General features: G+C 41.4%; 3 non-coding genes across 3 annotated transcripts; all 3 read right to left on the reverse strand.

Annotated features, from left to right (window-relative positions):
• Positions 1-19,401: 19,401 nt before the first annotated feature.
• Positions 19,402-19,508, reverse strand: LOC120266200. Its single transcript, XR_005538042.1, has one exon. It is a non-coding gene; the product is annotated as a small nucleolar RNA R71 (small nucleolar RNA).
• Positions 19,509-23,508: 4,000 nt separating this feature from the next.
• LOC120266181 lies at positions 23,509-23,615 on the reverse strand. The gene has a single exon (XR_005538024.1). It is a non-coding gene; the product is annotated as a small nucleolar RNA R71 (small nucleolar RNA).
• Positions 23,616-56,107: 32,492 nt separating this feature from the next.
• On the reverse strand, positions 56,108-56,213 carry LOC120266233. Its single transcript, XR_005538075.1, has one exon. It is a non-coding gene; the product is annotated as a small nucleolar RNA R71 (small nucleolar RNA).
• Between the last annotated feature and the right edge of the window lie 15,876 nt (positions 56,214-72,089).

Below are 72,089 nucleotides of genomic sequence, written 5' to 3' on the forward strand. Positions count from 1 at the left end.
CTAGCTTCGGAGAGGAATCCTTCAAGACGTAGAACTACCAATCAAGGCCAATCCATGCAGTCGAGGGGTTTTCTTTATGGGTTTTATTGCTTTTCATTGTATTCATTATTGTTTTGTAACTAGGCCCATGGAGGGCTAAACTCTAGTAGGTATTTGGGCATGTGAACCCTAAGATTTATATTTTTGGATTGATTCTCTTAATGTTTCTAGTTAATCCGAGTTGTCTTGAGTTTTAATCTTGTGATTTAATTGCTTGCTAGTGTTGTTAATCCTTGTGGTTGATTTACATTGCATGATTTAATACTTTAATGTGTGAGGTCTCCATTAGAGTTAGATTTCCAAGATTAAAGAGGGTTGAGAGGGTGAGCCTTGAGATGGAGGAATGTCCCCTTTCCCTTTCGATTGAGTGTTTCCTATCTCCGTATTCCATATTCTCTTTGCAACCATATTTGGTGTGAGGCGTGAGATTGTTCGATTTCTCCGCGGGACCTTGTAGGGAGTTAGGATCCTTCGCCGGGGAATTAGGGTTGGATCTACATTTAGGAATCGGTTTCACTTTTTAGGTTTCCTTAGAGCACATTGCGGTCATATGGGGTGTGAAGTGTTGAGATTGGTCGATTTCTCCACGGGACCTTGTAGGGGACTAGTGCCTTTTGCTTGGAGACAAGGATTGGTTATCGTTGGATTACCTCGACTCATTAGACTCGATTGTAGAGCATTTAGTGAATCTAGAGCTTCAAGGAAGATCTTAGGGGGATCATTGCCCGGATACCTCATCCTTAGTGATTGAGACTCTTCTACTTTATTTCTTGCATACTCGTTTGCTTTGTTTGCAATTAGTTCACTTCATCATATTAATTGATTCCGACTAGATAATTGAGAAGTGGTTATTACTAATACTTCCGTTCCCTGTGGATTCGACTACCCACTCACCGGGGTAATTATTACTTCGACACCCGTGCACTTGCGGTTTATACACGCATATTCGGACGTGTCAATTACCTAGATAGATTCTCAACCCTAGTGTCACTCTAAGGGAAAATCAATTCAACAAGCACACAATACTAAAACTGAATTAAAACATCAATTAAAGGAAACATAAAAAGAGTCAATGAAACAAAATCATGCTAGTGTTTATAAGTCCAAGCATCCACTAGGGGTTTTGCACTCCATGGAGCAATACAAAGTCAAAGATAAATCAAAGATAAATACAAGCAATCCATAGAGAAAACCCCTTGTCATCCTTGTCAATGGTCTTGAGGAGCCGCCTCGACTTCTCCAAAGGTTCCCTTGTCAAATCTAGGGCACACCTTGCCGAATAAATGTTGACAAAAGCTCCCCCAATAGCTTTCCTCCAAAGGAACATGATGTCGAATGCCATAGAACCACTCCTAAAACCTAGCAAAAGGCTCTCCAAACCCTAGCTATGCTCTCCCCAGAAAATGGGCAAAAGATAGGAAGAAGAACCCCAAAAAAACTCTTAAAGCAGTATTTATATGGCTGAAATTAGGGCATCTATACGGGCATGTGGAATTTCCCCACGGCTGTGTGGATTTTCAGTTCTTCTTTTCCTGTGCGCTATGAACAATAACTACTGCAATGATTTTGTTACAGTAAATGGCTATAGTACTTTGTCGAACTACTTCCGAATTAACTTTCTTCATCAAGGTCACATGATTGGGCACACATCCATGTGGTAGATCACATCGCATCTTCATATAAGTGTGACTGCTTTTGTGCCCCTCCATTTTGTGTATTCACTTGAGCATAATGGAGGTTGGCACACACCCACATGTCTATGAGCACAACTTGTGCCTTGACCCTCGTTCGATCCAGGAACTTCATCAGTAATTGTATCCGCTATCTACTTTTGCTTCCTTTCTTCCAAACTTGTCTCCACAACCTTAAATTCACAAAAGAACACACATACACATGAATGAGCTATAAAATCTAATAAAAGTAATGCTCAATGTAAAAAAAGTATACTTGATATTACTTATACACAAGCACTTATCATGTATAATATGCACTCATCACAAATCATCATTATTGATGTTGTTGTTAACCAAATGGATACTTATTCTCAGATTTTAGGAAAGTAGAGTCCCAAAGCCTGGTGTTTATAATGTATTATAAAATGAAGAAATAAAACAATCACAATACTTAATGTTGAAAAAAGAGAATATAAGTAACTTCTTATTCACTTTATGGGTATAACAAATATGGTTACAAAGCTTTCATTTATTGACTTAAATTTTCATATGAAAGGTCACTTGAATTAAATGTCAAAGCTCTAGATGGGTTATTCTTTTGTCGAAACTACCCCATCAATTCAAAAAAAGCCATCCAATATCAAGGAAGTTACTTTAATGAGTGGGGCACTATACCCAGAGGATCTTATCATAACCAAAAAAAAAATGAAAAAAAAAGTGCACAACAACATCAACAAACATTTGGGTAGAATTGCAATACAAAGTATTTGTCAAGATAGACCATACTGAAAAAAAAATTTTGCAACCAAAAAGATCGTAAAAATTGCATGACAAACATTGTGGGGAAATCACAAAGAGTGAAATTGCAATATGAGAAGATAATAGTAAATATTTATGATAAGAAATATGAAACATGTTTAAAAATCCCAACAAAGCATACTAAAAACAAAGCAATCAAAATGTAATTGAAAGATTTCTATCCACCATATCAACAAGGGGAAAAAATTGGGAGAACAAATTGTAAACAATCCATATAGGGGAAAAGTGCGAAGCAACCTATCCAGTAAATCAAACAAGTTCAGAAAACAAGAGAAATATATAAGAAATAAGAATCTAGTTCAAAAGAACAACACAATATCAGTAAAGATAGACCATGCCTTTCAAAATCTTACATAAAAAAAAAAAAATACAAAAATCCAGAGAGGAAAAATCTCATAACAAACCAAACAAAATAATGTGGAACATGCTCTCCAACAGATCAATAGAAAAAAAAAAGAATAAATTGCATAACAACGGAGATATGAACACCACAAACCATGATATTCAACACAAAAAAAATCAAAATAAATAGATATTATTAGGCAACACAGTGAAGGAAATGGAGTGGAAGAGATAAGTGCTTGTGCGATATGAATGCGAAGCGTTCTTTCCATATGTTGAGCATTACTTTTCTTGGGTTTTTATACAAATATTTGTATTTTTATATTACTTTTATGCAGTTTGGGTTGTGAAATCAATTATGAAGGAAAGAAGCCAATGTGGATCACAATGCACCAATTTTGGATGAAATCTTGCTAAAGTTCAAACGCAAAGATATAAGTCAGGTGCGACATGCTAGTGTGTGTGCCAACCTCCCCGTATTTGAGTTTGCACAACCATTTGGAGGGGCACAAGGGTAGTCACACTCAAGCATTCCGACTTATGCACATAGAACAAGATCTCCATCAACTTATCCGTCATTGAAGAAGCAAAGCGATCCACGGCATAAACCTGTGCCCGTTTATGTTACCTCGATAAAAAGTGGATTCAGGAGTATTTTTTGGCATAGTACTGTAGTAAATCAATGTCACAAACACTGTAGTAGTTACAGTTCACAGGCGGCCGAAAATGACGATTTTAGAGAATCCTCACGGGCATGTGGAAATTACCCACGCCCGTGCGGAAATTCCACAGGGGCTGTGGATTCCCGATTCCAGCCATATTTAAGCCGATTCAGCCCCGATTTCAGCATTCTTTTCTCCATCTTTTCCCCAACTTGAGAGAGGGTTTCGGCTAGGGTTTTGAGAGGTATTGGCTAGGGTTTTGGAGAAGTTCTACGGCTCCGACATCGTCATTCCTTAGGAAGAAGGTTGGTAGGGGAGCTTCCGTCGAGGCGTATCCTATTCCGGACAAGGGAATCCATGGACAACGAGTAGAGGACTTTCCACAAGACCATCGACACGACTATCGAGGGGGTTTCTCTATGGATTCATTGCTTTTATATTCTATTTCTTTGATTGTACTTAGCTCCATGGAGAGCTAAACCCCTAGTGGGTACTTGGGTATTTGTGAAACCCAGGATTTATTTGTTTCATTGAATCTCTTTATTATGCTTTCAATTAATTGATGTTTGTTGTGAGTTCCAACCTTAAATGTTTGATTGTATGAACATTTCCCCTAGAGTGACACTAGGGTTGAGAGTTCTTGTAGGTAACCTTGTGAGTGAGTGACACACCACGAGCGTTAGACAAAACTAGGTTGGAGAGGGTTGAGAGGGTGAGTCAAGAGGTACAGGAGCGTCCCCTTTCCCCTCTGGCGTAATAGCTTCTATCTCCGTTCCTCTAGTTCTTTGCATCCATAATAGAGTGAATGGTCTAAGGGATGACCCTCCGCTGGGGCTTAGTTGCGCGTGCAACGAAGTGACACGTTGAGGTGATCTTAGTATCTAGGGCTTAGTTGTGGGTAGGGACTTTCCACCTGGACCAAAGGGTAAGGTCTATAATTAGGAAGAGATTTATCACTTGAAATCCCTAGAGCTAATTGCAACTCTATTCGAGTGCGAGGTTGAGAGGTTATCTAATCTCTCCTCCGGGACATGTATAGAGTTAGGCATAGTTGACCTTAGATTTGGGAATATGTATTTAAGGATTTCCATGACTCACCATTGCATTGATTAGGAAGCATAATAGGGGGTTCTTGCACTTTGAAACAATTGTCCTAGGCGGAGCATTATCCGAGTACCCCATCTTTATCGATTGCCTTACCTCCTCCTTTACTTTTGCTCTCTTACTTGTTGTTTTTACTTTTGAGAATTGAATCATTGTCACACTTATCACTACTGATTTTTCACATAGCTAAGAAGCGGATTAACTGTTTTTATTCCCTACTCCCTGTGGATTCGATACCCGCTCATTCGGGATTATTACTTCGACAAACCCGTGCACTTGCGGGATATACGCAAGGGGAACTTATCAGGAAGCATGCTATCGAATACATCAATATAAGAATGTGAAAATTTTGAAGTGAAAAAAATAGCCCCGATTAAAAGCATTACATATATATGTACAGAATATATATATATATGAAAAACATGATGACAAGAATAAATGCATGATAACAAGAAGATAACAATAGATCAATATAGATTAACATCATAGGAAAAAATAAGGTGGTTGCATGTTATCACATAGATCAACATCATAGGAAAATAAATCAGTTAAAATACTATACAAAATGAAGAGTAAACATGATATCAAATGGATAAGCATCACAATTCAGCAAAACAAAAAATCCCCAAAACAAACTAGATAGGAAAAAAATAACTATCAGTAGGAGAAGTGGAAATGAGCTTACAATAGTAATTCAATTCAGAGTTAATTGCTTAGAAAGAGATAGAAGACAACAACCAATTTAGGAGGCAAAGACCTTAAAACTTAATAAAATAAAATAAAATAAATCAATGAAATACTAATATAAAATGAACAAATTAACATCACATTTCTACTCTTCCATGTTTCCTTGAGACATTTATATTTTTTATTATTAAGTTCATTTCATCATATTCTTGATTCTGACTAGATAACTTAGTAGTTATTACTAATACTTTCATTCCTTGTGGATTCGACTACCCGACATATTGGGTACTTTATTACTTCGACACCCATGCACTTGTGGTACATGCGCACAAGAGGTGTGTCAAATTTTTGGTGCCGTTACTGAGGAATGGGATATTAGGAATTCTAGGACTTTGCTACTTTAGTCATTCACTTCTTTCATCATTTTTTCAACTTCATATCTCTTTCTTTCGTCGTTCTCAATTTTTCTTTTGTCTCTTATCTCTATTGGTGAATAATAATTTTTGGTTTTTCTTTCATTTCAGGACCATGTTTAATGGAGCATCAATAATTGAATCGTTGAATGAAATGATTGTACCTAATGGGAAAAAGGTAGAATAACTTGTAGCATGCCCTGATCCAAGTGAACAACATGAGGAAATTCTGAGTTTATGGATAGCTGAATTTCAAGAGATAGATAAGGAGTTTGGAATGCACTAGCAAGGAGCTGAATTATCAAGTTTGTCAGAGCATTTTGAAAAATCTGCATTTATCTCTCTTAGAAATGGAGTAGAACGTAAGTTGGAAGAGATTTCCCCATGTTTCTCAATAGCATTTGAAGCCATGATTGTTGAATCTAAATCTAAATCAGATGCAAAAGATGAATCCATAGATTGTGACAAATCAGTTTTATCAATTGAAGTGTATAGTTTGAATGTTCAATTGGGTGATGTGGATAGTTTGGATGTGTTCGAGAAAGACAAATCAGAACAAGAGGTAATTGGAGGTAAAATAGAAGACACCCCCAAAGGGTTTGAGGAAATTAAGCGAAAATAAGCAAATCGGCTTCAACCTTCAGTCAAAGAACCTCTTGAGTTAGACCTAAAAATGCTACTATAACACTTAGAGTATGCTTTTCTAGCTGAGGGATCGAAGTTTCTGGTTATCATTGCTTCAAGCTTCTCTACTAAGCAAAAAGAACTACTGATCGCTATTTTGAAATTGCATAAAATAGCCATAGCCTGGAAAAATTCAGATATTAAAGGAATCAACCCATCTTTTGCACTCACAGGATTTTGATGGAAGACAATTATAAAAATGTGATTCAACATCAATGAAGATTAAATCCAAACATGAAAGAGGTGGTGAAAGCAAAGGTGGTGAAACTTCTTGATGGAGGATTTATTTACCCCATCTCTGATAGTGTTTGGGTGAGCCCAACACAAGTGGTACCTAAAAGGGTGGTATAACAATGGTGAAAAATGAGCAAAATGAGCTAATTCCTACAAGGATGGTGACAGGATGTCATGTTTGTATTGACTATCAGAGATTGAATGATGCTACATGGAAGGACCATTTTCCATTGCCATTAATTGATCAAATGTTGGAATCCCTGGCTGGCCCAAAATTTCTATTATTTTCTAGGTGGTATGTTAGGGTATTTCCAAATTCCAATCGCCAACGAAGATCAAGAGAAAATAACCTTCACTTACCTCTTTTGTACTTTCGCATATAGAAGAATGCCGTTCAGACTTTGCAATGCACCGGCTACTTTCCAAAGATGTATGCCATCTATTTTTTATGATCTGCTGGAGGATGTAATGGAGGTTTTCATGGATGACTTTTAGGTGTTCAGGAATTATTTTAAGACATGCTTGAAGAACCTTGAGAAAGTGCTAATGCGGTGTGAAGAGACAAATTTGGTTTTTAAATTAGGAGAAGTGTCACTTCGTGGTTCAATAGGGGATTTACCTTGGTCAGAAAATTTTTACCCAAAGGATTAAGTTTGATCGGGATAAAACATAGACTATTGAGAAATTACCTCCCCAAACAAATGTCAAGGCAATTCAGAGTTTCTTGGGGCATGCGGGGTTCTATCACTGATTCATTAAAGACTTCTCTAAGATAACTCAAACATTGATCATGTTGTTAGAAAGAGATGCCCCATTTGAATTTAATGAGGATTGTTTGCTTGCTTTCAACTTGTTAAAGGAAAAACTTACACAAGCACCTATCCTTATCTCACCATATTGGAGTCTCCCTTTTGAGCTTATGTGTGATGCTAGTGACTATGCTGTATGGGCTATTTTGGGCAAAAGAAAGATAAGCACTTTCAGCTAATTTATTATGTAAGCAAGACCTTGACAAGTACCCAAGAGAACTACACCACCAATTAAAAAGAATTGCTGGTTGTGGTATTTGCATTTGATAAATTTAGATCAAACCTTATTTTGTCGCAAGTAATTTTCTTCACGGACCATTCAACACTACGTTATCTAAAGAACAAGTCTGATGCCAAGCCCAGGTTGGTTTATTGGGTGTTATTGCTGTAGGAATTTGATGTTGAATTTAAAGACAAGAGAGTTGCTACAAATGTGGCTACATATCATCTTTCTTGCCTTGAGGGTTTGGAAGAAGACTGATCGTGGAAAATAGAAATTAATGATTCATTTCCGGAGGAACATTTGTATAGTATGCAAGAAATTCTAGAATTAGAAACTCCATTGCTTGCCAACTTTGCAAATTACCTATCAGGGAGAGTCCTTCCTAAGGGACTCACATTCCAACAAAAGAAGGAGTTCTTTACTAATTTGAAACATTTCTCTTGGGAGGATCCATACCTTTTCTAAATGTGTGCAGACCACATAGTGAGAAGATGTGTTTCATGAGAAGAAGGATAGGACATTCTAGCTTATTGCCATTTGAGGCTAGTTGGGAGCCATTATGCTTCAAGAAGGACAACTAGAAAAGTCTTGGCTACAAGTTTTTATTAGCCAAATCTATTTTAGGATGCTCGTCAATTTGTGTAAAGCTATAATAAATGTCAACGAGCAAGAAATCTTTAAAGGCATGATGAGATGGCATAGAATCCAATTCAGTTTTGTGAGGTATTTGATGTTTGGCGCATTGACTTCATGGGGTCATTTCCTAATTTCTATGGAAATCACTACATAATAGTTGCCATGGATTATGTGTCCAACTGAATTGAGCCTCAAATTCTCCCCACAAATGATTCTAGAATTGTAGTAAAATTCCTCCAGAAGTTGTTTGATAAACGCCTAAATGGGTGTATTTTATACATATTCTTATTGTATTATTTATGTATAGATCAATGATTCATTATTATTTGTGTGGTTTAATTGGTCTTATTTATGTTACAGGTAATAATAATTCCCAGGTGAGCTCCACAATGCAAAAGAGAAGTAAAAAGGCACCGAAAACGGCATTTTAGAGCCCAGTACTATAGCTGTCATTGTAGCACGAAGAACATGAGAAACGGCAAAGTCTCGGGTTTCATTAATAGGTTTGCTAACAACCGTTGACAAAAGCATAAATGTATGTATTTTACACGTATTTATGTGTGTATGATTTATGTATTTCTTGATGAATCAATGTCCTTTTGTGGTTACAGGTATTAAAGAAGCCTACGTGAGCTCAACAATGCTATTCAAGAAGAAATTGGCATAAAAATGGTGTTTTAGAGCCCTAGGTACTATAGCACCACTATAGCATGAACACTTAAAGAAAATGCTAAGTCTAGAGTTTCATACGGGTAATAATAAGTTTGTCATAATTATTGTAGCAAGTTACGTGAATTTCGGCGATTGATTTAAAACATCATTGCCCGTATGCCTACCACATGCCTGGCCACATGTCATCAAGAGAGGGGTGGTTTAAAGGATTCTAGGGCATCCTTTTGAGGGAGTTCTTCTTCTTGGAGAACACCACCACCACCACTCTTTATCCAAGCTAGAAGAAGGCTATACAGGGTATCTCCGAGCGGGAAATTGAAGGGGAGAGCCTGATTTAGCGAGTCCTACTTCTAGAGTACATTTGTAGGAGGTTATAGATGATGAAGGAACTTCTTCATGGGGTTTCTCAAGTGTCATTTGGCTTCTCATTCTTGATGGAATTTGACACACCCATTATGAGTGTGCACTACAATGCACGGGTTATCGAAGTAATAAAGTACCCTGATGAGTGGGTAGTCGTATCCATAAGGAATAGTGCTCCGAAACACAAGTATTGATATTTAGCTATTGTGAAAATGATTGAGGGGTTGTGTGAACAATATCAATGTAAATTAAAATAAAGAAAAGAAGAAAGAGACGTAATAGAATTATAGCAGAGGCAATTGACAAAAAAAGGGGCACCCGGACATTGCTCACCCTAGGACTATTGTTTCAAGTATAAGATCAATCATTATGCCTCCTAACTGATGTCTAATGAATCATGGAAATCCAAAGACACACGGTCCCAAACCTAAGGTCAACCATAACTAACCCTCACACTAAGCCTAACAGAAAGGGATACTCTCGACGCTTCACACAGTGTGGGGTTGCATGAAGATTTGGGGATTCCAAGTGATAAACCCTATTCCTTAATATAGATCTAACTCTTTGGTCTAGGCGAAAGAACCTTAGTCACAATTAAGCCCCAACACTAAAGTTACTTCAATATTTCCCTTTGCTTCTAGCGCAACTAAGCCCAGTGGATTTTGTCCCTTAGCAATTCACTCTATTGTGTCTGCAAAGAACTCTTGGAATGTAGAGATAGGATAAATCACATCGGAAAGGAAATGGAACGTTCCGCTAATTCTTGACTCACACTATTGACCCTCTCTAACCTAACTTTGTCTAACTGATAAGTGCTTGTGTGTTAAGAATGCAAAGTATTCTTTCCTTACAATGAGCATGACTTTCATCAGGGTTAAGTGCTAATACATGTGTTTTTGTGTTCTTTTGCACATGTGGGGCTGTGAAGCTAAGTATTAAGAAAAGAAGACAAAAGTAGATCATGAACGCACTATTTGGTGGAATCTTGGGAAGGAACAAATGTGAAGACACAAGTCGGGCTCAAGATACGAGAATGTGTGCCAATCTCTAGGTATTTAAGCGAGTACAATGATGTGGAGGGGTACAGAGGTAGTCATATTTGAGTATCTGATTTATACATTGATAGCAAGACCTTCACCAATGAGGACGTTTATTGAAGAAACGATATGATCTACGGAGTAAACATGTGCTCGTTTATGTTACCTCGATGAAAAACATGGATTCGGGAGTGTTTTTGGCCAGTACTATAGCAGGTTATTGTAGTAATTTATTGTAACAGTACTGTTCATGGCCGGATGAAAATGAGATTTCTAGAGAATCCACATGCCCGTGTGGAAGTTCCCCACGCTCGTGTGGATGCACGATTCAAGCCCTTTTAAAGCCGCGATTGATAAGTGCTTGTGTATTAAGAATGCCAAGTGTTCTCTCCTAACAATGAGCATTACTTTTATCAAGTTAAAGCGCTAATACATGTGTATTTGTATTGTTTTACGCATGTAGGGTTGTGAAGCTATGTTTTAAGAAAAGAAGCCAAAAGTAGATCGTGTACGCACTATTTACTATTGTAGTTACTGTTCACAGCCGGCTGAAAATCAGAATTCTAGTGAATCCACACGGGCGTGTGGGCATTCAATAGGGGTGTGTGGAACATTGGCATGCCCGTGTGGATGCCCGATTCGAACCTATTTAAAGCCATTTTTCAGCCCGATTTCAGCATCCTTTTTCCCATCTTTTCTTCATCTTTTGAGAGGCCGGCGGATAAGGTTTAGAGGGGTTATAGCAAGGCTTTTGGAGTGGTTCTCTGGTTTTAACACCGCGATTCTCTTTGAAGATAGTTATTAGGGGAGTTTTCATCGGTACTGGTTCGGCGAGGTGTGCCCCTGGCTTGACAAGTGGACTTTAGGAGAGGACGAGGTGACTCCACAAGACAATGATATATTGGAGAGGGTTGAGAAGGTGAGTCAAGAGGTAGCAGAGCATCCCCTTTCCCCTCTGGTGTGATTTATCCTACCTCTATTTCCTAGAGTTCTTTGCGGTCATAATATAGTGAAGTGCTAAAAAATGAGCTCCGTTGGGCTTAGTTACGTGAGCAACTGAGTGAAGCGTTAAAGTGACCTTAGTATCTGGGGCTTAATTGTGACTAGGGGTCTTTCGCCTGGACTATGCAACTTTGCACAATTGAGGTGTGGAGACTGAGCGATTTCTCCGCTGGGACATAGTATAGAGTTAGCCATGATTGACCTTAGGTTTTGAACTATGTGTTTTAGGATTTCTATGACTCATTAGGCATTAGTTAGGAAGCATAATAGGTGGTCTTGCACTTGAAATATTAACCCTGGGGGAGCATTGTCCGAGTGCCTCACTTCTATCGATTGCCTTTCCTCTCAATTTTATTGTGGCTCTCGTTCTTATTTCTTTTATCTCTTTTTATATCAATCTTATTCATCATACCATCGATTTATTCTCATCATAGTTAGTTAGCAATCGTTGTGTTTCTATTCACTATTCCCTGTGGATACAATACCTACTCACCTGGGATTTATTACTTTGACACCTGTGCATTTGCAGTTTACTCGCATATTCGGTCGTGTCAAGTTTTTGGCGCCGTTGCCTGAGAATAGGTGTTTTAGAAGCACTTTGCACTTTGCTATTTTAGCTATTTATCATTCGTTCTATTTCACACTTTCTTATTCTTCCATCATTCTCATTTGTTTTCTTTTGTCATGTCTTACTCTTTCTTGCAAGGAGCTTAAATGATGATTGATTCAGCTCATTGTTCTATATTCTCAAGTTGAAGCTCTGAGTAAAAAAGTTGATAGAATTGTTATTTCACAACAACAGAGCAATCCATGTTACAGCACATATCATCCAATTGAAGTGGGCTACCCAAACCCATTATGGAATAATGATGGATAACATTGGGAAGCACCTCAAGGTGAATATCAAAAGGGTGACCTACTTGGAGAGGATGCGCTTCAGTTGCAAAAAAGTATTAGCTAATTTTGTTGAAGCGACCGACATCCATATCCAAAATATCGAGACCACATTTAGATGTCATGAAGCCTCCTTTAAAAACCTTGAGCATTAGTTAGGAGAGATACTTGACACACTCTCTAAGGAACAACAAGTATTTGAGCAAGCAATTCAAGTTCCTTCTAGAAATAATGTGGTAGTGAATGACAATGAAGAAGTAGGGAAGAATGGGTATAATGTTATAGAGAGTGAGAGGATGCAAGAAGAACCTTTCTTTTAAATAGGGGATTGCTTCAATGGACATTTTGTTTGTGAGCAAGGAATGATGCAAGAAGGCTTGGTGAAGATATATTGCTTTCAAGTTTAAATGGAAGAATAAGCAAACCCAAAGTTAATGGGACAAGAATCTCTCTTTGGGATTGATCAACTCATAAATTGCAAGAAAGAGATTTTGGGTTTGGAAGAAGATGTGGGTAGGAGATTGAAGCCATCCAATGACCCAACTGTGCTAAGCTTGGACAATTCCCAACCCAAATTGTTACCTTGGAGGCCAAAGGTAAGATGGTTGGACTCTCCAAGAAATATTCTGCCCCAGCAAGTAGATTTTTGGTTTAAGGGAAGTAGCTATGCAATGTCTAGTCGGGAGGAACACACTCTTTTCATGCCCCCATAAGGTACGGAAGATGTTCGTCAAGCTAAGTGACGTAAAACAAGTGCTTCTTGGGAGGCAACCCAAGTTTTTAATATTTTTTTAGTTTTTCATTAGTATTTGCATGAATAAGGCTTTAAGTGTTGGTGTATTAATTCTTAGATGTTTTTGCTGTGATTTTCTCGTGGACATTGTGGTGTTATCATGTACCGAATCGTGTGTGGTGAAGAATCTTGGTCGTTTGAGTGTGTTTTTTGTGTCTTCTCTGGTTAAAATTGCATTGTTAGCTAGGTTCTGAGTGCAAATCTGTGTTCAGGAATTTTTTGCAGAGCCTGCAAAGTTTTCTAAGTATTAAAAGAAAACACACGCCTGTGTGGAATTTCAGCATGGGCGTGCGTTTTCGTTCAGAGCTCATCGAGAGACGGCACAGGGGCGTGGACTCACCCCTGTGAGTGACTTCGTGATGGTCTATGCCCGTGTGGAATTTCTGCACGGGCATGTGTTTCCTTTCGAGACCTAGAGATTTAACCCGAGAAGACACAAGGGAGTGGACTCGCCCTTGTGGATGATTCTGTCAACAAACACACGAGCGTGGGTAATTTCCGCACGCCCGTGTGGTTCTCTGCAGAGAATTTCTCCTCTATACCGAGAAGACATAGGGGTGTGTGTCTGCCCCTATGAAATGCCCGATAAGGACCCACGACCGTATGGAATTTCCGCACGGGTGTATGAAACATTTAGAGAATTTTCTCGGTTGGATAGGAAGCCACAGGGGCGTGTGACTGCCCCTGTAGGTTGGGCGCACGGGTGTGTTAATTTTCTGCACGACCATGTGGATGCATTCAGAAGTATAGGGTGTCATCCCAAGAAACCACATGGCAGTGCGTCTACCACTGTGTGTCTCTCCTGTGGAGTCACACGGGCGTGGGTAATTTGCACACGCCCCTGTGGATGTATAAAACTCAAAAAGGCTACGTTTTCTCTTTATAAATTTATTTTTCCTTTTCATCTTTTCACTCCCAAACATTCTGAGAATGCATCCTTGCACTCTCCTGACCTCTTACCGTCGTTTTAGAGGGTTGTTACTTGAGTAAGCTTCTCTTTCTCTTTTCTTCGCCCAATCTTCGTTTATTTTGCAGCATCAGCATCATATTCACCAGTAGCGGCAACAAATGCACCAGCAATTAACACCGCCACTTGAGGCCTCTTTACCTTCTTTGTTCTTATTTTTCGTATTTTCTTTTTGCATTTTATTTTGGACTTGTATACTCAGAAAGGATCTTCTTCTGAGTTTATCTTTTATTTTTGTCTCGAGTTGTATTTCACTGCTCTATCTTTTATATACTCGAGTCATTTTGAGCTTCACTGAACTCCCTTTGTGTATGCATGCAGATAGTCTTGTCAGTTAGGGAATTAAAAACTAGTCATCGACACGATCAAGGTGTTCTACACTTGGCCATGTGTGCTTCACAAGCCGTTGGAACTTTGCTCCCGAGGACTTAACTCCATCAAACGCACCAATAGGAGTCATGGGAGTATTGTTAAAATTGGCCACTCCCACATGTGTTTTAAATTGTATTACTTTTATTGTGCTTGCATGCGTACATTAAGAGCAATGTACATCTTATGTGTGGGGGGAGTTCACATTGCACATGTCCTTTATATAAATTTTGATTGACATATATTCTCACGTAGCCAATGGCGATTCACTTTAGTTACAATGATTGTATTCTCGAGTTTAGGAGAATTTTAACATTGAATGTTTTCATGCTCTAGTTTGTTCATGGATTTCTAGGAATTTTTGCCTGATTGACACTTGTTGCACCACTTGCTCATGAAACACTTTTGGAAAGTCAAGTTTGATGTTTAAGGGACTAATTAGTTTTGTTTCGTGTGTTATTTTGCTAAAAAAAATTGGAAAAAGAAAAGAAAAAAATTTTAAAAAAATAGATTTATTGTTTAGTTGTGCATTTTGGGTGGAAAGAGCTACCACCTATGAAGTATGAAGCTACTCTCATAAGTCCGATACTAGTTATGCCCTAATGAGAGAAAGAGCTATCTCATGGGATGAGTGAAAGCTACCACCCCGGTAGAAATAGCTACCACCTTAAAACTGTGAAAGCCACCTTAGTGCCCGCTTGGGAAAGGGATACCTTAGAGGATGTGTGAAGCTACTACCATTTTTTTATTTTGTTATGTTTTATAAACAAATAAGTCCCTTATACTTAGAACTTTGAGGAGTATACGTTGGGTTGAATTGTGTGAGTTTACACACACTTACATGATTTCGGCTTTGTTGTCCTTTTTATTTGAGTTTTTAGCTAGAGCATTGATTTTTCGTATTTAGTGTTTAAATTTCCGTTACTTGTAGAATGCTCTCCTTGCATGCTTTGGTGAACCTAAGGCTGAACACTTTAAATATTTCTTTCTTCTATGCTTCAATGTGTTATTTTTGCTTGAGGACAAGCAAAAGCTTAAGTGTGGGGGAATTTGATAAGTGCTTGTGTGTTAAGAATGCTAAGTATTCTTTCCTTATAATGAGCATGACTTTTATCAGGTTTAAGCGCTAATACATGTGTTTTTGTGTTCTTTTGCGCATGTAGGGTTGTGAAGCTAAGTATCAAGAAAAGAAGCCAAAAGTAGATCGTGAATGCACTATTTGGTAGAATCTTTGGAAGGAACAAACGCGAAGACCCAAGTCAGGCTCAAGATACAAGAATGTGTACCAACCTCCAGGTATTCAAGCGAGTACAATGATATGGAGTGGCACAGAGCCAGTCACATTCGACTATCCCGATTTGTGCATTGATAGTAAGATCTTCACCAATGAGGCCGTTTATTGAAGAAGCAACATGATCTACGGAGTAAACATGCGCCCGTTTATGTTACCTCGATGAAAAACATGGATTCGAGAGTGTTTCTAGCGGGTATTGTAGCAGGTTACTTGGATTTTGTAAACCCTAGGATGTTATTATTTCATTGAACTCTTATTATGCTTTCCTTAATTGATGTCTTTAATTGAGTTCCAATCTTGAATGCTTGTTAAATGATTTCTCCCTTACCATGACACTAGGGTTGAGAGTCCATCTTGGTAGCCTTTGTGGATGAGTGACACACCATGAGGGTTAGACAATGCTAGATTGGAGAGGGTTGAGAGGGTGGGTCGAGACGTAGCGGAACATCTCCTTTCCTCTCTGGTGTGACTTATCCTATCTCCATTTCCTAGAGTTCTTTGCGGTCACAATAGAGTGAAGTGCTAAAGGATGAACTCCGCTAGGGCTTAGTTGCACGAGCAATAGAGTGAAGCGTTGAAGTGGCTTTAGTATCTGGGTCTTAATTGTGACTAGGGGTCTTTCGCCTGGACCAAAGGGTTAGATCTACACATAGTAATAGGGTATATCACTTGGAATCCCTAGATCTCCATACAACTTTGCACAGTGTGAGGTCTTGAGACTGAGCGATTTCTCCGTTGGGACATAGTGTAGAGTTAGTCATGGTTGACCTTAGGTTTGGGATCGTGTATTTTTGGATTTCCATGACTCATTATGCATCAGTTAGGAGATGTAATCATTGGTCTTGCACTTGAAACAATGTCCGAGTATCCCACTTCTATCGATTGCCTTTCCTTTAATTTTTATTGTGCCCCTCATTCTTATTTCTTTTATCTCTTTTTTATATCAATCTTATTCATCATACCATCGATTCATTCTCATCATAGTTAGATAGCAATCGTTGTGTTTCTATTCACTATTCCCTGTGGATACGATACCCACTCACCTAGGATTTATTACTTCGACACCCGTGCTCTTGAGGTTTACACACATATTCGGTCATGTCACTAACCCTCATGGTGTGTTACTCATCCACAAGATTGACCAAGATAGATTCCCAACCCTAGTATCACTCTAAGGGAAAATCAATTCAACAAGCATTCAAGGTTTGAACTTAATTAAAAACATCAATTAAAAAAACATAATGAGAGATCAATGAAACAAAATCATCCTAGGATTTACATGTCCAAGCACCCACTAGGGGTTTAGCTCTCCATGTAGCAAGATACAATCAATAATGAAATCGAATGTGAAGGCATGCAATCCATAAGAAAAAGCCCCTCGTAGTTTGTGTCGATGGTCCTATGGAGTTGCCTCGTCTTCTCCTAGGGTTCCCTCATTAAGCCTAGGGCATAACTCGCCGAATTAATACCAACAAAAGCTCCCCCAATAACTATCTTTCGAAGGCACATGATGTCGAAGGCCGTAGAATCACTCCAAAGACCTAGGCAAAGCCTCTCCAAATCCCAGCAGAGAGCGCTTCCAAAGATGGGGAAAAGATGAAAAATGAGCCCCTAAAACATCTAGAATCAACGATCCACAGAAGTGTGTGGAATTTCCACGCACCTATGTGAATTTCCATGAATCTATTTTTCTGAGATCTATAAATAGTAATGCTACAGTGATTTAGTGTAGTAAACTGCTATAGTACTTCACCAAAATACTCTCAAATCCACACTTTTCATCAAGGCCACATGAATGGGCACACATCTATGCGGTAGATCGTGTTGCATCTTCATGTAAACCTCATTGATGAAGATCTTGCTAGCATTACACAAGTCAGAACACACAAGTGTGACTGCCTTTGTGCTTCTCCAATTTATATGTTCGCTCGAGCACAATGGAAGTTGGCACATACTCATATGTCTTTGAGCACAACCTATGCCTTCGCATTTGTTCAATCCAAGAGTTCATCAACAAATTACAACCATGATATACTTTTGGTTCTTTTCTTCCACACTTGTCTCCACAATCCTAAATGCTGAAAAGAAAACAAATACACATACATAAGCGATAAAATCTGAGAAAAGTAATGCTCAATGTAAGAAACAATACTTCATATTACTAATACACAAGCACTTTTCAGAGTTGATGTTACTTTCTTTAGTTGTTTTCATGGACTTCATTGTGTATGTTATTGGCATGAACAACTAAATCCCAAGGTCACCGGATATAGGTGAACCTTGGTGGTGAACTTGTGTAGATTGCATGCTTTGATTTATTTATTGCATATGGTGTGTTTTTTATCCATGCTTGGTGTATGTCATGGTATTTGTATGCATGAGAACTCTTTATATCGATTTCTAGGTTATACTAGGTTCCATGACCATCTCCCTAGTATTAGTCTAACCTAGCTTGGAAGGGAAACATGTACAAATATGCTTTGACCATCGGGTATTTCATATCCCTCCATCATTAGGGTTGAACCTAGTGTGTGTTCCATCCCTAACTTGGGATTTCCTCGCTTTTAATGCAATCATAGGAGGATTTAGTCATTACACCTACCGGATTAGGGGCTTGTTCCGTGATCTTTGGGTTGGCCTATCTGAGAAATCCCTTGGTCCTTGGCACCACTTGCATGATGATCTTAGCATCCTGCACACTTTAGTCGCCCCAAGGGGATCCACATCAATGACCATTTTGATATCTTGATCCTCACTCGTGTTTTATCTCCGTTGTAGACACTTAGTAGAGATTTTCTTGTTTCTTTATATTTTTAAGCACAACACTCGAATTGGTAGGCCAAATAACACACAAAGAGGAAGTAAGGGTAGCTTCTCGGGCCCTTCGGAATACAACTCTCTCGTGCATGAATGGGGGGTATTACTTGATGACCCGTGCACTTACTGAATATCAGACCATGTTTTTGGCACCGTTGCTGGAGAACCATGAGGAATACTTTAAAAACTTAGAGTTGGTTGATTTGGCCATTGTTTCATTTCTTTGTTTGTCTTATTTTTATTTTTGTGTTTGTGTACATATATCTCAATTATCTTATATGTATTTGCTTTTCTTACTCTCTTTGCATTTTCTAAGAGTTGGCTTTAACTATTGTGCAAGGTACCCATTGTATGACACATGCAAGTCAAGCTAACCTAGGAGATTCCAACGAAAAGATTGAGAAGACATTGCATCAAAGATTGAGAGAAAGGGCCAAGAGTTTAAGACAATGAGAGGCTCAGATTGAATCTAGTGAGCCTTCAGCTATGGCCGAACCTAAGAGAACCTTATCCAATTAGGAGAGGCCATAGTTAACTGGTGAGGAGCTCAGTATACAAGCACCGACTATACCAGCAAATAACTTTGAGATTAAGGCCAAAACAATGCGGGATGATACAGAATTCGGTGCAATTTGATGGTTTGGCTAATGAAGACCCACATGCTCATCTATCATGTTTCCTTCAGATTTGCTTGACCTTTAAGATCAATTGAGTTTCTGATGATGCAATAAGATTGAGATTGTTCCCATTCAGTCTGTGAAGTGTAGCTTACAGATGGCTTACTTTCTTGGCCCCCAGATCAATTACTAATTGTAAGGATATGCTTGAGAAATTCCTGGCTAGGTACTTTCCACTGACTAAGGTAGCCAAATTGAGACAGAAAATATCTTTGTTCAGACAAGGTGACTCAAAAACACTGTTTGAGGCTTATGAGAGGTTTAAGGATCTCTTGAGATAGTGCCTGCATCATGGTTTTTCATCTTCGATGAGAGTACAAATATTATTCAATGGACTTAACTATCAAACTCGCCATCTCATTGATGCCGCAGTAGGAGGTTCATTGAGTAGTAAGTACCCTGAGGAAAATGAGCCGTTGATCGAAAATATGGCTAGTAATAAGTCCCATTGGAGCAATCAAGGAAGACAACAAAAGGCAGGAGGGAATTATGAGGTGAGTGATAACATTGTACTGGCCGCGAAGGTAGATGCTTTGACCAAGTGACTTGATCAATTTATGATGGTTTCGAGCTCAGATTCTAGGGCATTTTTATCTTGCGAGACATGTGTGGATGTCCATTCAGTTGCACAATGCCCTATTTGTATTACTTCTAGTGGCCCTTTAGACACATTGGATTATGTCAGCGCTGGTCAAAGAGAGCAAGGAAACCCATACGGACTCCACATATAATTCAGGATGAAGAACCCACCCAAACATCTCATGGAATTCGGGGCTACAACAACAAAGACCACCACCACCTCAGGGTCCTCAATTTCAGTCTCAACAATAACAAGAGAGGAAATTTACCACTGAAGATGTGTTGGCAAAGTTCATGATAATTACTGAGGTGATGCTTTAGAACATAAACAACCAGCTTGCTCAATATAATGGACAGTTCAATGAGATAAGCACCATGTTAAGGAATCTCCAAGCATCATTCCAATCACTCGAGAATCAAGTTGGACAACTTGCTAGGGCAAGTGCTAAGTAGCCAAAAGGCAGGCTCCCAAGCGATATAGAACAGAATCCAAAGGAGCACCTCAAGGAGGTCACTTTTAGTAGTGGGAACTAATTGGAGGCAAGAGCTAAAGAGGGCCCAAGTGCTTCAAATGAGAGGGTAGCTGTTCAGGAATACAAAGCAAGATAAAACTTGTCCCTAAGCTCTAGCTTCAAAGGTCCCTGAATATAAGCTTTTAGTGCCATACCCGACAATGCTTAAGCAATACAAAGAAGATGCTATATTCAAGAAGTTCCTTAACATCTTTAAGCAATTTCATATAAACATACCCCTTGTCGAAGCCCTTTCATAAATGCCCAAGTATGCAAAATTCTTAAAGGATCTTCTGACCAATAAGAGAAAAAATTAGAACACTTGGAAATTGTGACTCTCTCAGGGAATTGCTCTGCAGTCATTCAAAAGAAATTGTTGAAGAAACTGACAAATCCCTGCAGTTTTATCATCCCTTGTGTGATCGTGGAAGGAATTCAAGAGAACGCTCTAGCAGACTTAGGGCTAGTATTAATGTGATGCACTACAACTTGTTCCTAAAGTTGGGGTTAGAGGATCTAAGGCCCACAAGGATGACCCACTAACTAGCAGACTGTTCAGTAAGAAAGCTCTGAGGAGTGGTTGAGGATGTGATTGTGAAAGTTGATAAACTCATTATTCCTGTGGACTTCATGATCCTTGATGTGGATGATGATGTTGAAGTCTATTTGATCCTTGGGCGCCCATTGCTCAACAGTTTTTGTGCTTGATTAATGTAAAAGAAGGAAATATGATGTTGGGAGTAGGGGAAGAACAAGTAGTCTCCACTATTTAAAAGGATATGAAGCACACGCTAGACCATGATGACACTTTGTATTTCACTGAGGAGACTGACTTGATTATTTTTGATTGTGTACAAGAGGTCTTGGCATTAAACCCTTTGGATGAGTACTTGAAGGAGGTAGAAGTCAAGCAAGTCAAAGAACAATTCTCTACTCCTTCACCGAAACAACAAGTGAACCAAGTAGAGAGTGATTTGTCATCTCATTGCAAGAAAAAGAAAACTGATAAGTGCTTGTGTGATATGAATGCGAAGCATTCTTTCCTTATGTTGAGTGATAAGTGTCTAAATGTAGATGTTTTCATGTATATATTGTATTCACTTTGCATATATTTTGTGATGTTTAATGCCCATTTTGCGCTTAATAATCTACTATTTACTTTGTAGGGCATAAGGAAGCCATGGAGAACAAGAAGATATCATTTGGGCGAAAAGAGAAGAAAACAGGAATTTCATACTACCCCCATACTACCCGGTATGGCGGCCGTATGCACTGTAGCATCGGAATGATTTGGAGTGTCTGCACAGATTTCCATACTACCCAGTATGGGGGCCATATGCACCCCCGTATGGATCTCGAATCTAGGGTTTTTGAGTGCCCCATATGACCCCCTTACGACCCGCATGCCTCGGGGGGTATAAATACCAACTTTTAGGGCAGAACAAGGACTTTTGGCTAGACCTTTTCTTGGCCGATTTTGGGGAGACACTTGAGAGGCTTTTGGGCGACCTTGGGGAGGAGAAGAAGGGCAAGGAAGCTAGAAGATCATCCAAGCCCAAGGTCCAAGACTCTCAAGGCAAGAAGGCAACATCATTCAACGGGAGATCTACCACGATTTGAAGGAAGGAGACCCGCGGCTAGTGGAAGCGTCATTTGGCATTCCTTTGGCGGGGAAAGCATCATTCGGCATATTCTTCACCTCCTCCTCCACCATTTCATCTAGGGAGTGCCATTTATGTTTTTGTTCCATGTTTTGCTTGTTTGTATTGCTTGTTGTGGGATGATGACACACTAGACCCCCAAGGCCACCGAGTGTTGGTGAACCTTGGGGGGTTTATATCATGTATGTTGGATGATAACTTGTTAATTCTATGCTTGGGTAATTTTGAGATCTAATCCATTGTTTTCATGCTAAGTGCTACACTAAGGAGAAATCCGTAGCTCTTTTATGAGTGATGCATGTAGATGTGACTTGCTCACATGTATTAGATCATGAATGGATTAGAAGGGGATACTTATATTATCACGCCGAGAAATTGGGTGTTTGGTAGCCTTCCATGTAGGTTTAATCCGAAGAAGAGTAGGTTTATTCCTAAGTGAGATTTCCTAATACTTAATGCAATCGTAGGAATGTAGATTTGGAAGAAATTCCTATCTATGTTCGTATGGGATTAGGGTTCAATTGCCGAGAAATTGGGGTTGTTCTAATCTTGGAATCTCATGGTCCATTTTACCCTTGCATCTTTAGATCATCATCCATGTTGCATGATAACCCCTCAAGGGGATCCTCATCCATAGGCCTTTGCATCTCATTGATTTTCTTGCTTGCTTATTGCTTGTTCACTCTTATTTTGTCATAATCTCGTTTTAGCTTTAATTACATTTAGTAGAGTAAAACTCCATCACTTGAGATCTTAGACTAGATAATAGCTCGAGAAAGAGTAATAGGAGATCCTTAGCCCCGTGGAATACGATCCTCATGTCTTCACGCGAGGTATTACTTGGCGATCCCGTACAATTGCGGGGAATCAATCAAGTTTTTGGCGCCGTTGCCGGGGACTTTATGGAATTCTAGGAAACTTTTAGATTATTACTCTAGCCATTTCATTCTTTACTCATTTCTTATCGTTATTTTTCTTTTCCTTTGATCTTAACTTTCTATCATCTTTTTGGTTTTGCAAGGTATTGTGCATGACCCGCTCAAATCCATCGACATTGATTACACCGGATAGTGAAATTGAAAGAACTTTGCATCGGAGATTGAGAGAAGTTGGTGAAGGTTCGGGTACACAAAACATTGAAATTGAGCATAGAGAGTCTTCAATCATGGCCGAAGAGCGACGCACTCTATCCGAATATGAAAGACCCCAATTCACGGGTGATGAGTTTAGTGTTCAAGCACCATCCGTGGCATCCAGCAATTTTGAAATTAAAGCTAGTACAATCGGCATGGTCCAGAACTCGGTTCAATTCAATGGTCTCCTGAATGAAGATGCACATGACCATCTTTATTGGTTCCTCCAAATTTGCTCCACATTCAAGATTAATGGGGTATTGGACGATACGATCTGTTTGAGACTATTTCCGTTCAGCTTGAGAGACGGAGCTTATCGTTGGCTTACATCTTTGTCTCCGGGATCTATTAAAACATGGAAGGATATGGTTGAGAAGTTTCTTGCGAGATACTTTCCGCCAAGCAAAGCGGTGAAGTTGAGGCAAGAAATTTCAGCCTTTAAACAAGGGGAGTCCGAGACATTGTTTGAAGCCTATGAAAGATTCAAGGATCTCCTTAGAAGGTGCCCCCATCATGGTTTTGCCTCATGGATGCGAGTACAAATCATTTACAATGGGCTGAATTATGCTACTCGCCAACTCATTGATGCCGCAGCGGGTGGTTCCCTTAGCAACAAGTATCCTGATGAGGCTGAGCAATTACTTGAATCTATGGCAAGTAACGAATCACATTGGGCCTCAAGAGGATCTTCACAGAAGACTGCTGCGCTGTATGAAGTTAGAAGCAATGATGCCTTGCCCGCCAAGGTGGATGTGTTGACTCGATAGCTTGATATTCTTATGGGCAGTAGTTTGAGGCCAGAACCAGTGATAACTTGTAGCACTTGTGGTGCTGGGCATGGTGCAGCCCAATGTCCGATTGCGAGCTCCTCTGTTGCTTCCATTGAGAATGTTGACTACATTGGGGGGCAATAAATTCAAGGGAACCCATATAGCTCAACTTACAATCCGGGGTGGAAGAACCACACAAATTTTTCATGGAACCAAGGCCAACAACAACAAAGAGGTGCACCATCTCAAGGATCTCAACTTCAACAACCGGCCTTTGAGAGGAAGTTTTCTACTGAAGAGGTCCTTGCCAAGTTCATGCTTAGTACTAATGACAGGTTCAATAGCCTAACCAATAGCATGGATGCATAATTTGGCAAGGTGAATACTCAGCTCACTTAGCACGCAGAATAATTCACTGAGATAGGTTCTATTTTGTGAAACCTCCAAGCTTCGGTGAAGTCACTTGAGCATCGAGTAGGGGAACTCGCGAAGGTAAATTCTTAACATCCCCTAGGGTGTCTTCCAAGTAACATTGAAGAAAATCCAAGGGAGCACTTAAAGGCCATTGCTCTTAGAAGCGGGAGGCAAGTGGAGACAAGGGTCGAAGTTGACCTAAGTGTCAAGAAAAGTGGGGTAGCCTCCGGGGAAGACCCCAAGCTAGTTGAAGGAAGCAGTGAAGACAAAAATCAAGGAAGATATGACAAGGCCCAACAACAAAGACAGCCAGAATCATCCAAATACAAGCCTCCAATCCCCTATTCAACAAGATTAAAGCATGACAAGGAGGATATTCATTTCAGAAAATTTGTCGACATCTTCAAACAACTTCACTTGAACATCCCGATAGTTGAAGCATTGACTCAAATGCCAAAATATGCCAAGTTCTTAAAAGAGCTCCTCACAAACAAGAGAAAGTTGGAGGAAGAGGGCATGGTTGTGCTTACGGGGAATTGCTCGGCCATTCTAGAAAAGAAGCTCCCACAAAAGTTGAAAGATCCTGGAAGCTTCATTATCCCGTGCATACTTGAAGATGGAATCCAAGAAAATGCTCTAGCGGATTCGGGGGCTAGCATAAACGTCATGCCCAACACCATGTATTTGAAACTTGGCTTGGATGAGTTGAGACCCACGAGGATGACCTTACAATTGGCGGATCGATCAACAAGAAAACCTTGTGGGATTGTTGTAGATGTAATTGTCCGAGTTGACAGATTTGTTTTTCCCGTGGATTTTGTCATCATGGGCATAGATGAAGATGTGGAGATACCACTGATTCTTGGCCGACCATTCCTCAGCACCTCGGGTGCCTTGATTGACTTGAAAGGAGGAAAGTTAACGTTAAGAGTCAGAGAAGAGGAAGTGGTGTACACTTTGCGAGCTGCCATGAAACATTCTTTGGATCATGATGACACACTTTACTTCGTTGATGAAACTGATAGATTGATTTCTGATTGTGTGCAGGAGGTGCTCTCTATAAATCCTTTGGATGAATACTTGGGAGAGTTGGAGAATGAAGAACAAGAAGAACCTCACCACCATCCTCAAATTCATAACTTGAAGCAACTAAAAGAGAGGCTGTCTTGCACTAATGCTAAGGAAAAAGAGAAAAAAGAGTCATTTGTGAAGAAGATGTGGAGGGAGATTCATGGGAGAAAAAAGAAAGTTACCAAGCTTCATCACCCCACATCTCATGGAGGAAAGGTAAAATTTTCACCCTTCTCTACTCATGAACAATTCGAGATCTTTTCAATGTTGTCACTAAATTTATCGGGAAGAAACAACACTTCAAGGGAAATCGGGGGTGGTTTCAAGCTTTTTGAGCCCCCATGAGGTAAGGACTGAGGTACGTCAAGCTCGTGACGTTAAACAAGCGCTTCTTGGGAGGCAACCCAAGCGTTCGGGGGTGTTTGCTTGCATTTTTCATATTTTAGTTCCTAGTTCATTTCAAATTTTCATATTTCTTAGTCTTGTTGGTTTTTGAATAAGTTCATGCTCACGCACTTGGCACTTTGTTCTCATCGTTTTAATTGTGGTGTATTTGTGCAACTTCTTGAGAAACTCATGTTTAGGTGGCATTTCATGAGCTAGATCGATCGTTTTATTCATTTCATTCATTCTTGGAGAAGTCTTTGATCCCTTGCTATATCAATGTTTACATCATTTGGGGCGTAGGTTTTTCGAAAGTTTTAAAGTGGTTTTTAATGGGTCATACGGCCTTACTGGGCCATATGGAAGCCGTCTGAGGCGAACATAGAGCCAGATCTGGGCTCTGTGCCATCTCGAGCGGCCCCTCAGCTCCCCTATACGGGGCCATCAGTTGGGAGCCCTCTCGGCCAGAGGGGCCATTTGGCCCATGACGGCCCCCATCACGGGGCCATATGGGGGCCATCGTATGGGGTCGGGCCCCTCTTTTTCACCCCTCTTATATCTCTCTCTCTCTCTCTCTTCCATTCTCTCTTTTTCTCTCATTTTTCCTCCAAGTTCTCTCTTCATTCTCACTCAATTCTTGACCAAATCTCTTCATTTTTCCTCCTAAATCCTCTCCTCATCCATTTGAGACGTTGATCTAGTGGTTTTCCCCGAGTTTTAAGCTTGTTTTCTCAAGATTTCGTCGGTATGCTTTTTCTATGCCCTAGTTTTATCTTTCTCATTTCTTGGGCATTCTAGGAAATTTTTTGTGGGATTTCTTTAGTATTTTGCTTGGTTTGAATGATGTGAATGTCATGGATGAATTTTCCTTCAAATTCATGTAAAAATTTTTCGATGCCATGAATATAGGGGAGACTCTGGCCGTGTGAATAGTGACCATACAGCCCTCATACGACCCTATGACCTCAAAAATTCGATTTTTCACTTGTTTCCTCTATATCTAGAATTTTATTTTGATTTATCTTGATTTCCCTATGAGCATGAACAAAGTTTTATCTTCATTGTAGGGATGCCTAATACTAAAAGACTCGCCTCAAAGCGCTCAAGAACCACCGGGACCTTCATCTACTCCCGATGAGCCCGTCTTCATAGTTGTCCCATCATCGAGAGAGATATGATCGATTGAAAACAAAAGCCATTTTGGGAACATTGTGCTACCTTGATTGGGGACTTGTGGAGAACCTTGGGATTGCAAGTCAAGTTAGGGAATGGCTATCAAATCAAATTGTTGGGACAAGCTTTTTTTGCCATAAACGAGCCAACCTTTCGTCAATTAACCTTGGAGGTTTTTGAGTACATTTGAGGCACAACAAGATGGAGATTCCGTGTGGAATAGGAAAAATTATCACCATCCATTTTCAAGCTTTTGGAAGGAAGCGTACTATGCACCACTTGGATTTTGCCAAGTACTTGGGGATCTATGATGATGAGTTTATCAACTCCATGCCTGGTACACATCTTAAGCTTGATTTCCCAAGTGGAATGGGTAGAAGCAACTATTGGGAGACTTTGACGGGTGATGATCAAACACGAAAGGCCTCGAGCATGATTGACCCGGCACAAATATTCATTCATGCTTTGATTGCTAGATCTATTTGGGGCCGGGCCGATAGCAAGGGGGTTGTCACTCAAGACGATATTTATACAATGTATGGCATCTTCGAGCGACGCCCTACTCACCTTGCCCACCTTGTCGCCGATGCATTTCTTCACCAGGGCTCGTATACACGATTGGGAGCTATATTTATTGGGCCCTATGTGACTAGATTGATCTGTGGCATGGGTTTACTTGAGCAGACGCGAGGCATGACCATTGTAGGAGGTATAGTACCCCTCGGACCAACCCACATACGGGCGATAGGCTTGGTGGTCACATGTGGTAGACCCACACGCAACCAGGCCACTGGTGAGTCTAGTCAGCAACAGACTGAGCACACAGAGTTAGACCCTGAGGGCGCAGCTGCTCCTACCCCCGGCACTACATCTTTACCTGACTTTGACATGAGACTGAGGGGGATTGAGGCGAGGTTCAGGCTGTGTGTCAGGAGTAGCATGAGATTCGTGACCAGCTTCACCAGATCATTGAGGAACAGCGTCGGCTCGAGGCAGATCTTCACCATTTCCTCACCTCCTACTGTGGTTCATCCTTGCACACTGTGGCCACTTCTTCTACCGCCATGCCACCACCACCAGCACCAGATTGTGATGAGTAGCAGCTTGTTGGAGCTTGGACACCTATTGTTTACTTTTGCTTGCTTTGTTTTGTATTTTGTTGAGTTGGCATAGTTCTACCCTACCGACTTGTGTTGTCGAACTTTAGTTTATTTTCATCTTTGTTTTTTTGTTGACTACACTCTAGTTTCTCCCTTGTGCTTGTATTTTTTAAATCTTTGTGGAATGATGATGCCCTCTTTTTGCCTCGCAGGGCATTGAGGGAATTTGGTGAGGTTTCCTGGTTTTAATGGAGGTCGGATGAGACATGTCTTGCTCACCACACATTTTCTCAGGTCCTACCTCACGACGAGCACAAGTTAAACCGGGGAGTTCGTTTTCACCCTCCTTTATTATTTGCATTGCTTCATCATGCATATTTTTCATGATTAGTGTACATTGAGGGCAATGTACAAAACTAAGTGTGGGGATGGGTGTATTTCATGTATTAGGATCATTTGCTACATGCTAGTGTTACCTATGATGGCTTTGTTCATTCTTGTAAGATTCTTTTAGCTTGGATTAATGATTGATGTGAGTTATTTGTTTCTATACTTTATTGAATCCTGTTTTACCCCTAGTATTGTCATGTGCACTGAATTTTTTGTCGATGCCCTGGGAATAGCCAATGTGACTACTCTCTAACTCTCTTGTATGCGTAACACACTACTTTGAGTACTTGGCCTTAGAATACTAAGTTCTTTCCTTCAATGGACTCTTAAGAACTTCTATGTCTTGTTGAGCTAATCCTAGTTTTGTGGCGTGTAGTGCACTCTGAAGATGTGATCTAGGATGAATGTGAAAAAAAAATAAAAAATGAAATGATGAGTCTATGTCGAGTATTCCTCGCTATTGAAGCATGAATGCGTCTATGTGGACAGTAATCGAGTAGTTGGGTGGCTCTTGTGCCTAACCGGCATGTGCACCCATCGAGAAAGATTTCAAAAATGATTTTTCTTGCGATCTACGTTAGTCGGGACTCGAAAAAAAGAAAAAAATGAATGATGAAATGAAAATAAAAACCTAGTGATCTTTTTGAGTACCTACCAAAGGTTTTTGAGTAGAAAGTGGACTTTAGTTTTGAAGCTATTGAATTAGAAGGATCTTATTTGGCCATTGAAATAACACTTAGTAGTTTAAGACATAGTATTCTTTGTAAGTGGAGTAATTAGCATCTAGAGCTGTACTGATTGAAGTCCTCTAGGGCTAGACCCGGATCGAGGGCATATGAGATATAAGATTCACTTACACGCACGAGACATATAAGGGGTGAGGACAGGGATATTTTTTTATTATGCTTATTGACTATGACTCAACATCTATGTATCATTGTCCATTCCTTTTGGAGTTTTATATTTACTTGATGCCAGAGGTAATGCATTTAGCCACTTCTCAGTCTCTTTGTTTTTCACGAGTTGATTGCTTGGGGACAAGCAAAGCTTAAGTGTGGGGATATTTGATAAGTGTCTAAATGTAGATGTTTTCATGTATATATCGTATTCACTTTGCATGTATTTTGTGAGGTTTAATGCCCATTTTATGCTTAATCGTCTACTATTTACTTTGTAGGGCATAAGGAAGCCATGGAGAATAAGAAGATATCATTTGGGCAAAAAGAAAAGAAAACAGGAATTTCATACTACCCCCCATACTACCCAGTATGGGGGCCGTATGCACTGTAGCAGCGGAATGATTTGGAGTGTCTACCCAGATTTCCATACTACCCAGTATGGGGACCGTATGCACCCCGTATGGATCGCGAATCTAGGGTTTTTGAGAGCTATACAACCCCCATACGATCCCCATATGACCCGTATGCCTGGGGGGTATAAATACCAACTTTTAGGGCAGAACAAGGACTTTTGACTAGACCTTTCTTGGCCGATTTTGGGGAGACACTTGAAAGACTTTTGGGCGACCTTGGGGATGAGAAGAAGGGCAAGGAAGCTAGAAGATCATCCAAGCCCAAGGTCCAAGACTCTCAAGGCAAGAAGGCAACATCATTCAAGGGGAGATCTACCACGATTTGAAGGAAGGAGACCCGCAGCTAGAGGAAGCATCATTTGGCATTCCTTTGGCGGGGAAAGCGTCATTCGGCATATTCTTCACCTCCTTCTCCACCATTTCATCTAAGGAGTGCCATTTATGCTTTTGTTCCATGTTTTTCTTGTTTGTATTGCTTGTTGTGGGATGATGACACACTAGACCACCAAGGCCACCGGGTGTTGGTGAACCTTGGGGAGTTTTATCATGTATGTTGGAGATAACTTGTTAATTCATGTTTGGGTAATTTTGAGATCTAATACACTATTTTCATGCTAAGTGCTGCACTAAGGAGAAATCCGTAGCTCTTTTATGAGTGATGCATGTAGATGTGACTTGCTCGAATGGATTAGATCATGCATGGATTAGAAGGGGATACTTGTGTCATCACGCCGAGAAATTGGGTGTTTGGTAGCCCTCCATGTAGGTTTAATCCAAAGAAAAGTAGGTTTATTCCTAAGTGAGATTTCCTCGTACTTAATGCAATCGTAGGAATGTAGATTTGGAAGAAATTCCTATTTATGTTCATATGGGATTAGGGTTCAATCACCAAAAAATTGGGGTTGTTCTAATCTTGGAATCTCATGGTCCATTTTATCCTTGCATCTTTAGATCATCATCCATGTTGCATGATAACCCCTCAAGGGGATCCTCATCCATAGGCCTTTGCATCTCATTGATTTTCTTGCTTGCTTATTGCTTGTTCTCTCTAATTTGGTCATAATCTATTTTTAGCTTTAATTACATTTAGTAGAGTAAAAATCCATCACTAGAGATCTTAGGCTAGATAATAGCTCGAGAAGGAGTAATACGAGATCCTTAGCCCCGTGGAATACGATCCTCGTGTCTTCACGCGAGGTATTACTTGGCGATCCCGTACACTTGCGGAGAATCAATCATTGAGCATTACTTTTCTCGGGTTTTTACACTAATATGTGTGTTTTTATGTTACTTTCGTGCAGGTAGGGTTGTGAGGCCGAGTATGAAGGAATGAAACCAATGTGGATCATAATGAACCGATTTTGGAGGAAATCTTGCCAAGGTTCAAACGCGAAGACATAGGTCGGGTGTGAGATGCTAGAGTGTGTGCCAACCTCCTCGTATTTGAGTTAGCACAACCATTTGGAGGGGCACAAGGGCAGTCACACTCAAGCATTCCGACTTATGCACATAGAACAAGATCTCCACCAACTTGTCCGTCATTAAAAAAGCAAAGCGATCCACGACGTAAACATGTGCCCGTTTGCGTCACCTCGATGAAAGTATGGACTCGGGAAATATTTTAGGCCAGGTACTGTAGCAGAGCACTGTAGAAAAAGTATTGTAGCAGCATTGTTCACTACCGGCCGAAAATCACAATTCCAGAGAAACCACACGGGCGTGTGGAAATTACCCACGCCCGTGTGGAAATTCCACATGGGCGTGTGAAAAATCCACAGGACCGTGTGGATGCCCGATTCCAGCCTTATTTAAAGCCGATTTCAGCATTCTTTTCCCCATCTTTTCCCCACTTGAGAGAGGATTTCGGCAAGGGTTTTGAGAGGTATTGGCTAGGGTTTTAGAGAGGTTCTACGGCTCCAACATCGTCATTCCTTTGGAAGAAGGTTGGTAGGGGAGCTTCCGTCGAGGCGTATCCTATACCGAACAAGGGAATCCTTGGATGATAAGTAGAGGACTTTCCACAAGACCATCGACACGACTATCGAGGGGGTTTCTCTATGGATTCATTGCTTTTACATTCTATTTCTTTGATTGTACTTAGCTCCATGGAGAGCTAAACCCCTAGTGGGTACTTGGGTATTTGTGAACCCTAGGATGTATTTGTTTCATTGAATCTCTTTATTATGCTTTCATTTAATTGATGTTTGTTGTGAGTTCCAACCTTGAATGCTTGATTGTATGAACATTTCCCCTAGAGTGACACTAGGGTTGAGAGTTCTTGTTAGTAACCTTGTGAGTGAGTGACACACCACGAGCGTTAGACAAAGCTAGGTTGGACAGGGTTGAGAGGGTGAGTCGAGAGGTATAGGAGCGTTCCCTTTCCCCTCCTACGTGATAGATTCTACCTCCGTTCCTCGAGTTCTTTGCGGCCATAATAGAGTGAATAGTCTAAGGGATGACCCTCTGCTGGGGCTTAGTTACGCGTGTAACAGAATGAAGCGTTGAGGTGATCTTAGTATCTAGGGCTTAATCGTGGTTAGGGACCTTCCACCTGGACCAAAGGGTTAGGTCTATAATGAGGAAGATATTTATCACTTGGAATCCCTAGAGCTCATTGCAACTCTATTCGAGTGCGAGGTTGAGAGGTTATCTAATCTCTCCTCCAGGACATGTATAGAGTTAGGCATAGTTAACCTTAGATTTGGGACTATGTATTTAAGGATTTCCACGACTCACCATTGCATTGATTAGGAAGCATAATAGAGGGTTCTTGCACTTGAAACGATTGTCCTAGGCGGAGCATTATCTGAGTACCTCATCTTTATCGATTACCTTACCTCCTCCTTTACTCGTGCTCTCTTACTTGTTGTTTTTGCTTTTGAGAATTGAATCAATATCACACTTATCACTATTGATCTCTTACATAGCTAAGAAGTGGATTAAGTGTTTTTATTCCCTACTCCCTGTGGATTCGATACCCGCTCATCCGGGATTATTACTATGACAAACCCGTGCACTTGCTGGATATCCGCAAGGGGACCTTGTCAAAAACCTTGAAGAAAATTTGGAGGAAACAAATAAAAAATTAAAGAAAATCATGGGCATAACTTTGTTGCCACCTCAAGAGGTAGACCAACCATGAGCAAGGGGACCAAGGTAAATTTCAAAATTTTTCATGCCTCTCATTGAATTTTCCATGTGGTAGTGTTTTTCTTGGTAATGGAGGTAACTCTACTTCCATTGACCCACCATGAGCATTAGATAAGACACGTCGAGCTAAAGACATTAAACAATTGCTCCTTGCAAAGCAGCCCAAACTTTATAATTCATTGCACTCTTATTTTTGTATTCTTCTTTTGTGTATGGGTGTTTTTTATTTTGGTCTTTGTTTTAAGTTAATAGTTTGTTAAGTTGGTCTTGTATTTAAGTGAGTGTATTGTAGTGCTTTTTCGTTGTTTTTCTTAATTCTTTCACTTGTGCTCTTTCACGTATATTGTGAGTTCTTGGAGTTGTTATTCATCTTGGTACATCATATATCATGTTTTCATTGTTTAGTTGTGAATTAGCTTTATTTTTATGTGTTTTTATGGTTGTGAGGATGAGAACTTTGTAAAAATCTAAAAAATAGCAATTTATCGGCTACATGGAAAGTGATCGCTTCCCCGTAAGTGTACGGGATCGCAAAGTAATACCCCTGGTGCGAGCACGAGGGGGTCGTATTCCCAAGGGCCCGAGAAGCTATTCTTACTTCCTCTTCGCTATGATGTTTAACCTCCATGTTTGAATGTGATAGTGATAAAACAAATAAACAAGTAAAATGCAAATAAAATGCTAATAATGAAGGCAAGATACGGGGGATAATCAAGGGAAGAAAGCGGTCGCAGATGAGGATCCTCTCAAGGGCTACTAAAGTGTGCAAGATGCCATAACTAACATGCAAATGGCTAGTTGGACCAAGAAAACCCTAGATTAGGTCAACCCGATGGTCACGGCAATTGACCCCAAATCTGGTATAAGTATTGGATACGGAATCTCTTCCGCCCAAATCCTCCTACAATTGCAATGGGAAATGTTGTTTTCTCAAGTTAGGATTAGAATACAAGCTAATACTTAACCTTAGAAATGGAGGTGTATAAATACCCGATGGTCACGGCGTATTTATATGTGTTTCCCTTCCAAGCTTGGTGAGTCTAACACTAGGACAATGGTCATGCAACCTAGCATTACCTAAGAATGGATACACTGAGTTCTCATGCATACCAAAGCATTCAAATACACCAAGCAAGGATCACAAACAAGCCAAAAAACAATAGAAAGAACCAAGCATCCATCATAAGAAACACTCCCTCAAAGAATAAAGGCTGGAGAAGCTTCCAAAGACGCCACACAAGAGGTGGCTTCCCTTGTCTTCAACCTCCTCTACACAAGCCCTAGGATTAGATCTCGCCCAAAATCACACTCTCCTCGTAGAATCCTCCATGGAAATGCCCTCAAAATCTTACTTCTAGCTCCGATTTGGTGTGGTGGTGGTGAGCTCCAAGAAGAAGGCCTTCTCTCTTCAAAAGAAACCCTAACAATGCTTATAAAGGGATGAACTCGGGCTTCCCTGTGGGTGGCCTGACCCTCACAATAATGCCCACAAGGATGGTCATAATACTGCCTGTAAGGAAATCCAGACTTAGACTTTTTATAAAATTTTCATGTTCCGGGCTGCTATAGTGCATGTATAGTGCCCGGGGTCCAAAAAATACGTTTTTAATGTTGATTTCTTCTTACATTCCATCGTTGAGCTCACCTAGGCTTCTTTTGTGCCTGAAACATGAAATAAAATGATTAAACCATAAAAAAGGCATCAAGTTCTCAATAAAATACAATAAATATGCGCATCAGTACATACAAAATACGTACATTTAGACATTTATCAGAAAGCCTGGATAGCATCCAGAGGCTCCATGCGCAATCCATGCACCAGCATGGATGGCCGCATGCCATCCAATGGGTTCATTGATAAGTGCTTGTGTATTAGTAATACGAAATATTCTTTTCATACATTGAGCATTACTTTTTTCAGATTTTATCGCTTATTCGTATGTATTTGTATTCTTTTATGCATGAAGGATTATGGAGACCAGTATTGAAGAAAGGAACCAAAAGTAGATCGTGGATGTAATTTTTTATGAAGTCTTTGATTGAACAAATGTGAAGACACACGTTATGCTCAAACACATGTGAGTGTGTGCCAACCTCCATTGTGCTTGAGCGAACATACAAATTGGAGGGGCACAAAGGTAGTGACACTCATTTGTTCTGACTTGTTCAATGCTAGTAAGATCTTTGTCAATGAGATTTATATGAAGATGCGACGCGATCTACAGCACGAATGTGTACCCATTCATGTGGCCTCGATGAAAAGTATGAATTTGGGAGTATTTTGACAAAGTACTATAGTAATTTACTATACATTTGGAAGATTTGGAAGCATTTTACACTTTGCTATTTTAGCTATTCATCACTTATTCTATTTCATACTTTCTTATTCTTTCATCATTCTGATTTAATTTTTTTCTTCGATTCCAGGAAAAGATGATCAATATAACCAAAGTATTTGACACTAACACAACTCTTGCGAGTGCGTACCGCAAGTGCACGAGTTGTCGAAGTAATAAAGTACCCTGGTGAGTGTGTAGTCGTATCCACAAAGAATAATATTCAGAAACACAAGTATTGCTATTTAACTATAGTGAAAATGACTTTAAGAGTGATGTGAACAATATTAATGCAAATAGAAATAAAGTAAAGAAGAAAGAGATGGAATAGAATATTAAGAGAGGCAATAGATAGAAAATGGGGCTTCCAGACATTTGCTCACCCTAGGACTATTGTTTCAAGTGCAAGACCACTCATTATGTATCCTAACTGATGTCTAATGAGTCATGGAAATCCTAAGACACACGGTCCTAAACCTAAAGTCAACCATGACTAACCCTTACACTATGCCCCGACGGAATGAGATACTCTCAATTGCACAAAGAACTCTTTGGACACAAAGTGATAAACCTATTCCCTAATATAGATCTAACCCTTTGGTCTAGATGAAAGACCCCTAGTCACAATTAAGCCCCACCACTAAGGATTATTTCAACACTTCACTCTGTTGCTCATGTAACTAAGCCCCAATGGAGTTTGTCTCTTAGCATTTAACTCAATTGTGACCGCAAAGAACTCTTGGAACGTGGAGGTAGGATAAATCACATCGGAAGAGAAAGGGTACGTTCCGCTACCTCTCAACTCATCGGCTCAACCCTCTCAAACCTATCTTTATCTAAACCTCATGGTGTGTCACTCATCCACATGGATTACCAAGATACATTCTCAACCCTAGTGTCACTCTAAGGGAAAATCACTTCAACAAGCATTCAAGGTTGGAACTCAATTAAAAGCATCGATTAAAGAAACATAATAAAAGATCAATGAAATAAAATTATCCTAGGGTTTACAAGTCCAAGCACCCACTAGGTGTTTAGCTCTTTATGGAACAAGATACAAACAATAATGAAATCGAATGTAAAAGCATGCAATCCATAAGTAAAACCCCCTCACAGTCCATATCGATGGTCTTGTGGAGTTGCCTCATCTTCTCCAAGGGTTCCCTCATCAAGCCTAGTGTACACCTCACTTAATTGATGTCAAAATACTCCAAGTAAGAAAAACATCCCCACACCTAAAGTCGTACATTGCCCTCAATGTACCTAAGTCAGTAGAGAAAAATGGGGAATGAAAAACAATAAGCACAGAAATGGAGTAAAGAAACTTCCCTGATTCCCTGATGTGATTCCAAATTGCTCCACATGGATCAGGGGCATACCACATAATGAGGGCGATAAGTACAAGCTTCGCAAAATTAATGATCCTAAAAAGAACAAGAAGCCTATCATCATTCACAATTTTTTTTTTAAAGGGGGAAATGGAAATAAAATACGGGAGAGAGAGTGCCAACAAAAACAAAATAGGAGCATAGTAGGGGAAAGGCCCTAGCTAGCTCAAAAGTACAAGTCTGAACAACACACAACAAACAAAGATAGAACAGAAGAACAAATACAAAATACACAAAAGTATGTCATGGGTCTATGAAGCCGGAGGAAATCCTCAATGGAAAATAATTTATCCCAACCATCATGTGAAATGAGCTCCAACACCTTGCCATCTAAACCCAAAGTGCTCAAAGCTTCCCAATCAATTTTTCTCACCGTGCCGAACACCTTGCATGATAAGAGTGCATAACGTGTTTTTGTGTTTTTCTTTAGAAAAACCTTGGTTCTTACGCGGAGGAGTAGGTTCCCTCCTAGCCCTCTTGGAAGCAAATCTCTTGATGGGCATCCTGCACAAGCAAAGTGGAGATCATTCAACCAACTTACAAGCAAAGAAAGCACCAAAAAGAATGAAAAAATTCAAGAAAATTCGATTACTACAGTAAATTCGAAAAATTTCAACAACTTTTGCTTGTAAAAAGTAGCCAAAAATTCTACAAATCAAGGAAAAATTCTTGATAATCATTAAGCATTCATTCAACAACAAAAATTCATGAAACTTCATCCACAAAAGCATGAAAAGCTCAAAGTTTTGAGTGAAAGAACAAACCTTCAACCAAGAGTAAGATGAGCAAATATAATGGTTGGATCCGGCCAAAAAGCTTGCTCAAACTCCAATTTTATGTCACTAAAAATGGAGAAGAGGGGAGAAAAGAGCAAACTAGAGCAAAAATGAAGGAAAACGGTGGAGAAATGAGGGAGAAAAAGGGTAGAAGAGTGGAGAAGATGAGTGAATAGTGTGCTGCCCTAAGTCCTTAAGTATACCCTTCACTCGGGTGGTCTTGCCGACCATCCTTGCCGCCGCAAGGATGGTCCTCAAGACCCTCGGGATGAGTCTTGAGGGGCATCCTTGCGGCCGCAAGGATGGTCCTCGGGATTTTCCTGACGCACGTCGATTCCCCACGCGTTGCACACTTCGTTTATGATTAAAACCATGAAAAATAAAGCCGGAAACATCAACAAAACACTCAAAACATCATCAAGATTGCATCAAAAACAAGAATTACTCAAAGACCACATGCCAAATAAGAGAATATGAAGGCTAATTAGCTAAGAAAAAAATGATGAAAAACACAAAAAAACAACCAAACCACACTAAAAGTACAAGTTAAACACACAAACACAAATGAGAAAAAAATAATACGAGGAATGAAATGAACTTGGGTTTGCCTCCCAAAGAAGCGCTTTGTTTAACGTCATTAGCTTGACGTGCATTACCTCAAACGATCATGGTGGAACAAATGGATGGAAGTTACCTCAAGCACTTGGAGTTGTGTTGCCACTTGGAAAATAATGTTTCAACCTATAGCCATTGACTTTAAACACAAATTTTGTTGGGTGACAAATTTCCAAAGCGCCATGAGGAAATTCTTGTGATACCATATATGGCCCATACCACATCGACTTCAATTTTCCCGGGAAAAGCCTTAGTCGTGAATTGAAGAGAAGCACTTGATCTCCGACTTGGAAATGTTTAGCATGTTTTATGTGTCGGTCATGGTATTCCTTTGTCTTCTCTTTGTAACACACTGAGCTTTCATATGCCATGGCTCACCATTCATCCAACTCATTTAACTGGAATTTTCTCTTGTGGGTGATTATATGATTGTCAAAGTTTAATTGCTTTATAGCCCAATAAGCCTTATGCTCTAGTTTGACGGACAAGTGACAAGCCTTCCCATAAACCAACTGATACGGTGTTGATCGAATAGGTGTCTTAAATGCCGTTCTATATGCCAGAGTGCATCGTCAAGTTGATCTGCCCAATCCCTTCTGTGATGACTTATCCTTTTCTCTAAGATTCTCTTCAATTACCTATTAGATACCTCAACTTGACCATTTGTTTGAGGATGGTAAGCAGTTGAGATTCTATGTGATACTCCATATCGCTTCAACACTTTTTCGAGTTGGGAGTTGCAAAAATGAGTGCCCCGGTCGCTAATGATTGTCCGTGGAGTGCCAAATCATGAGAACAATTTCTTGAGGAATTTCACCAAGACCCTCACATCGCAAGATGGAAGTGCTTGCGCCTCCACCCATTTGGAGACATAGTCCACTGCAACAAGGATGAATTTATTACTGTGAGAACTAGGAAACGGTCCCATGAAATCAATCCCCCAAACATCAAATATCTCACAAGCCTGATTCCACGATTGCGGCATTTCATCTCTTTTTGAGATATTACCAGCTCTTTGGCACTAATCACGATGCTGCACCATCGTTTGAGAATCTTGAAAAATTGTGGGCCAGTAAAACCCTGCATCAAGAACCGTCTTAGTTGTTCTACTTCCACTGTAATGCCCCCCAGTCGGGCCCGAATGACAATGCAGCAGAATATCCTATCCTTCATTCACCGAAACGCACCTCCTAACAATTTGATCAGCACAAATTCTAAACAAATAGGGGTCTTCCCATATATAGTGCTTTAAATCGGTGAAGAATTTTTTCTTTTATTGATGAGTAAGCCCCTTGGGTAGGATCTTTGCTGCAAGATAATTGGCAATGTCAGCAAACCATGGAGTCTCATCCTCTGTCACTGATTGAATGCTACATAGTTGTTCCACAGGAAATGTATCAATTATCCCTTCTCTTTTCAACTCCAAATCATTGGGCCATTCAAGGCGTGATAAATGATCAGCAGCCAAGTTTTCTGCCCCCTTTTTATCTCTTATTTCTAAATCAAACTCTTGTAGTAGAAGCACCCAACAGATCAACCAAGGTTTGGCCTCTGACTTACTCTTCAGGTATTTGAGTGCAGAGTGATCAGTATAAACAATTACCTTGGATAGCACCAAGTATGATCGAAATTTATCAAAAGCAAAGACCACCGCTAGCAACTCTTTCTCCGTGGTACTATAGTTTTCCTGAGCATCATTCAAAGTCTTGCTTGCATAATAAATAGGATGGAAGTTATTATCCCGCCTTTGCCCTAATACTGCACCACTATTGGTGCTTTAATAAGTTTCTTCTTCAAACAAAGGAAAATCTTCATGCAATCATCATTGAACTCAAAACGAGCATCTTTTTCCAAGAGCTTTGTTAACGTTAGGGAAATTGTAGAAAAGTCTTTGATAAACCTTCTATAAAAACCTGCATGTCCCAAGAAGCTTCGGATTGCCTTTACTGAGCTTGGGGGAGGCAATTTCTCAATGATGGAAATTTTTGCTCTGTCTACTTCAATTCCTCTCCTTTAAATCTCATGACCGAGAACGATGCCCTCCTTGACCATAAAATGGCATTTCTCCCAACTGAGAACCAAATTAGTCTCCTCACATCTTTTTAAGACTCGCTCAAGATTTTTAAGGCACAACTCAAATGAATCTCCGAAGACCGAGAAATCATCCATAAACACCTCCATAATATCTTCAACCATATTCTCGAAGATTGCAAGCATGCATCTCTGTAATGTAGCCGGTGCATTACAAAGCCCAAAAGGCATTCGACGATACGCAAATGTTCCGTAGGGGCAAGTGAAAGTAGTCTTCTCTTGGTCTTCTGAGGCGATAGGAATCTAAAAGTATCCTGAAAGCCCATCCAGAAAGCGATGTCTGAGATGTCCTGCAAGTCCGTTGAGCATCTCGGTCAATGAATGGTAAAGGAAAAATGATCCTTCCTTGTAGCATCATTGAGTTTCCTATAGTCAATCTGAGACTCTCCAACCTGTGGCGGTTCTCGTGGGGATAAGCTCATTTTTCATTAGTGATGACTGTCATCTCCCTTTCTTTGGCACCACTTGCACTGGGCTCACCCATGCGCTATCAGAGATCGGGTAAATAATGCCCGCATCAAGCAACTTTATGACTTCCTTTTTCATGACCTCCATCATGTTGGGGTTAAGCCTTCGTTGGGGAATTGCAGTGGGTTTGTGATTATCCTCCATGAGTATTTTATGAGTACAAAAAGATGGGTTGATTCCTCTAATGTCAGAGATCTTCCACGCAATAGCCTTTTTGTGCCTTCTCAGCACACTCAAGAGCTGATCCTTCTATTCCCTTGTTAAATCTGAAGCGATGACAATAGGGAGTGTCGATTCTGTCCCCAGGAAGGCATACTCTAAGTGCTCAGGGAGGGGTTTCAATTCTAATTCTGGTGGTTCGTCAATTGATGACTTTACCCTTCCGTAATTTTTAAAATCATGTTTCTCTCTCTCCCCCATTTCTTCTAAATCACCATCACTGCTCGAACTAAATTCCTTCGCTTGAAACTCTGCCTCAATTTTATTCGAATCATCTCTCAGAGCATAGTTCACCTCTTTTAGGCTTTCAAGTGTGGGTTGAATGACCTCCTCATTAATTGAACAAGTTAACTTGAGTGGTTCCTCCGGTCCATTGTCTAGTTCTGCATGAATGCAATTGGGCTGACTACTGGATAAGAAAGTGTCTTCTATCCTCTTTCCCCATTCTGATTTAAGGTAGTCATTGAAAACCGATTGAGCTCCTCGATTTTGAACAATTTGTGAAAGTGAGTCCTCATAAAAACCTTCCTTCCGTTGATTGTAATTGAAGTCCATGTTATCCCCCTGAATTGGTTCATCTGAGTAGAAAGGGTGGGGATACTACAGACAAGGAGTCGTAAGATAGTTATTAGTTATACACATGATTAAAGTAAAAGGTGTGAAAGAAAATTAAAAAGATGCAATAATTACAATAGTTCAACAGCCAAAAACACAAAAGACAAACAAAACAAATGAGCAAAAACAAAAGAAAAAGAAAAGACTAAATCAACAAGTGTAAAGCTTTCCAAATATTCCTCAGTGATTGTTCCCCAGCAACGGCAACAAAAACTTGATCGACACGAAGTGCGTACACCCGCAAGCGCACGGGGTCGTCAAGTAATAAACCACTCGCGCACGCACGAATGGGTCGTATTCCCAAGGGGCCTGAGAAGCTACCCTACTCACTTCTTACACGTTGTTTAGCTCACCGATTCCAAGATAAGAGAAAGAGAGAAAAAAGCAAAACGAAAAGCGAAAATGAAATCTTAAGAAGTACGAAAACAAGTAAAATCACGGAGATGCCCAAGGTTGGAAAAGCGAGTCACGAATCCGATTCCCAAGGGGGCTACTATAGTGGTAGGAAATTGAGTAATAAAACACATGGCTAGTTGGACCGAGAAAAACCAAGACCTAGAGTCAACCCGATGGTCCGACAGCATTGACCCCTAACCCGGTGCAAGTGTTGAGCTGGAATCTCTTCCGCAACTTCCCTGATTCTGCAAGGAGAATGTCGGTTTTCACAAGATAGGGTGGAAACACAAGTAGTTTTCAACCCTAGGATTGGAGGGGTACAAATACCCGATGGTCATGGCATATTTATACAATGAACCCTTCCTAGTTTGGTGGAGTCTAGCACTAAGGCAATGGTCATGCTACAAAGTGCTACCAAGAATTTGATACATCACTCAATCAAATGTACCAAAACAAGCAAGAACGCAAACAAGGATCATGACAAGCCAAACATGCGTGAACTACTCAAAACAATCCAAAAACATCACAAGTTCAGCCCCTAGGTTCACCTACATCTGGTGACCTAGGGGTTTAGTTGTTCATGTTCAACAAGAAAACCAAATAATCCATACAAACAACTAAAGTAAACATGAGGAACACTCAATTAAATGATGAAGGTCGAATGACATAAGAATCCCAGGAGAAACCCTTCCGAAGACGCCACTCGAAGGGGTGGCTTCCCGTTGTCTTCAACCTCCAAGCAATGATGCCCTAGAACTAGATCCTCCTCGACTTTCTTGCTCTCCCTCATGAGAAAAATGCTCAGATTTCCTCCCTTTTTGCCCTCCTAAAGCTTGGGTTCAAGTGATGTAGAAGTGTTCTCCAAACCCTAGCTGGCCTTGTCCCCAAAGAAGAAGCAAAATCAAGAAGAAGATCCCAAAAAATGCCACTTCAAGACCTTATAAGTGCCGGATCCGACCGGTAATCCCGGCCCCAGCAAAATCTGCTTTTGATGCCGAATTCATCCCCAATCGCGTCGCCGAGCTACCAGGGCTTCTAAAAGGGCCTGAAATGCAAAAATACTACAATTTAGACCAAAAAGGCATCGATTCAACAAATAAATATAAAGAATAATATAGAACAAATACATGCAAAATACATACTTTTAGACGTTTATCAGAGCTCATTGCAACTCTTTCCGAGTGCGATGTTGAGAGGTTATCTAATCTCTCCTCTGAGACATGTATAGAGTTAGGCATAGTTGACCTTAGATTTGGGACTATGTAATTAAAGATTTCCACGACTCACCATTGCATTGATTAGGAAGTATAATAGAGGGTACTTGCACTTGAAACAATTATCCTAGGTGGAGCATTATCCGGGTACCCCATCTTTATCGATTGCTTTACCCCCTTCTTTACTTTTGCTCTCTTACTTGTTGTTTTTATTGTTGAGAATTGAATCATTGTCACACTTATCATCATTGATCTTTCACATAGCTAAGAATCGAATTAAATATTTTTATTCCCTATTCCCTATGGATTCGATACCCGCTCATCCGGGATTATTACTTCGATAAACCCATGCACTTGTGGGATATATGCAAGGGGACCTTCTCACCCACCAAGAAAGGTAGCGAGATTGAGACAGGAGATTTCATCCTTCAGGCAAGGGGACACCGAGACATTATTTGTGGCACATAAACGGTTTAAGGATCCTCTACGCATGTGTCCTCATCATGGATTCCCTGCATGGATGAGAGTACGAGTGCTTTGTAATAGGCTGAAGTATGCTACAAGGTAGCTCATCGATGCTGTGACTGGTGGTTTTGAGCAACAAACTCCCGAAGAAGGCTGAGACATTGGTGATAACATGGCTAGCAACAAATGTCATTGGAGCACCAGACAAAAGGCACCAAGGGTAGCAGCATGTCGAGGTGAATGAAACTCTTGTTTGGGTACATGGCGGATGCTTTGACCAAAAAGGTGTCATGGATAACAATGCATTGGCCTCAAAGGTTGAAGCTTTGACACAAAGATTTGATCAGTTCATGTTGGGTTCTAGCTCAAATCCTAAAGGCGGTGATATGGGTGGAAACATGTGGTGTTGGGCATACAACAACCCAATGCCCCATTCTTGTTACCCGCGTGAGTCGATGAAATGCGTTGAGTGGAGGACCAAAGGGGATTCCGGGAAATGCTTTTAGCAACACACAACCGAGGATGGAAGAACCATCCAAAATTCTCTTACACCAGGTCGGTCGCAACAGACCACCACCACCTCATGGTCCTCGAGTTTTCGACCTCAACAACCACAAGACATATACCACGAAGATGTGTTGGCAAAGTTCATTAGATTATCTTGACGAGGCAAGATTTCAGAATATTAACAATCGATTAACACGGCATGCAGTTCGGTGAGAGAAGCATGCGTAATGAAATGTCTTCAAGCGTGCGTACGATCTCTTGAGGACCGGTGGGACAGCTTGCTAGAGCACAATCGAGCGACCCTTAGGTAGCTTACCAAGCAACAGACAGAAACCGAGGGGAGTATTTGAAGACTGTCACACTAAGAAGTGGGAAGCGAGTTGGAGGCGAGGGCCAAGGAGGCCCGGGTGCCTCCGATGATGGAGATAACCGCCGGGAAGACCCTAGTTCGGGTGAGAATCTACGAGTAAAAGAGTGAGAGAAGCCTGATGAAGATGTTCCTAAGTTTCCGATCCGGGAGAGGCCTGAGTATAACCCTATAGTGCCATACCCCTCTAGGCTCAAGCAAGATAAGGAAGAAGCCCAATTCAAAAAGTTCCTTGGCATTTTCAAGCAACTTCAAATTAACATCCCACAGTGAGGCTCTTTCCACGGATGCCCAAGTATGCTAAATTTTTGAAGGGATCTCCTCACCAACAAGAGGAAGTTAGAAGACTTGGAAGCGCTGACATCTGAAATTGTTACGCTGTGATCAAAAGATGCTTCTAAAAACTCACGATCCGGCGACTTCATCATCCCACATGTGATTGGGGAAGGAATGATAGAAAAATGCTTTAGCGATTAAGGGGCCGACGTAAATGTGATGCCATATAATTTGTTCTTGAAGTTAGGGTTAGAAGATTTGAGGCCCACGGATGACCTACGACTTGTAGATCGCTCGGTGAGGAAAACCTTGAGGGTGGTTGAGGATGTTCTGGTTCGAGTTGACAAACTTATCTCCGGTGGACTTTGTGATTTTAGATGTGGGCGATGATGTTGGCGTCAGCTTTGATTCTCGATCGCCTATTCGTAACACTTGTGGTGCTTTGATTGATATCAAGGGGCAAGATGACCTTGAGAGTTGGAGATGAACAAGTGGTCTTCACACTGCCGAGCAGTAGAAAACACACTTGATCATGATGATACTTTAAACTTTCTTGATAATACTAATTTAATCTTCTATGATTGTGATGCGGAGGTTTTGGCTCTAAATACCTTGGGCCAGTACTTGGACGGTTCCGAGATTAATGAGGTTGGGGCCAAGGTCTCCCTCTCACTCCACCAACTCACAAAGTAGCCCAAATGGAGGCTAGCCCACCACCTCGTGCACAGAAAAAGAAAAACCATGAAAAAGTGTGGAGAAAAGCGAATGAAAGATTGAAAAGTGTGGTTTGTCTCCCAATGACCACCCAGAGGTAGACCGCTTATAGCTTCGAGCCAAGGCAAGTTGCAAATCTTGTCTCTCTCAATGAACTTTCGGGTAACAACACTTTGCCGAGAATGGGTAACTCTCCACCATATGTCCCACCATGATCATGAGGTAAAACACGTCAAGCTAACTGACGTTAAACAAGCGACTTCTTGGGAGAAGCAAGTTTTTGAACTCTTTACCTTTTTCTTTTCAGTATTATTTGATTGGTTGTGGTTTGTGTTCTTTAGTTTTGTGCATGTTTGGTAGCCTTGTTCATACGTCTTTCTTATGTTTTTCATCCATGTCGTTGAGAATGCCTTGAGTGATTTGATGTTTTAGACTCCATGAAATTAAATTCTTGAGTGTTTATGTGCTTAATTTGGCTTTGTTTTTCATTGTTTTTAGGTTTTGGAGGAGGCTAAGTTGATGAAAATCTGAAAAAATCACCTGTTTTATGATCGTGAGGAGAAGCCGTGAGCCATCGAGAGCTCTCACGGGTGCCTTCCTGCGCATGAGAAGGCGCCCATGAGCCATCCTGAGAAACCCTTGCGATTTTCTCTTGTGGGCGCAGGGGCACCTGCAGGACTACCAGTGAGGGTTTAAATGAGCCCCTCACTCATCTTCTCTCCTCACTCACACACATCTTCTTTCTCTCACTAACTTTCTCATTTCTCCACCAAATCCACTCATTTCTTTTGCTCTAGATCACTCTCCTCCTCCTCTAATCTTATTTTGTGAATGAATTTCATGGTTTAAACACTCTCTTGGCCATTTTAAGCTTTTGAATCACCCCATTTACTCTAGGGTTGAGTATATCTCTCATCTCTCAAACCTTGAGGTTTTTGATGTTTTTGAGCTGATTACGTGGGGTTTTCTCTCTTTGGATGGTGGAACATGTGTGGAATGAAACTTTGTGATTGTAAATTTGTTGTGCTCCATTTACAAAAAAAGTTCTTGCAAAATTTTTCGTGTTACTGTAGCACTGGCATTTTTCACTAGTTTTCATTCCATTGAGCTTCGTATGTTGTTTAAAAACTTGGTTAATTGTTCTTCCCTTGGTCTTGTAGGTATGAGGGTGAGTATGGCCTACAAAGAGGCTAGGAGGGACCCTTCTCACTCCCAATGAACCAAAGTTTAAGAATGAAAAGCACTAAGACCCGTTATGCACTTTTATCGCGGAAGGGGTTTGGAACCATTCAGGAGAATAGATTGGGATGTCTTGAGGCTGTTGAGGTTGGATGGTATCATCTTGGAGCTCATCTCCCATAGTGGGTGGGACAAATTATTCTCCATTGAAGAGCCACCTGGCGGTTAACACTAAAGTTTTGAGCATTTGTCGAGGGAGTTCGTGAAGCATTGTCCATTCACTCACCAACCAAGTTCTATCTCCTTTTGTGCATTCGAGAAGAAGCATCGGGTTATGCAAGATCACTTTGGGTGTACTCTTGGGACTTTACGCCGAAGCATATACACTCACACCGGATTCAAGACTTATCACGGGAGTTTTCCGTGCCGGTAACAAGTGAGAGTATTGGGCTTCCATGGCTACTTGTTGGAAGACACGGAAGGCGTCTCAAATGTCGAACCCCACGCATCGCTACATACATTCTCTACTTACTAGAGGTATCGGTGGATGGCTAGAATCTACAAGAGTGGTATCTCCTACAGTTGTTGATCTCTGACATTGATGATCACCCCCTCCATAGGACACCTTGTTGCAGAGTCTAGCACACCGAGGCGATTTGTTCGCCTTTGGGCCATCTTCGCCCGGACCATACATCACGAATGATTAGAGGAATGGGCGTTATTAGCGTACAGGGCATAGCCGTTGTTGGCACTGCTCGCCCCGCTCGGGATGCAGAGACTCTTGTATGCATTGAGATAGTTGAAAAAGCAGGGCGGTGGTTACAAGCACTTTACAGCACGTCATCGAACAAATGTACAAGACACCAGCCCTTCACAGGATGCTGAGTCTACTTCTGAGTTTGAATCTGAACTCGAGCAGGAATCCAGGGTGCGTAGACCTTCCCTAGACACCGATTCAGAGGAATTTGCTGATGAGGGTCTACCGGTGGCTGGTGCTTGAGCAAGGACACGAGACTTGGTTGCATCATTTGACCGCATTGAGAGCAACACCACCAACATCTGCTTACACATTCTTAGACGACTCATCTTCATCGGTAGCACCACCTCTGCGACTACCACTGTAGCTGACATCATCACTTTTCACACGATCTCTAGGCACCCTAACACATTGATATTTATCTATTTTGTTATTTTATTTCTTTTTCTCAGCTACTACTTTTGTGTTGTCATTGTAGTGTATTTTTGTGGGGTTAGTTAGGGTTCCCCCTTCACAGAAACTGTCTATTTAAAACCTTGCTTTTTCGCTACTCTCTCTATTATTTATACGGAAATGTGATCAATGTGTTGCTTTCGGGGTCATTGTTCAAGTCCACGGCCTCGAGACTCTCATCACCTTTTATTTTTCCCTAAGTCAGGACCCAAGTGTCAATCTCTTCATCCACATGACTAGGAAGTTTCTTACTCCATTCCTTGTATTTGTGCCTATCCTTGGTTTGCTTATTTAGTTACATTGGGGACAATGTACAACTTTCAGTCGTGGGGATCAGTATTCTTACAATTGCATGCTTGAATCACCAATGATAGCTATGATTTTGATGTTAAGGGACTTCTATCTTGGTAGAATGATAGTTGTGAGTTGTATCTATCACGTGCTTAGATGTAGATGCATTTCATCTTTTGTGTACCATTATACATGTTCATGACACTTTTCACCTTGTACCTCCAACCAACCCATCATTATGATTTTGGCATTAATTTGTTAAATTCTATCTTTAATGCACTTTTAAAGCGCATGAGGTTTCCTTTATTGTTTTCTCTACCTTAAAGTGAACTATTGTAGCAAGTTTTATACTTGGGGACATGAGATCACGATATGTGCATGTGAAAAGAAAAGAGATGAGAAAAATGGATGAGTCTATGGCGGTGTTCCTCGCTAGTACAACATGAATGCGTCTATGTAGGCGTATTCGAAATGCGTTAGGTCGCTCTTGTGCCTATAGTCGGCATGTGCATCCTTGAAAGATTGTAAAAAGTAGTCACATGCGGAGTCTATGTTAGTCGGGACTCGAGGAGTGTGTATGTTGTATATTTGTGTGAAAGAAAATAAAGTATCTCTCTTGTTCCCTGTATAGCACTTTTCCGTAGCCACTTGAAAGTTAGAGTTTTACCTAGGAACGGAGGAATTCTTAATTGAGTATTGAGGATGTCTTTAGCGTCTTAGTCATGTCGTTTCATTTTGTGTGGGGTGAATGGGCATCCTGGGGTAATCCAGTGTGTGGAGGTCAAGGGGGAGTTAGCACACATTGTGCATTTAGCCATTTATCTTCTTGCCCATGTTCTTCATGTTTGTTTGCTTGGGGACAAGCAAATGCTTACGATAATGAGGGATGTTTTGATAAGCGATCTAAATATCGCGTATTTTATGCGTACCCGATCGTATGTCTATTGTATTTTTATTGAGAACTTGATTCCTATGGTTTAATCGTTTTATTTCATGTTTGAGGGGCACAAAAGAAGCCTAGTGTGAGAGCTCGATGACGGAATGTACAGAAGAAATTGACATCAAAAACATCATTTTGGACTACGAGACCTTGTCACGTACCTTTATAGCGAGCCAGGACATGAAAAATTTCAGAAAAAGTCTAAGTCTGGATTTCCCTTCTGAGCGAGTATTATGACCATCCTTGCGAGGCGTTATGTGTGAGGGTGAGGGCCACCTTGCACGGAAGCCAGTTCGTCCCTTTATAAGCATTGTTAGGGGTTTCTTTTTAAAAGAAGGGAGGCCTTCTTCTTGGAACTCACCACCACACCAAAGTCGGGCTAGAGTATGGTTTTGAGGCATTTCCACGAGAGAGTTTTGATGAGAGCAGCGATTTTTGGGCGAGATCTACTCCTAGGGTTTTGTGTAGAGGTTGAAGACAAGGGAAGCCACCTCTTGTGTAGGCGTCTTGAGCTTCTCCCGGCCCTTCATTCTTTTGAGAGTGTTTCTTATGTTTTATTTGGTTGTTTGCATGGATTTCTTGTTGTATTTTATGACTATGAACAACTAAACCCATAGGTCACCGGATGTGGGTGAACCTTGCAGGGTGAACATGACTTGTATGGATGCTTGGTTCTTTATATGTGTAGCTTGTTTGTGATTCTTGCTTGGTGTATTTGAATGCTTTGGTATGCATGAGAGCTCGAGTGTATCAATTCTTAGGTAATGCTAGGTTGTATGACATTGCCCTAGTGTTAGACTCACCAAGCTTGGAAGGGAAACACGATCTATAAATATGTCGTAACCATCGGGTGATTTATAACTCCCTCAATTCTAGGGTTAAGTATTAGCTTGTATTCTAATCCTAACTTGAGAAAACCACCTTTCCCATTGCAGATAAGTAGGATGATTTGGTAGGAAGAGATTCCGTATCCAATACTCGTGCGGATTAGGGTCGATTGCCGTGACCATCGGGTTGACCTAATCTAGGGTTTTTCTCGGTCCAACTAACCATTTGCATGTTATTGGCATCACGCACCTTTAGTAGCTGAGAGAGGATCCTCGTCCATGACCAGCTTTCTTCCATGATTATCCCATTATCTTGCCTTCATTGTTTGCATTTTATTTTGCATTTTACTTGTTTATTTGTTTTATCACTCTCACATTCTGAAACTTGGAGGTTAGACAACATAGCGAAGAGGAAGTTAGAGTAGCTACCGGGCCCTTTGGGGAATCACGAGCCACCACGTGCTCGCATACGAGGGCTGTGCACAGCGATCGATGACAGCTTATGGAAAGCGATCGGCAGCGCATGGTTCCGATGACGGGACTGCTATGGCTGAAGCATTCTGCGACCACGGTATGGTCGGCATGAGCCTATTACCTGGCCAGTGGTTTAACACCCGGCGTGCGCCTACTGAGGCGTTATCGGGCCATGGGCCGGTAGAGCCGAGGTCTCCGAAACCACGCCTCTCTTGGCTGGCTTTACTGCTGCGTCCGTGCGTTTCTTAGCCGATCCGTAAACTACCATGATGACAATACAGGGGAGTTGAGTTGCTAGGAGCTGCTTTATTTATGATATAGAGCGAGCCACTCCACCTTGAACACATTGTAGCAGAGTACCAGAGCATCAGGCTAAGTATGCCATGGTGGGAGTGATCTTCTCGGGGCGTGCATTACTAAGACTCACCATCGTTGATCGCGGTTTTGCTAGACAGCGATCGAGAGGACCGAGAAGATGATGGTACCATCTTCCCTCGGTTTGGAGATGATGGGACTTATGGGCATGATACGGAGAGTCTGCAGATGGTTTCTATGTCATGATCCATGCGCAGGCTGGCCGGAAGAAGGTGAGGGTGAAGGCGGCCAAGGGTTCTAGCAACCTGCTCAGCCCAGGCCACGTCCAGGTAGATTGAAGCCGAGGCACCACTTACCGGCCACGGGAGGCCACCTCCGGTGCATATGTTTCTTCGTCTCGATCCTATTGATCATTTTGGGGAGGCTCGAGGTGTTGTAAGGGTGCTACTGGACGGTGATAAGCGAGGTTCGATACTTTGCTGTTTGTGAACCACTGCGGAGGTGATCATCGTCTGATATTACTGTGAGTATTCAAGAGCACTACCTCACCTTTGTGTATATGAGACCCCGAGCTCAGCTGACTCCTCCAGGCATCACTGGCTTATCTACCACAACAATTGTACACCCGCTTTGTGTGTAGTATACATAAGTCACCTTGGGTTGTGTCGAAGTAATAAAAAGTACCACGAGGTGAGTGGGTAGTTTTATCACACGGAATAGTGCTCGAGGAAACACTAGTATTGCTATTTAACGTATGGTAAAGATGATTTAATAGAGGTGCGACGACAATATCAGTGCAAATAGAAATAAAAGTAAAGAGGAGAAGAGAGACGATTAGAGAAGTAGGAGAGAGAGACAATGTCGGTGAAAATGGGGCGCAGGGCGTTGCTGCACAAGGACTATTGTTTCAAGATCAAGACCAATCAGTATGTCTCCTAAATGATGTCTAATGAGTCATGGAAATCCAAAGACACATGGTTCCAAACTTAAGGTCAACTGGAACTAACCCTTACATTATACCTTGGCGGAAAGGGATACTCTCGACGCCTCATACAGTGTGGTGTTGCATGAAGATTTGGGACTCCAAATGATAAACTCTGATAAGTGCTTGTGTGATATGAATGCGAAGCATATCATGTTCCTATATATTAGAGCGTTCACTTTTCTCGAGGGTACATTAATATGTGTGTTTATATGCTACTTTTATGCAGTATGGTTGTGGTGAGTATGAAGAAAAATAGCGATGTGTGGATCATAATGCACTCTATTTTGGAGGAGATCTTGCTTGCTAAAGGTTCAAGCGAAGACATAGGGCGGTGTGTAAGATGTACTAGAGTGTGTGCCGACCTCGCCGCGCGTTTGGTGAGCGCATCCATTTGGAGCTGCGAGGCGTCGCCTTTTCAGGCAGTTTCGCGTCTCTTTATGCGTATAGGCACGAGCTCCGTGACACATATATCATTGAAGGAAAGAAACGAAGTGATTCGCGTGAGCGTGTGCCCGTTTGCGTTACCCAGGTGAAAGTATGGAGTGGAAGTTATTAGAATCAGAAGGCTTTAGCATGGCACTATAGCAACAATGCTTAGCAAGAAAGTCATGTGCAATGGCATGTTCACGGTCGGTGAGAAATCGAGGAAAGCGAGAGAATCCACTACGGCGATGCTGGAAATTACTGCGCCGTGATAAAATTCCGCGCAGGCGCGTGTAAGCGATCACGCTCGTGGAGACCCGGAATTCCGACCCTATTTAAAGCACGAGTCGGCCGAATGGTAGTTCACTCCATCCTTTTCCCCAACCTTGGGAGAGAGCTTGGCTAGGAGTTTTGAGGAGTGTGGCCATGAGTTTTTGGAGAGGTTCTGCGACTCCAACATCATCATTCCTGAGGAAGAAGAAGGTTGGTAGAACTTCCGTCGGGCGTGTCGCTACCGGCAGAGGGAATCGCGGGCCCGCGCAGGAGGAATGGGCTCTCCATGAGACCATCGACATATGCGACAATCGAGTTTCCCTTGTGGATTCGTTGCTTTTGCATTCAATTTCTTTGATTGTACCCAGCTCCGTGGAGAGAGCTAAAGCCACAAGTGCTGGTACTTGGGTGATTGTGAACCCTAGGATGATGATACGTTTAACTTTGAACTGCTGTTATGCTTTCAATAAATTGATGTTTGTAGTGTGTGTTCAACCTTGAATACTTGATTACGTATGAGCATTTCCCCTAGGTGACACTAGGGTTAGAGTTCTTGTGAGCAGCTGTGAGTGAGTGACACGCAAGAGCTAAAGCAAGCTAGGTTGGAGAGGGTTGAGAGGGTGAGTCGAGAGGAGCCACGCAGGTGCTTCACTCTCCGCATGATAGGTCTACTCCCGTTTCCTTGAGGTTCTTTTGCTAGCCGTGGTAAGTGGAATGGTCTGAGGGATGGAAACTCGGCTGAGACCTAGTTCTTGGCGATGTCTTAATGGGTGAGGCGTTGAGGGATCTCTTAGTATCTAGAGGCTTAATTATAGCTAGAGGACCTTGGCACTTTGGACGAAAGAGTTAGAATCTACATAATTGGGAAGCGGTGTCGCTGGAATCCCTAGAGCTCATTGCAACTTTATTCGAGGTGTGAGGTTGAGAGAGTTTATTTAATCTCTCCTCCGGGACATGAATAGAGTTAGGCATGTAGAATGACCTTCAGATTTGGGACTCCATGTGTGTAAAGGTTTTCCATGACTACACCGTGCATGAGATTAGGAAGCGTAATAGAGAGGTTCTTAGCCCAGGCGGTTATCTGGGTGACATCATCCAGAGTACCCCATCTTTATCGATTGCCTTACCTCCTCCTTACTTTTTGCTCTCTTACTTGTTGCTGTAATTGTTGAGAATTGAATCATTATCACACTCCTTATCATTGATCTTTCATATAGCTAAGAATCAAATTAAGGTGTTTTACTCCCTACTCCCTATGGATTCGACCCGCTCACCCGGGATTTTTACTTGACAAACCTGCACTTATGCGGGATACGCTGAGGGGACCTTGTCAAACTCTATTCCCTAATATAGATCTAACCCTTTGGTCTAGACAAAGATCCCTACTCACAATTAAGGCCTAGCACTTAGGATTACTTCAATGCTTCACTTTGTTGCTTGCACAACTAAGCCCCATCGTAATTCATCTCTTAGCCTAATATAAATCACATCAGAAGGAAAAGGGGACATTCTGCTACCTCTCGACTCACTCTTTCGATCCTCTCCAACCTAGCTTTGTCTAACACTCATGGTGTGTCACTCATCCAAAAGGATTACCATGATAGATTCTCAACCCTAGTGTCACTCTAAAGGAATATCAATTCAACAAGAATTGATGGTTGGAACACAATTAAAAGCATAATTTAAAGAAATATAATGAAAGGTTAATGAAACAAAATCATCCTGAGTTCTACAAGTCCAAGCACCAACTATGGGTTTAGCTCTCTATGGAGCAAGATACAATTAATAGTGAAATTGAATGTAAAAGTATGCAATCCATAAGTAAAATCCACTTGTACCCTGTATCGATGGTCTGGTAGAGTAGCCTCGTCTTCTCCAAAGGTTCCTTCGTCAAGCCTAGGGCATACCTCGCCAAATCAATGCCGATGAAAGCTTCCCCAATAACTATCTTCCGAAGGAAAGTGGTGTTGAAGGTCGTAGAACCACTCCAAAGACCTAGCCAAAGCCTCTCCAAACCCTAGTTACGAGTGCCTCCAAAGATGCCAAAAGATGAGAAAAAGATCATTTAAAACGGTTGAAATCGTGACTTAAATAGGGCTGGAATTGGGCATCCACATGGGTGTGTGAAATTTCCACACGCCTATGTGAATTTCCAAGAATTCAATTTCTGCGAGCTGTGAAGAGTAACTACTATAGTAATTTTGCTACAGTGATTTGTAGGAATTCATATTTTTCGAAGATCTTACTAGTAATGCACAAGTCAGAACACATGAGTGTGACTGGCCTTGTGTCCCTCCAAACTATGTATTTGCTTGAGCACAATGGAAGTTGGCACACACTCACGTGTCTTCATGCACAACATGTGTCTACGCATTTGTTCACTCAAAGATTTCATTAACAAAATGCATCCACGATCTACTTTTTGTTCTTTTTTTCCACTATTGTCTCCACAACCCTACATGCATAAAAGACCACAAAAACACATGCATGAGTGATAAAATCTGAGAAATGTTATGCTCAATGTAAGAAAAGAATACTTTATATTACTAATACACAAGCACTTATCAACCACCACCACCACCTTTAGTTGATCTAGCAGCAGCAAAGTAGAGCCCGCAGTTGACACCGACACTTGAGGCGTCTTTTCTTTCTTTGATTTTATATTTTTCATATTTTACTTATGCATTCATTTTAGACTTGTACTACTCAGAAAGGATCTTCCTTTTAAGTTTTTCATATCTTTATAGACTTTTATTTATTTTGCTTTTGTTGATCTTCACCGAACCCCCTTGTGTATACGTGAAGATGGTCATATGAGTCTGGAATTTGAGGAATAGTCATTTGCACTTTCAATGTGACATTCACATTGCCATGTGTGCTCCACAACTCATTGGAACTCAACACAGATTAAATATAGCTCCAACAAACATACCATCAGGAGTTGAGGGGGAGTATTGTTTCAATTGCACATCTTCACACATGTTTTTCATTGCTTTATACTTTATTGTGCTTACATGCGTACATTGAGGGCAATGTACTTCTTAAGTGTGTGTGTGTGTGGGGGGGGAGTTCATATTACACATATTCTATACTTATGCTTCATTGTTCATGCTCATGTAGCCAATGGTGGTTCACCTTAGTCGTAATGTTTGTATTCTTGAGTTTAGGAGAATTTTTAACATTGAATTTTCTCATGCTCTATGACAACGCCCCTTGCGTGTGACCCGTAAGTGCACGGGTTTGTCGAGTAATAAATCCCAGGTGAGTGGGTATCGTATCCACAAGGAGTCGGATGTAAAAATACTTAAATTTCTACTTAACCACGTGAAAGTGAAAAATGATAGTATCGATAAAATGTAATGTGAACAAAGATAAAAGAAATAAGAATGAGAGGCACAAGTACGAGCAATAGTATCGATAAAAAAGGGAAAGGGCCTGTACAAGAACAGTCTAATTTAGCTTATTTGGAAGTGGAAGGATCTGAAAACATGGCAGAACAGAACGAGCAACAGTGAACATTATCCGATTATGCCGGACCTTGGTGTTGGGGGACACAATCGAGTATTGTCGTCCCCAATTCTGACTCGAACTTTGAGTTGAAGCGGCATTCATCCACATATTGCGACAATTTGCACGAGTTCAGATGGTTTGGCCGATGAGGATCAAAAGCATGATCATATAGAGAGTTTTTCTCGAGGTTTGTGATATCTTTGAAGATAAGCGGGTGATGAATGATGCCATCATGTTGAGAGCCTTCCCATTTTCCCTAAAGGGGAGGCGCAGTAGTGGCTACACTCATTACCTAGAGCATCGATTACCACATGGGAGGAGATGGTAGAAGCTTTTTCTTGCCCATTATTTTCCCTCCCGGAAAAATCAGTAAAAGCATAGGAATGAGATCTCATCCTTTGTTCAGTTGGAATTGGAGTCTCTATTTGAGACATGGGAAAGGTTCAAGGAGCTCCTTAGAAAGTGCACGCAACAGCAGTTCCCGGAGTGGATGATTGTTCAAACTTTTTATAATGGTTTGAACCCGAGTACAAGGCAACTCTTGGATGCGGCAATAGGAGGTACCTTAGGTAGTAAGACCCCCGATGAGGCTCGACAGTTAATTGAAGAAATGGGGTTAAATAGCTACCAATGGAATGCTAGGGAGAAGAAAAAAATGGGCGGTCTCCATGAAATAGATGCGGTAACTTCAATGGTGGCTCAAGTGGAGAGTTTGAGTAAGAAGTTAGATCTTCTAACTTCAAATAGAGTGGCGGCCGTGACTAATTGCAATGGGTGTGGTGGAGGACATGCTCCCTCCGATTGCCCGATCTATATCGGTGATGTTTCTTTAGTGGAGAACGTTGATTTTGTAGGTAATGGCATGAGACCTCAAGGAAACCCATATAGCAATTTACCCGATTTACATTCAATGCACTATTCACTCTTTAAACTCTATTCGGAACTCATGTTCGATGTTAAAGGGACTAGTTATAGTTGTGTTTTGTGTAAAAAAAAATGGAAAATAAAAAGAAAGAACAAAATAGTTTTATTGTTTATTTGTGCTTGTTGGGTGGAAAGAGCTACCACCTATGAAGTATGAAGCTACTCTCATAAGTCGGATACTAGCTATGCCCTAATGAGAGAAAGAGCTATCTCATAGGACGAGTGAAAGCTACCACTCCTGTCGAAAGAGCTACCACCTCGAAAGTGTGAAAGTCACCTTAAAGGCTGCTTTGGAAAGGGCTACCTTAGAGGATGTGTGAAGCTACTACCATCTTTGAAACTGTTGTCACTTTTGTAGATAAATAAGTCTCTTGTACTTAGAACTTTGAGGAGTATACCTTGGGTTGTTTTGAGTGAGTTCACACACGTATACGATTTCGGGTTTGTTGTCCTTTTTGATTCAAGATTTAGCCAGAGCTTTGATTTTTTTGTATTTAATGTTGAAATTTCCTTACTTGTAGAATGCTCTCTCTGTACACTTTGGTAAACCTAAGGCCAAGCACTTCAAATATTTCATTCATCTATTCACAGAATGTCTAATTTTTGCTTGAGGATAAGAAAAATCTTAAGTGTGGGGGAGTTTGATAAGTGCTTGTGCGATATGAATGCGAAGCGTTCATTCCTTATGTTGAACATTACTTTTCTTGGGTTTTTACACTAATATTTGTGTTTTTATGTTACTTTCATGCAGGTAGGTTTGTGAGGCCGAGTATGAAGGAAAGAAGCCAATGTGGATCGTAATGCACCGATTTTGGAGGAAATATTGCTAAGGTTCAAACGCGAAGACATAGGTCAGGTGTGAGATGCTAGAATGTGTGCCAACCTCCTCATATTCTAGTTGGCACATCTATTTGGAGGGGCATAAGGGTAGTCACAGTTGAGCATTCCGACTTATGCACATAGAACAAGAGCTCCACCAACTTGTCTATCATTGAAGAAGCAAGTGATCCACGACGTGAACGTGTGCTCGTTTGTGTTACCCCGATGAAAGTATGGATTCGGGAAGCTATTCAGGCCTGATACTGTAGCAGAGTACTATAGCAAGTTACTGTAGCAGCATTGTTCAGAGCCGGCCGAGAAAATAGGAATTCAAAGAATCCACACGGGCGTGTGGAAATTATCCACGCCAGTGTGGAAATTCCACATGGGTGTATGAAATATCCACAGGCCCATGTAGTCGCCCGACTCCAGCCCTATTTAAAGCCGATTCAGCCCCGATTTCAGCATTCTTTTCTCCATCTTTTCCCCAACCTGAGAGAGAGCTTCGGCTAGGGTTTTGAGGGATATTGGCTAGGCTTTTGGAGAAGTTCTACGGCTCCAACATCGCGCATCGTTTGGAAGAAGGTTATTGGGAGAGCTTTCGTCGGCACCGATCCGGCGAGGTGTATCCTAGGCCGGACAAAGGATCCTTTGCGACGAGTAGAGGACTCTCCACAAGACCATCGACATGACCACCGAGGGGATTTTTCTATCGATTCATTGCTTTTACATTTTATTTCTTTGATTGTATTTAGCTCAATGGAGAGCTAAACCCCTAGTGGGTACTTGGGTATTTGTGAACCCTAGGATGTATTTGTTTTATTGAATCTCTTTATTATGCTTTCAATTAATTGATGTTTATTATGAGTTCCAACCTTGAATGCTTGATTGTATGAATATTTCCTCTAGAGTGACACTAGGGTTGAGAGTTCTCATTGGTAACCTTGTGAGTAAGTGACACATCACGAGTGTTAGACAAAGCTAGGTTGGAGAGGGTTGAGAGGGTGAGTCGAGAGGTACAGGAGCGTCCCCTTTCCCCTCCGACGTGATAGATTCTACCTCCGTTCCTCGAGTTCTTTACGGCCAGAATAGAGTGGATGGTCTAAGGGATGAACTTCCGCTGGGGATTAGTTGCGCGTGTGATGAGCGATCCGGAAGTGCACGGAGTCGTCAAGTAATACCCCTCGTGCGAGCACGAGAGGGTTGTATTCCTTGGGCCCAAGAATCTACTCTTACTTCCTCTTTGCGTATTGTCTAGCCGAATGATTCGAAGGGTTTCTCTAATCTATTACTTGAAATAAAAAGAACTACAAATGGAGTCTATGATAAGGTAGGGGATATAAAAATCAGGGGAAAAGAAATGGTTACGGATGTGGATTCCCTAGGGGGCTACTAAAGTGCAAAAGGATGCTAAGAATGTCATGCAATTGAAGGTTTGAACCTAGAGATTTCCTAAATTAGATCAACCCGATGGTCACGGCAATTAACCCCTAATCCGGTATAAGTATTGACACGGAATTTCTTCGATCAAATCCTCATACGATTGCATTAACAAGTGGGGAAATCCCTAATTAGGGCCGGAACACAACTTGGTCTAGCCCTAATGGTGGAGGGTCGAGAATACCCGATGGTCACGGCGTATTCGTGCATGAATCCCTTCAAACTTGGTGTGTCTAGTACAAGGGCGATGGTCACGCTACCAAGTACAACCTAGCAGTTGGTTTACAGAGTTCTCATGTAAGCAACACATCAAAAGCACCAAGAATGAATCACAAATACACAACAATTTCAATAGACATAATTAAATCATCCAAATGCACAAGTTCACCCCAAGGTTCACCGGCATCCGCTGACCTTGGGGTCTACTCGTCCATGCAAACAAATACAAGCAACAAGTCCATGAAAACAACTACAAATGGCATAAGAAAACTCCCTCAAACAATAGAAGTAGGAAGACAAGACAAGCTAGGTGGAAATGTTTCCACGGACGCCGCGATGGGGGCGGCTTCCCTCGTCGTCTACAAACTCCCAAAGAAGAGATCGATGAAGATCTAGCCAAAACCGAGCTTCTCCCTTTGATTTCCCTTCTCCAAACCATGTGATCTTGCCTCCTAAAGATTGGTGAAAATCAGCTCCAAGAACTCTCCCAAAAACTCCTCCCTTGCCCTAGAAAAAAATCGGTTTCATTTATATCCCGTCGGTCCATGCGGGCATCTATGCGGGCGCATGGAGCCCGTGAAAGCTCACGAGCCAAATGCCCGGAAAAACATGCGGTGCTACGAGTGGCGAGTATTGAGAATTTCCATCAAACCTCATAGGCACCCATGCGGGCGCATGGAGCCCGTGAAACTCACTGACCAAATGCCCATGACAAGAACAATGACCTGCTACAATACCGCTACGAGTGCCGCTACGGTCTTTGGGACCCCAAAAAAATGCCGTTTTTGTGTCGAATTCATCCGATTTACATTTGTGAGCATCATTCGACTCATTTAAGACCTGCTACACCGAAATAACCAATTTAGACATAAAACGGGCATCAATTCGTTAACATATTCACAAATGATACAAGATTAATACATATAAAATACATACATTTAGGCGTTTATCAAACATCCCCACACCTAAGCGTTTGCTTGTCCCCAAGCAAACACACATGAAAGAATAAGGGCGGAATGATAAACGACTAAACGTACGATCACAAGCTCAAATTGTGAAGAACCCCACAGGCACAGATGAAATGAATTCAAGGAAATGAGTTGTACAATAACTAACTCAGTAGAGATAGTCATGATTCCTCTAGAGTGCTTTCCTCGTGAGTGTGTGTATGCTTCATCCCTCACTCTCCCTATTCACACCACATTCAATGACTACCGGTGTTAAAAATGTTAAAGACACCCTCAATAGTAGGTCAGGAGTCCTTCGGTCCACATTCAACACTTTAGTAACTAAGTGAATGTATGATTGAGTCCGGGAGAACAAATACTTCTTTGTTTATTTATTTATTTATTTTTCGAGTCCGCCCTAACGTAGGTGCACAAAAATATCTTTATAATCTCTCGGGAAGGATGCACATGCTAATTAGGGCACAAGAGCCACCCAACTTACTTGATTATAATCTACATAGAGCGCATTCATGCTAAATTAGCGGAGGAATCTCGACATAGACTAATTAATTACAAATATATACATGTCTCTGAGCACTTTCATGCAAAAACTTCACTTTAGGGATAAAAACAAAATGAACAAAAAGAACCAAAAAGCTCTTAAAAGACCATTGAGGGATGAATATACCACTCTAACACTTTAAATCAAAGTAGTGGGTTAGGCTGGGGCAAACAAGGTAGAAATCTTGTGTCAAAAGTGCATGAAGAAAACACTAGAAAGAAAACATGACTTCCTTATAGCACAAATAACACTACCACTCATTACTATCATTCATTCAAGCCGGGAGGTTCTTAACAATAAATCATAGCTATCACCGGTGAAGTAAGCATGCAAAATAGCCCATCCTATCCCCCACACCTAGAATTGTACATTGCCCTCAATGTACACTAATCAACGAGAACATGGTGTACAATAATTAAATAAAGCATGAAAGGGAAGGGAAAAAGAGGCGCCCCATTTGGTTGATGAAGAGTGTTCGGTGAAAAGCACGGTCGTTTGGGCAACAACGCTAGCAAAGGGGAAAGGAGGAGAGGCAACAATCCGTGAGAAGTCCTATAAAAATAAATAAATAAGGCGATCACGACACTGAAGAGAATCAAGGGGGAGGAAAACATGCATAATAGTCAAACATGAAAGTAATACAAAGCTTAGCAGGGGAAAAGAACCCAAGCTAACAAAAGAAGTTCAACTAACAAGCAACAAAATAACACAAAGTACAAAATAAATAAATAAATAAATAAACTCAAGTCCAGAAAAAGTCGTGCTACTAAGCGGGGTGGTGCTCGTCAACATGTGCAGCTGGTGCTAAGGATGTGGCGAGTCCACGAGGGTGGTGCAGGAGGATGAAGAGACCCACGCGAAAGAAAGGACTTCACGCATATCCCTTGCCAGCTGTCTCGGTGTCTCGGTGAGTCTCTTGATGTCCTTGGCGAGAGGGAGCAGATCTCGCACTGAATCTCCACGAAGGTGAAGCTCAAGCGAGGGTGGCGCGTCTTCGGCTCGAGAATCGGGGCTGTGGTGGAGAAGAGGTGATCGCTCCCATGCAGGTGAGTGTCGAATAATGGTATATGTGTCACAGCGTTTCTCCACCATCCCCATGGAAAACATAGTAGCCATCCCCAAGGGTGAAAATCCACCAACAATGTGTAAGTCTCGTGTGTGCTCAATCAAACCCATACCTCGAATCATACGTGTGATAAATGGCCCGAGCAAAAAAATAGATCCAAAGGCGTGTATAAGTACCCTGATGGACAAATAACTCGGCAAAGAGGTGACCAAGGTGGATCGGGTAGTGCTCAATGATGCTATATAGCATGAGTAAGTCAGAGCGAGTGATTACCCCAGTGCTGTCACCCCGGCAACCAATACCTCGACTCAACAATGCATTAACATAACGATGTACAGGATTGTGAAGACGGGATGCTTTCCTTGACTCATTCGTGCGCCGACCAGAGATAATGTTCGAGAACCGTGTATGCATCATGGTGGCGGAAAGTCGAGTCGAGAAAGGCGTTGACATGCTGGTGTGTTCACGAATCCCTCATCATACAAGCCCAAGAAACAACCCAATTGTTCTTCAGTAATGGCGTGCATTATTCCAAAGGCTTGGAAGGTTATCCCGGATGGCCTCTCTAATTCAATCGTGCTGAGGACCTCCAAGGTGAGCTCACGGTAGACCGGATCACTAATTGAGAAAATTCTGTCACAACCATCATGATTGATTAACTCCGCCACGGTCTCGGCCAAACCTAGAACTTCGAGGTCATTGCGGTCAATTGTACGGATGATACCAAAGGGCTTGGACTGTAAGAGATTATAGCGTGCCCTATGTTGTGGTAAGGCAAAGGATGGCACTCCACTTGATGCCGCATTGTGCCGTGGCCGCTTTGTTAGAACTCGCTTGATCGGCATACCTATACCACAAAAACAAGTGATCAAACCAATATTTTTATGAATACATTCATAGGAGATAACTATATCATCATGGAATTAATGAAAAATTGAAAGCACAACAATTTTTATGTGAAGAATGAAAATTTAAGCCATTGCTACAGTAACCCAGCGAAAATTTTTTTACAAGAGTTTCTCCTAGACATCTAGCTTCCCAAAATTTACAAAATGAAGGAAAAACTCAAAGAAACAAGCATACACCACATCACAACAACCAAATATGTCATTCAAGCATCAAAGATAAAGTGAGAACACAATAAAACCAACTTTGTAGCAAAACCTAGATATAGGGCTTGGAGGCTTGGGGTGATGAGATCCGGTGAAACGGTTGATAAAACTCCGATTAAAACCCAAGAGTGAGTTTGCAAGATGGAGGAGAGGTGATTAGAGAAGCAAAAACTAGAATAGTGAAGAAATGAGGTAGAGTGAGGGAGAGATGATGGAGAGATGAGAGGAAAACAAGAGGAGAAGAAGGAGGAGAGAGTGGAGAGAGAAAGGGGGACAAAGCCCCTTTAATGGGCAGCCCAGCCCATGCGGGTCCCATGCGGGCGCATGGTGCCCGCATGGGCTGGAGAAAACCAGCCTGAAAGGCTCACGGGTGCCCATGCGGGCGCATGGCGCCCGTGAGCTTTTCAGCCCGCGCGTGCAGCGTGAGGCCGAGAGCCTCACGGGCGGCCTCGCGGGCACATGGCGCCCGTGAGACCCACAGCCCATGAAAAATACTCCTCGTGAAGGGTCTCTTACGGCCGCAATGATGCCCGCAAGTCCCTGGAACATGCCACAAGTGTCCATACGGGCCGTATACGGCCCGTATGGACCTGGGAAATTGAAAAATTGGCATGGTTCCTCTCGCAAACTCAATAAAATATGAATTACAACCTCATGGATGCCGAAATAACAATGAAACACAACTAAACAATAATAATTCAAGTCCAAAGCTACACAAGCAAGCCTAAGCATGATTTTAGCATAACAATAAAAATATGAGAACCTCACGAGCATATGCATTCAACCACAACAAAGAGACTAAGCAACTAAAAGAAATATGAAAATTTAAGGACGACGAATTTAAAGACTTGGGTTGCCTCTCAAGAAGCGCTTGTTTAACGTCATTAGCTCGACGTACTTTTTTCATACCTCAAGGTGGATTAAATGGTGGGGACTTACCTTAGAGCCCAAGAGAAGTGCTCCAAGATAGGTATGGCTTCAATCGGTGACCGTTAACCTTAAATGTACCTTTCTCCGGATGAGTTATCTCGATGGCGCCATGGGGAGAGACTTGTGGAACTGTGAAGGGTCCATTCCATCTCGATTTTAACTTCCCCGGGAAGAGTCGTAACCTCAAATTGAAGAGAAGAACCTGGTCCCCTTCCTTGAAGTGTTTCCCAAGTTTAATGTGTTGGTCATGATACTCCTTGATCCTTTTATTGTAAAGCAAGGAATTTTCATATGCCATAGTCCGCCATTCATCCAACTCACTTAGTTGGAACTTCCGCTTATGACCGATTAGCTGAGGATCAAAATTCAGTTGCTTAATAGCCCAGTATGCTTTATGTTCCAATTCGACGGGTAAATGGCAAGCTTTCCCATAGACTAGCCTATAAGGGGTCGCTCCAAGTGGTGTCTTATACGCTGTCCGATATGCCAAAGGGCATCATCCAGATGATCTGCCCAATCCATCCTGTGCTGACTTACGAACTTCTCCAAAATCCGTTTCAATTCGCAGTTAGAGACTTCAACTTGCCCACTAGTTTGAGGATGGTACGGAGTTCCAACCCTGTGGAATACTCCATATAGCTTTAGGGTGTTTGCAAACTGAGAGTTACAAAAGTGGGTACCTCTATCGCTGATGATCATTCTCGGTGTACCAAATCTGGAGAATAGTTTTTTTAAAAATTTTACTACCACTCGTTCATCACTTATGGGGGATGCCTGTGCTTCAACCCATTTAGAAACATAATCTACAGCTACCAGAATAAACTGATTACCATGGGAACTAGGGAAGGGTCCCATGAAATCAATCCCCCACACATCGAACACCTCACAAGCCTGGGTCCAGGTTTGTGGCATCTCATCTCTCCTTGAAATGTTTCCAATCCGCTGACACCTATCGCAACATTGAACAAACTTTTGTGCATCCTGAAAGATGGATGGCCAATAGAAACCTGCATCTAGAATTTTCCTCATCGTTCGGTTGGCACTATAATGCCACCCAGCGGGACCGGTATGGCAACGCTCTCATTAATTGAATTTTCCTGGTCGTTCGGTTGGCACTGTAATACCCTTCCGAATGAGATACACATCTCCTTACCACCTGGTCGGCGCAAGTTCTAAACAAATAGGGATCTTCCCAGAAGTAATATTTTATATTATAGTAGAACTTCTTCCATTGTTGATAAGTCAGCCGATCAGGACGTGTCCCTGCAGCAAGATAGTTTGCAAAATCAGCGAACCATGGAATATCTTCTTCTCTCATTAATTGAATGCTTAATAACTGCTCATCAGGAAAACCATCATTTATCTCCTTTCTATCCTCGGTGCTCTCCAATGGGATCGCAAGGCGCGATAGGGTGGTCGGCGACCAAATTTTTCAGCCCCCGCTTATCCTTAATCTCCAAGTCAAACTCCTGAAGCAAGAGTACCCACCGGATCAAAGCGAGATTTTTGCATCCCTGTTTGCTCAAAAAGATATTTTTAGAGCGAGAATGGTCCGTGAACACGATCACCTTTGATAACACTAAATATGAACGGAACTTGTCAAATGCAAAAACCACAGCAAGCATTTCTTTCTCGGTGGTCGTATGTCTTCCTTGCATAGTAAATAGGGTGGAAATGACCCCCCCCCTACGTTGCCCAAGAACTGCCCCCACTGCAAAGTCGCTAGCATCACACATGAGTTCAAAAGGTAAATTCCAATCGGGGGACACAATAATCGGGGCTTCAACAAGCTTTTTCTTAAGGGTAAGAAATACAGTCATGCACTCATCACCAAACTCGAATGCCGCGTCCTTCTCAAGAAGTTTTGTAAGTGGTCGTGCAATCAATGAAAAATCCTTGACAAATCTTCTGTACAAACCTGCATGTCCCAAAAAGCTCCTAATGGCTTTCACTGACGTTGGGGGAGATAGCTGCTCGATGGTGGAAACCTTGGCCTTATCCACCGCAATTCCTTGTTGTGATATCCTATGACCAAGCACAATGCCTTCCTTGACCATAAAATAACACTTTTCCCAGCTGAGAACCAAGTTGGTTTCCTCACATCTGGCTAAAACCCGCTCTAGATTTTTGACGCAGAGGCCGAAAGAATCACCAAAAACTGAGAAATCATCCATGAAAACCTCCATAATATCTTCTACAAGATCATCAAATATGGCTATCATGCATCGCTGGAAGGTAGCTGGTGCGTTACATAGACAGAAAGGCATACGACGGTAAGCAAAAGTACCTTAGGGGCATGTGAAAGTTGTCTTCTCCTGGTTTTCTGGGGCAATTGGGATTTGAAAGTATCCGGAGAGACCATCAAAGAAACAGTAATATGAGTGCTCTGCTAGTCGTTCAAGCATTTGGTCAATGAAAGGTAGAGGGAAATGATCTTTTCTAGTAGCATCATTGAGTTTCCTATAGTCTATGCACACCCTCCAACCTGTGACCGTTCTAGTGGGGACTAATTCATTTTTTTCATTAGTGACCACCGTCATCCCCCCTTTTTTCTGCACCACCTGCACCGGGCTCACCCACTCACTGTCAGAGATAGGGTAAATGATGCCAGCATCAAGAAGTTTGATCACCTCGTTGCGTACTACTTTTTTCATATTAGGGTTGAGTCGCCTCTTGGGTATAGCTGTCGGCCTATGATTATCTTCCATGAGAATTTTGTGTGTACAAAAGGAAGGACTAATCCCCTTAATATCTGAAATCTTCAACGCAATTGCTTTTTTGTGCTTTTTTAACACACTCAGAAGGTTGGATTTTTGTTAGGCAATGATAATTGGAAGTTTTGATCCCTCTGCCAGAAATGCGTACTCTAGGTGCTCGAGTAGCGGCTTCACTTCTAGATTCGGGGGTTCCTCAATTGATGATTTTAATCCCCCAAACTTCCCGAAATCAAAATCTTCGAATCCTCCATACTCCTCATCCGTGGAGCTACCACTATCCAAGCACTCTTCTATAGCGTGAATCTCACACCCTGATGACCCTGAGTCATTTCCCCCCATGAGATCTATTTCCTCTTCATCTCGCTGAACTAGTACGCTAGAGTTATTAGACCTGTTCCTTTCCTCCTCAGCGATGGGGATGGAGGGGGGCACAAGTGGAGTAAGCTCAACTATTGGCAACACATTGTTGGTCTTCAGATAATGCGTAAATAGGTCCCCGCACATCAAGTTCTTCCAAAGGGTGCAGTTCTAGCCACAGCCCGTAATGCTCAGACCATCTACAACTATCAAGAATGTGCATTCTAATCATCCCTTCTGGTTCAAGTGCCACTAGAGAATCAAGTAGGGTATTCGAGTATGGAGTATGCGGGAGCAGGAAGCATCACCCCTATCTGGCTGAAAAACATGATTGTAGTGGATAATGAATAACTAGAAAAATGTTAAACAAAAAAAGAACTATTTAAAAAGCAGAAAAATAATTTCGAATAAAAATAAAAAAAGGAACAAAAAGTGCAAAAATAAAAAAGAAACAAATCTAAAAAATTAAAGAAATAATGGCTAAATCAATAAACTCTAAGTTTTCCGAGTATTCCTTGTGGGTCCCTAGCAACGGCACCAAAAACATGATGAGAGATCCCCAAGTGCACGGAGTCGTCAAGTAATACCCCTCGTGCGAGCACGAGAGGGTCATATTCCTTGGGCCCAAGAATCTACTCTTACTCCCTCTTTGAGTATTGTCTAGCCGAATGATTCCAAGGGTTTCTCTAATCTATTACTTGAAATAAAAAGAACTACAAATGGAGTCTATGATAAGGTAGGGGTATAAAAATCGGGAGAAAGAAATGGTCACGGATGCGGATTCCCTAGGGGCTACTAAAGTGCAAAGGATGCTAAGAATGTCATGAATTGAAGGTTTGAACCTAGAGATTTCCTAAATTAGATCAACCGGATGGTCACGGCAATTAACCCCTAATCCGGTATAAGTATTGACACGAATTTCTTCGATCAAATCCTCATACGATTGCATTAACAAGTGGGAAATCCCTAATTAGGGGCCGAAACACAACTTGGTCTAGCCCTAATGGTGGAGGGTGCAGAATACCCGATGGTCACGGCGTATTCGTACATGAATCCCTTCCAAACTTGGTGTGTCTAGTACAAGGGTGATGGTCACGCTACCAAGTACAACCTAGCAATTGGTTTACAGAGTTCTCATGTAAGCAACACATCAAAAGCACCAAGAATGAATCACAAATACACAACAATTGCAATAGACATAATTAAATCATCCAAATGCACAAGTTCATCCCCAAGGTTCACGGCATCCGCTGACCTTGGGGTCTACTCATCCATGCAAACAAATACAAGCAACAAGTCCATGAAAAACAACTACAAATGGCATAAGAAAAACTCCCTCAAACAATAGAAGTAGGAAGACAAGACAAGCTAGGTGGAAATGTTTCCACGGACGCCGCGATGGGGGCGGCTTCCCTCATCGTCTACAAACTCCCAAAGAAGAGATCGATGAAGATCTAGCCAAAAACCGAGCTACTCCCTTTGATTTCCCTTCTCCAAAAGCGTGTGATCTTGCCTCCTAAAGACCGGGTGAAAAATCGGCTCCAAGAACTCTCCCAAAAACTCCTCCCTTGCCCTAGAAAAAAATCGGTTTCATTTATATCCCGTCGGTCCATGCGGGCATCCATGCGGGCGCATGGAGCCCGTGAAGCTCACGACCAAATGCCCGGAAAAACATGCCGGTGCTACGATGGCGAGTATTGAGAATTTCCAGCAAACCTCACGGGCACCCATGCGGACGCATGGAGCCCGTAAAACTCACAGCCAAATGCAAGCAGCAAGAACAATGACCTGCTACAATACCGCTACAGTGTTGCTACAGTGTTGGGACCCCAAAAATGCCGTTTTTGGTGTCGAATTCATCCGATTTACATTTGTGAGCATCATTCGACTCATTTAAGACCTGCAACACCGAAATAACCAATTTAGACATAAAACGGGCATCAATTCGTTAACATATTCACAAATGATACAAGATTAATACATATAAAATACATACATTTAGGCGTTTATCAGCGTGCAACGGAGTGAAGCGTTGAGGTGATCTTAGTATCTAGGGCTTAATCGTGGTTAGGGACCTTCCACCTGGACCAAATGGTTAGGTCTATAATTAGGAAGAGATTTATCACTTGGAATCCCTAGAGCTCATTGCAACTCTATGCAAAATAGGAAATTTCTGGATCTATTCAAATAGTTACACATTAATATTCCTTTTGTAGAGGCATTATCTCAAATGGCTCGTTATGCAAAATTCTTGAAATACCTCTTGACCAACAAGAGGTAGATGGAGGAAAGTGTAGCTATGGTTTTAGAAGGGAATTGTTTGGCAATGCTTCAGAAGAATTTGCCAAACAAAATGAAAGATCTGGGATGCTTTATCATACCTTGTGCAATCGGAGGTTTGGGGAAGAAAAAGCTTTGGCCGATTATGGAGCTAGTATTAATGTCATGCCGTACACATTATTTCAGAAATTGGGGTTAGGAGAGCCAAGGCTAACCTGCATGACATTACAGCTGACTGATCGTTCCGTTCATCATCATAGAGGTATAATTGAAGATATTTTTGTAAAGGTTGACAAGTATATTTTTCTTGCAGATTTTATTGCGTTAGATGTTGATGAAGATGCGAAGGTTCCATTAATTTTAGGAAGACCTTTCTTAAGAACCTCCAAGGCTCTCATTGACATGGATTGAGGTGAGATGACATTGCGCATTGGAGAAGAAAAGATTACATACCATCTCGCCGAAGCAATGAAGCACTCTCTTGACTTTGATGATAATTGTTATTTTTTGGATGTTAATGATGAGATTTCTGATGAGTACCTACAAGAATTTTTTAATCCGGATACATATGAGGAGTAGATAGAAATTGAGGAGGAGACAATAACCAATTGTGAAAAACAAGTCCTCAATGAGCAACTTCAAGGAGGATTCTTGAAACAGATTTTTTGTGGAGTCAAGAGGTTGAGACATCACCACCGAAAGCATTCCAAGACATTAGGGGACAAGCACACAAAGGAAGAGCGCGACATTCCCTTATTCGGTGACATATTTAAAAATTTCTCCTTGAGTATGAAGGATTTCTGTCCATCATGTGTGCAGGTTGCTAAGAAAGAGATTTTTCATCTTTGTGAGCCACCATGAGGTAAGAACAGGTATGTCAAGCTAAGTGACCTTGAACAAGAGCTTCTTGGGAGACAACCCAAGCTTTTAGTTAGTTTTTAGACTTAAAATATAAATTCTGAAGTAATAAATTATGAGTGTGTGTCTTGATTAATTTTTGTTGATTGCTGGTGTTTTCATGGAATTTTTTGGTGATTTGAATTAATTTTCATGTGTATTACATGGTTTAGGGTTAATTTAATGTTTAATGTTGAAAAATTGGTGTTTAATTTGGAGTTTCAGGCCCTTTGTGTACTGTCTGCGGAAATTTTACATTCCACACGGCCGCATGGGATTTCCACACGGTCGTGTACAGTACCCATGCGGGGGTGTGGAAAATCCACACCCCCATGTGCCAATAAGAATATGAAAGGCACTATTTATCATCTTCCATTTTCATAAAGCCCTTTCATTTCCACCCCTTCACTCCTATAAAACCTAAGTTTTGATCTCTCAAACCAATTGTTTTTAACTCCTTGGAGGATTAGACATAATTTGCCGAAGTTTTCACCGAGTTTTCTTCTCCGATTTGTTCCGCTACTGTAGTGTATTCATTGTAGCTGAAATATTGTAGTAGCGTCACTGTAGCTACCACTGTAGCACCTGGAGAGTTTCCAAGATAAAAAATTGAATCATGGCATACGGCCTCAATGCTGCCCGGTATAGAGCCCGGGATGATCACTGTAGCACAAAGGAAGTTTGATTGATTAGAGACATACTGGCTCAATGAGGTGCTCATTGAGCCAGTATGGATACTATTTGGAGTGCATTTGAGGAGTTTTCTTGCCCTGAACAGTGTCAATGAGGAGCTCAATGAGGTCCTCATTGAGCCAGTATACCACCTCAATGAGGTCCTCATTAAACTTGGGATTCCACCCGGGATTGAGGGATCTTGGCATTGATGATGAGGGGTATAAAAGGCATTTTTGGGGAAAGAAAAGGGGACTTTTTGCGGGAGACTTTGAGGGTTCTTGGCAGCTACCACTTGGGAGGAAGGAGAGAAACGAAGACATCATATTCTTGGGAGATTTGTCTTGAAGCTTGGGAAGATCAAGGGATTGAACTTCATGGGGAAGCTTCATCATTAAGGGAGAAGCATTCGGCACCTTTATGGCTAAAAGAAGCATCATTCGGCCGGCATTCTCGCTCCACTTCATCATTCTGACAAGGGAGTGCCATTTATGCATTTACTTCTTTCTTTTGTTGTGTTTGAGACATTTATTTGTATGATGGCACACTAGACCACCAAGGCCACCGGATGTAGGTGAACCTTGGGGGGTTTCATCGCGTATTTTGGATGCTTCACTTTTATTTGGAATGCATTGGTATGATTTGTGGTTTAGCTCATGTTGTTTCATGCCTAGAACTATAGTATGGAGAAATCCTTTGTTCTTATTTGAGTTGTATACGTAGACGTGACCTACTCACGTGTACTAGATCATCATTAAGCTAAAAGGGGAGATCCTTGACCAACATGCCGAGAAATTGGATGTAAATTGCCCCTCCGAACCGTGAGGATGAACTTAGGTTAAGTGCGTCTTTATTTTGCGATCTCCATGTACTTAATGCAATCATAGGAATATGACTAAGGAGAAATCCTTGTCATCATTTGTATGGGATTAGGGTTTGACTGCCGAGAAATCTGGGTTGAACTATTGTTGAGGTCCGTCGGCCTAAATCACCCATGTCATCTATTCTTATGCATCCATACATCATGAAGAATCCCTCTTGGTAATCCTCATCTCTAGGCCTATTCTTATCATTATTGCTTTTGTGATTTTCTTGCTTGTTCTGGGGCTGCTATACTTGTATTCTTAATTAGGTTATTGCACGTACTAGAGTAAGAACATGTTTGAGTTGTAAGGTTAGAAAATAAGTGATGGAGGAGTAATAGGAGCTCCTTAGCCCAGTGGAATACTACGACCCCTTTGTCACTCACAGGGTATTACTTGGTGATCCCAGTACACTTGCGGGCACACAATCAGTTTTCATGGTATTGTTATAAGATTTCCCATAGGGAATCATCCTAGACACTTCTTCAATGCTTGAAAATGGTTTGTATGAGGCGTAGGAGCCCTAACTCCGGCCAAGTTGCTGGGAATTG

The sequence above is a fragment of the Dioscorea cayenensis genome, chromosome 7 (genome assembly GCF_009730915.1).
Source record: "Dioscorea cayenensis subsp. rotundata cultivar TDr96_F1 chromosome 7, TDr96_F1_v2_PseudoChromosome.rev07_lg8_w22 25.fasta, whole genome shotgun sequence".
Lineage (NCBI taxonomy): Eukaryota > Viridiplantae > Streptophyta > Magnoliopsida > Dioscoreales > Dioscoreaceae > Dioscorea > Dioscorea cayenensis.